Raw genomic sequence first — 72089 nt, 5'->3', positions numbered from 1 at the left:
GATAAAGCGGAGCAGTGGCCTAATATGATAGCTAGTATTTTCTTCAATTGGCTCTAATTTCCACTTTTTGTTGGTTATGTGTTAACAAATGTGTTAACCACTTAAACCTCTTGTTCCAAAATTTTACTTTGTAGGATGTTGGGACAGACTCATCATAAACTGCAGTTGCGTGTTCCTGGATCTCCTTTGGCTTTTTCCCTTCTTTTGTGATACAGTTTATCACTGAACAGTGCTCCAAATCTAGCAGTTTCTTACTTGATTCACATGGGGACTCTCCTGCCATACTGTCTCTTGGAATGTTAGACTCACACTGAGCAGCAACCATGCATGAGTAACCTAGAGACATGTCACAATATGCACAGACTTGTTTCAACTTGCTTGCTACTTTCTCTCATACTCAGGTAAATAAATTATTGAATGCCCCTTGTACAAGGAATTTACATTATGTTTCCTGAAGGATCTATTTCCAGATTCCAGTCTATGTCATTTTTATCATAGGGACTATTTTACTGAACTGCATTAAGTAACTAGTGTGGATTCTACTGAAAGTTAGATGCTAACATCTAACATGCATTAAAATCAATCAGAGTGGTAAATACCCTGCATCAAATGCTTAACAAGGGCAGGAGTTCTGTGTGGGCATGACAGAGGTAAAGAGGAGGAGTGGCCTAATATAATAGCTAGTATGTGAATCAGTACCATGTGCTACATATCATGTTTATTTCAAATTTCCAAGTTTATTTATCATTTGATACACCGTATATCAAGCAATAGCTAAACAGTTTACAATAAGCATAATATAAGAAAAATATGGTAAAGTTAAAAAAAGAAAAGAAATTAAAAACAATATCAGGTAAGATATAATAAAACTAGAATTAAAAACAGACATGAATAGACAGGGTCAAGGCAGACAACATTGGGGAATATAATTACCAGTGGAGTACCTAGCATATGTGACACCCCCCCATCTGTATGAAAACATGATTTTTAGTAAAAATCCACACGTCACACATGAGTACCTAGGAAAAGGCAGCATCTTACATACTGCAATGAGCAGTACAACATCAATACACCCATTGTAAAACTAAACAAGCCAGACTAGTACAGATCAATCCTGCAGTCAATCCTAACAAAAAAAACATGTCTTTCGAACACAGAACACAGAAAACAGTATGGAATATGTAATCATAAATCATAAACTAACCCCTCCATCTTTTACAAAACTGTAGTGTGGATTTTAGCTACAGAGGTAACAGTTCTGACGCTCATAGAATTCTGAGCATCAGAACTGCTACCACCACGGCTGGCACTAAAAAACGTTCCACAGTTTTGTAAAAGGGGGATAAAATAGAAATACATAGACAAAGGTTAAATTGAACCAGCAAGAAGATGGACTCTGCATACAATGCTCCACAGAAACAGTGACACATGTTTCCTAAAGCAATAAATAAATAGAAAATTTTTTTCTACCTTTGTCTTCTGTGGTATCTGCTTTCCTCATCTTCTTGTAACTCTCTTCCTTCCATCCACTGTCTGCTGTATCTCTTCCCCTATATGGCATCTTCTCTCCTTCTATGCCCCTTCCAGAAACTGTATGCCTCCCCCTTCCATCTTTCCTTTCACCCCCATTGGTCTGGCATCTCTCTCCTCTCCTTCCTTCTCTCACACCTCTTCTCTGCAATCCCTTTCCCTTTTTTCCTTCATTTTCCTTTTCAATTTATATTCTGCATCTGTCTAGATTACTACCCTCTCATCAATGTCCTTTTTTACTGTCTACCTAAAGCTTGCCACCTCTTTCCCTCACCCCTCCAGTGTTTCTCTAACTCAATTCTTTTCTCCTCATCATGTGCCCTCCTTTTATTTATCCCTTCCATCCATCATGTACCCTCTTTCTCCAACCCTTCCATCTAGTACCTTCTCCTCTCTCTGTCCATTTCCATCCAGCGTCTGCTCCCCTCTTTCTCTCCTCCCATTTCCTTTCTGCATTTGCTCCCTTATCTCTCCCATCTGCACTTCCATCCAGCATAGGCTCCCTACTACCATCCAATGTCTGCCATTTTTCTCTCCATCCACCCCTCTTCAATCAGCATCTATCCATTTTTTCCCTCCAATATCCTTCCCTCTTATGTCTTTCCCTTTCTCTGTACATCAATTCCATCAGCACCACCCTTGTATACCACCCTGCCCTCTTTTTTTTCTCCATCACTCTTCCATTCCAGCAGTCCTGCTCCTTTCTCTCCCTTCATGCAGCAAGGTCCCGCGATAACTTCAGCTGCCGGCTGCCAGTTCACCCCACTCTGACATACTTGCTCTGGAGCAGACTCGTCAGCTGTATGCTGGAAGGTCCTGCGATGACTTGTCTGCTGGCTCTGCTCCGGAAGAAGTAAGTTACGTCGGAGGGGGTGAACCCGGCAGATGCAGGGAGTTGCGGCAAAGTCCCGCAATGACTGTGTAGGCCGGGTCCACCCCCTCCGACGTAACTTACTTCTTCTGGAGCAGGGCCGGCAGACAAGTCATCGTGGAACCTTCCTGCACCTCAGCGTGGCTGCCGACTCTGCTGCAGAGAAAGTAAGTCAAAGGTAATGTGACCATTTATTTTTTTCATCAAAAAGGACATCTATTAATTGACTGTGTATCCTTTCTTTCATTTCTTTCTTTCTGCACTCAGGCCCAACAATTGTCCCTTTCTATTCCCTCCCTCCCTCCATCCCTCCTTCCTTCCCATGTCCTTAGTGCCCCCAGTGCCTCCGTCCTTTGTTCATAGTGCCCCTAGTGCCTCCTTCCCATGTCCATGGTGCCCCCAGTGCCTCTGTCCTGTGTCCATAGTGCCCCCAGTGCCTCCTTCTTGTGTCCTTAGTGCCCTCAGTGCCTCCTTCTTATGTACCCCCCCACTGCCTTCCAGATTTTGTCCACCCCCAAAGCCAGCCAGCCTGCCTGCCTGCCTACCTATCTCCCTCCCTCTCTGCCGCACTAAAACTAGCCAGCTTGCCTGCCTATATCCTTCCTCCCTGCCGTGGAAAAAAAAGCCTCTCTCCTTCCTTTCCCCCAGCCCGCGCCGCTGCAGTCTTACCTCCCCGCTGCTGCTGCTAATCACCGACAAGAAGTCTTCTTTACGACGTCAATTCTGACGTCGGAGAGGACATTCCATGCCAGCCAGGCAGTGATTGGCTGGCCCAGAACGTCCTCTTCGACGTCAGAATTGACGTCGGAAAGAAGACTTCTTGTCAGCAATTAGCAGCGGGGAGGTACCCCGCTGCGGAACCTGGGCTCCCTCCAATTATTCCGCAAGCAACTGAAAACCTGGCTTTTCACTAAAATGTAATTCTATCCTCCCTTACTCTTCTCTTCTATATATAAGTTCATGTAAACCTTTTTTTCCTTCTCTTCCTATATTTTAAGTTCTTGTAAACCGTGCCGAGCTCCACAACATCCGTGGAGATGATGCGGTGTATAAACTTAAGGTTTAGTTTAGTTTAGTTTAGTAAGACTAATGTGACCATTTATTTTTTTCATCAAAACGGGACATCTATTAATATTCAGTCCCGCCCTAGCCCCACCCCCCAGCCTCGCCCTAGCCCTGCCCCCAATTTCTATTATTCATTTTCATGTACACACAATATCTTATTAATTCATAATGGTAAACATAAAATATATTTAAAAAACACAAAGCACACGGTACGCAGAGAAAATGTTCATTATCATTTACGAGTTTCAGGGATTTTTTCAAAGATGTCAAGACAGATTACTTTAAAATATGCAATGTCACCTCAGTAACTATAGAAAAATAGACACATATAGTGCAAAATATAGACAGAAGATATAAATTCTCAAAACATACACATTTTGATCACTAAATTGAAAATAAAATAATTTTTCCTACCTTTGTTGTTGGTGATTTCATGAGTCTCTTGGTTGCACTTCCTTATGACTGTGCATCCAATCTTTCTTTCTTTCTTTTGCATCCAACATTTCTTTCACAATCCAGCCCCATCCCTTTGGGTCCAGGTCTCTCTCTCTTTTCCCTCTATTACTCTTCCCAGATCCAGTGACAGTTCTCCTTTGTACCGTTGTTCCAGATCTCCCTCTCTCTCCCTCCCTCTCTGTCTGAACCTCCCATAGTCCTGCATCTTCCTCCTGTCTTTCCCCTTTCATCCAGGCCTTTCTCTCTGTAGTCTTTCTAATCTGCTTACAACCCCCCTCCCTTTCTCTTCCTCTTTCTCTCCTTCTTTCCTTCCTCCCTCCCAGCAGATTTTAGCATATCTCCTCCTTTTTCCCCCTCAGATCCAGTATCTGTCTCCTTCCTCTTTTCCTCCTCCAAGGTCTGGTATCTGTCTCCTCCCCTTCCCCCTTTCTCCGGCATATCTCTCTCCGTTCCATTCCACCCGTTCATCCCTGGTCTTCCTTCTCAATTTATTTTCTGTCTCTGTCTAAATTCTTTTTTTATAATTCAGTCCTCAATTTCCCTCTTTCACTGTGTCTACCTATAGCTTGCCACCTCGTTCCCTCACCCCTTCCAGTATCTAACTCTATCCTCATCCCTCAATCCAGCATGTGCCCTTTTTTCTTTCTCCTCCCCACTTCCTTCCAGCGTCTGCTCCCCTTCTCCCTCACACTTCCATTCAGTGGCTTTCCCTCCTCTCCCCCACACTTCCATTCAGTGTCTGTCCCTCTCTCTACCCCTTCCATCTACTGTTCACTTTCTGTCTCGCCCCTTCCAGTCACTGACCTCTCTGCCCTTTCCATCCAATGTCTGCCTTCTCTCTATCTCTTTCTTCCATATGACATTTTCCTACTTTCTATGTTCCTTTCATAACTATCTATCCTGTGCCCCTTCTCTCCTTTGTACATGATTGATTTCAGCTCTGTCACCTCTCCATTTTGTTCTCTCTGTCATCACCCCATCCCCTATGCTCCGGCATCTCTCTCTTCTCCTTTCTTTCCTTCACATCCCACAGTCTGGTATCTTCCCTTCCCTGATTCTCTGGCATCTCTCTCCTTTCCTTTTCTTCCATCTTTCCCTCTCGCTCCATGCTCTGACATCTCCCCCTTCCTTTTCCCTTAGTCTGGCATAACTTCCTCCTTCCCTCTAAACCCTGGCATCTCCTTTCATTCCCTTCCTCATCTTCCTTCTCTCTCCAGCTGGGTACAGCAACACTCTCCCCTGCAGGTCTGGACTTCCCCATACCTGCTCCCCCAAAATTGCCGATGCTTTGGTTACTCTTCTTTCTTCCTCCCTCCCCCCAAGGGACCTTGCGGCACTATCAGCTCTTACTCCCTCTAACACCAGCCCTGCAGCTCTGGACTTCCCCACACCTGCTCCCCCCTCCCCCCGGATTGCTTTTATTTTAAATGTTATGGCAGCCGTGGCGCTGTATCCATCAGAGACTTCTAACCTCGGCCTGCCCCAGAACTCTTCCTGCAACAATGACTTCCTGTTCTTGCCTAGATGGGCGGCTGCTGCATGAAGAGTTCCTGGGCAGGCCGAGGTTAGAAGTCTCCTCTGATGGATACAGCGCCACAGCTGCATAACATTTAAAATAATAGCGATCTGGGGGGAGCAGGTGTGGGGAAGTCCGGAGCTGCAGGGCCGGCATTAGATGGAGTGAGAATAGGACAGCTAAGCGTGCTGGTCCAACGTCGCCTTCAAAACTGGGAGGGGGGTGGTAGAAGTGGTGGTAGGCAGCAGCAGCGGGGGCCAGGTCCGGGGGGGAAGGCTTCAGCGCTAGAGGGAGGGGGAGCGATCGCCTGTCCCGTTGTCCCCACAGACAGCTTTGGGACGCTATCTCTGAAAACGGGACATTTTAGCATCCCGAAGCTGTGCGTGGGGACAACAGGACAGGGGATCTAAAAAGGGGACAGTCACGTTCACCTTAGGTAAGACTACAGCGGCGCAGACTGGGGGAAAGGAAGGAGGTGCTGAGGAGCAGGTCCAATTGCACAGTAGGGCAGGAGGACCCAGACCTGGCCGGCTGTGCACCCCCCCCCCCCCAAGGTATGCACCTGGGGTGGATCGTCCCCCCCCTTGGTAAGCCACTGATAATTACATCAAGATACAAATAAAATAAAAGTGATGAGGGGGGAGTGGAAAGTCATGAAAAGGAGGGGGGTCATTTCTTAAGAAGTATTTGTAATTCTCAATTAAAGTGCTCATCCATGTTTGAGGAGGAAGAGAGATTCTGTACACATCCTTTAAGAAAAATGTTTTAACTTTGGAGCAGGATTTTTCCAGTGAGGGTTCTAGCTTAATGTCTAGTGGTAGAGCGTTCCAAAGTGAGGGTGCAGTAACTGAGAAAATGGCCTTTCGGATGGTATCGTAGAATAGTTCACGGACAAAGGGGATTGCTAATAAGTTCTGATTATGTGATCTTAATGTTCTGGAAGAAAGAATTAAATGTTTATCAATAAATGACTGTTGATAGCATGGCTTCACTTAACACTACTTCATGAGGTGTTCTTCTGCAGCCATGCTACCAGTAATTCAGCAATGCAGCCCCCAACCTGATCCAACTCCCCCTTTGAAACCACTCCCCCAATCCAATTTCCCAGTCTAATCCAATTTCCCAGAAACCTTTCTACCTTCCCTGCCTCATATATAGCCCTGCATCCTTAGAACAGCCCCTTCCCCTCATACAAACCAACCTCTGCCCACCTACTGATTGACTCCTCCCTTGACCATAATTGGGATTTACCCAGGCTACTGCTTGATGGTATAAGGGTATAGGTAGTAACAGTTCCCCTCCACTCCTACTCCATTTGGCTCTGGCTATAAAATTATTTCAAAAAAGGGTTTGTAATAATTTTATATAACACAAAGGCCTTTGTTGTTCAAGATCAGCTTTATTAATATCTTAAAGAAAATCATCAATTTTGATTTTTGTTCACGTATTATTGATTTATCTAGGTTGTTAATAAACCCTTAGGGCACTTTTTGTTGATTGTCATGTCCCTAATTATATTAAGCCATTATCTGAAAAAACACACACTTTTATGCCACTTCTTTGTTGAATTAACAATATTACAATTGTGATAAACAGAAATACTCCCACAAGCAGTTCACTTCCATTTTTAATTATATCTCACAATGTTGTTTGCTAAGCCTATTAAAATGTTCCTCACTGAGCCATGAACATTATTGGAAAGACTACTTAATGCTTCTGTCATTTCATTTTGAATAGTACTATGCTAAACCTTTTCTTTTTCTAAGCTAATATATTATTGACACATTCCTTTATCAAACCATACAGATGTAATTTTTTTCTGGTATGTTTATATGAGTAGATTTTAGATACGATAACTCTTAAATATAACAGTCAGGCGATTATTTTCAAAGTGTTAGATGGCATTTACATATATGAAAAGCCAATTAATAAGTGTAAATGGTCATGCAGGGCTAAGTGGTTAATTGAGAAAAGCTATTATTTATCCTTGTATATCCATGACAAATAGACTAGGAAGTATTTAAGAATTATTTAATAAAATATTTTATGGGGTTTAAAATAGAATACTGCAAGAAAGTGGTTTTCAGCTTGAATTTTCTTCAAAATGCAATTTTGTTAAATTTAGGCCCTTTTATACAAAGCCGTGATAGAAGTTTATACCACTGTCCAGAGCACTAAATGTTCCAATGCTCTTAGGAATTCTCTGAGCGTCAGAGCATTTAGTGCTCCAGGCCATGGTACAAGCCTCTATTGCAGCTTAGTAAATGGAAGACTAATACTTACACATGTAAGTTCTGACACATATACATTAGGAGGGTAGTGTTATGATTGTTGACCTAGGTAGATAGGACAAGTAAGTACTTGTTTAAACATATATTTATAAAGCCAGATAGGTGCCAATGTGTTTAAAGCAGATGGACATTTTAAAATGCCCCCCAAAAAGGTGCAGCTGCTAAAAACATCCAAATCCATATTTTGAAAAGTCAGAATTTGGATGTTTCACACTGTAGTACATCCAATTAGCAAAGGGGCACGATGTTGGTGTGATTTGGTTGAGACTAAAGATGGTCCAAAAGTAGCCCAACAGCAATTTTCAAATGGGAAGAAACACCACATGTTTAAAATGAAGTATGTTTTTATCTAGGCCTGTTTCAGTCATGTCTAAATGATAAAAGGTGCTCAGATTGTGCAGCTGACCACTGGAGGGATTAAGGCATGACCCCTTCTTAATCTCCCAGTGGACCCTTTTCTCGCCTCTGAAAATGAAATTAGAAATAAATATCAGTCTCCATGTCAGCTGCAGATATGACCACTCTGAACAAAGTACTAACCAGGTCAGAGGTGTATACTAGTGGTTAATGCTGCAGACTGTGACTCAAAGGACCCAGGGTCAAGTACCACTTCAACTCATTCGTTCATTCATTCATGTCTGAACTTTCCAAAAACAGAAAAATTTCTACTGTCAATATTCTCTCTAAGCTGGGTGGGAATCCTCCATCTATAATCTTGCGAGCAGGAAGTGCTGTTTCACTTTCATATTTTCAATAGTGAGGGACAGGCAAGCTCTTCAATACTCCAGGGAATCTGCCTGACCTTAGCAATTGAAAACACAATATTGAATCACCACCCCATACTGGCATCATTGCAGTGGAGGACTCCTGCTCAGCTTAGAAGGAACAGTGCCTATTGTACCTAAATATATAAAACAAAGAAGCAGACCTTGCAAAGAACGGTAGTTTTATTGAAATGCAAAAGCCTCAAGTAATAAAAAAATATTTTTATTCATGGGAGCTTTCAATTAAACAACTGTTCTTTGTAAGGTCTGCTTCTTTGCTTGTTTCCACATTGGATCTAGTGAACCGTTTGCTTTATTACTTTATTACTTGATCCCCTATTCTTTTCAAAATCTATATGTCCTCCCTGAAACTCTTCCACCTATCCCCCCTGGAAACACTTTATACTTATGCTGATGGCATCCTTGTCCTCTTCAAGACCAACTCGAACCTCATTAACCTCTCTGAGAACATAACAGCATATATAACGAACCTCCAGTCCTGGGCCCTCACTGTACAAATGAAACTGAACGAGTCCAAAACAAAACTACTTTGGCTCGGTCCAAAATTAGATCAGCTACCCACCCTCATCTCACTGTCCTCTGGCACTACACTGCAGCTTGAGTTCTTAAGCAAAGTTCTGGGCATCATCATTGACTCTACACTGTTCTTCAACGATCACCTCAACTCCTTGGTAAAAAAAAAAAAAAATGCTTTTTTAGCCTTTACATGCTGAGGAAAGTGAGATCCTGCTTCCACCAACAACATTTTGCTGTCCTTGTACAATCCATCATCCTTTCCAGATTGGACTACTGTAACTCCATCTACTTAAGTCTAACCAAGAAAACCCTTCAAAGACTTCAGCGGATTCAGAATACCGCGGCTAAACTAATCTTCGCAAAAAGTAAATTTGACCATGTTTCCCCGCTTCTGTCCAAATTTCACTGGCTTCCAGTAATCCCCAGGGTTCACTTTAATTGCGCCTGCCTAATTTTTAAGATCCTACATGGCATCCCTCCTCCCCTTATTCCACTATCTTGGAATTCCTCGAATCCTGATAATACCAGATCCACCCAAAAATTCAAACTATCCTTCCCTTTGTTAAAAGGCGTATTCCATGTAGGAAAACTAGGGACATCCCTCTCCTTCAGAATCACAGAGCTCTGGAATAACCTTACTATCCCACTTCGGAATCTGGACTCCCTCCAACTATTCTGAAAACATCTGAAAACTTTGCTATTCTCAAAAATGTAATACTTCCTCCCTCCATGGTGTTTCATCTTTATACTAAGTCCCTCTAAACCTTCTTTACACTAAGTTCCTGTAACCCTTTCTTTATACCAGTTCTTGTAAACCGTGCCGAGCTCTACGATTGCGGAGATGATGCAGTATACAAACTTAAGGTTTAGTTTAGTTTAGTTTAAGTCAGGAGCAAGCTTTCCACGCTCCTGCCTGGCCCCGTGGCGCTATCTGAATGGATGCTGTCAGTTCTCACAAGTCCCGCGAGAGCAACAAAAATGATTAAGGGCATGGAAAACCTTGCCTATACCGAAAGGCTGGAGATGCTAGGGCTCTTTAGCCTGGAAAAGCGGAGACTTAGAGGGGACATGATTGAGACATATTAAAACATGAAAGGTAGAGAGAAGGTAGAGAGGGACAGATTCTTCAGGCTAGCAGGGACATCAAAAACAAGAGGGCACTGAGAAAAACTGAAAGGAGACAGATTCAAGACAAATGCTCGGAAGTACTTCTTCACTCAGAGGGTGGTGGACACCTGGAATGCGCTTCCAGGAGAGGTGATAGGACAGAGTACAATAATGGGTTTCAAAAAGGGCTTGGATGACTTCTTGAAGGAGAAAGGGATTACAGGGTATAGATAGAGGGGTACTATACAAGATACTTCAGGATTGGGGCATAAACAATTCAGGTGGTGGGAACTTACAAGTGAAGGACCTGGAGGGCCGCCGCGGGAGCGGGCTTCTGGGTGCGATGGATCCCTGGTCTGACCCAGCAGAGGCAATACTTATGTTCTTATGTTCTTAACTGAAGACAGCCATTCAGATAGCGGCACGGGCCCAAGCGGGAGTGCGAAAAGCTTGCTCCTGACTTCCACGCTCCTGACCTGTGTGCCGCTAGTGAGGGAGGGAAACACACTGGATCACCAGGTACTACAGCAGCGGCAGGCGAGAGGGTGTTTTAAAAGGGGTGGCGGTGGTGTATTTTAAAAGGGGGCAGCGGTGGTGGGGAGGGGGTATTTTAAAAGTAAAGGGGGTATGGGGGATGATTTAAAAGTACTAAGGGGGGAAGATTCCTACAGGGCTGGGTGGGGGGCTGGGTGGGTGCCCGTATTTTGGGCCTATAAGAGTTGCTGCAAGGGGGGTGGGGGGAAGTTTCTCTGCATTAATGATGATATCTTTATTTACCGGTTGTTGTTTCAGTTTCTGGCAGTTGTATGCTTTATTGTTTATCATGCTGTTTGGTTTTCTTTTTCTTTATCATCAATCAAAAATTGTTTACCATAAAAGTGCTGGGGGGGATGGGGAGATGATTTAAAAGTACTGGGGGAGGGTACGAGGGGATGATTTAAAAAGGTACTGGGGGATTATTTAAAAGTACTTGGGAGGGTACGAGGGGATGATTTAAAAAGGTACTGGGGGATTATTTAAAAGTACTTGGGAGGGTGCGAGGGGATGATTTAAAAAGGTACTGGGGGATTAGTTAAAAGTACTAGGGCGGTACGAGGGGATGATTTAAAAAAGGTACTGGGGGTGTGTGAAAAATTGTTAATTGGCAAGGACAGATCCCTCCTGTCCTGGTCTACCACTAAACCACCAGAAGGGGGACAAGATATAGAGCCTGGTAGGGAGGGGTGACAGAGTGCAGAGCTTGACAAGGAGTGTGGCGTTGGATGCAGAGCCTAACAGGGAGAATTTGGTTCAGAATGTGGGTTTTTTTTCTTGTTTTCCTCCTCTAAATCTAAGATGTGTCTGATGGTCAGGTGTGTCTGATAGAGCGAAAAATACGGTAGTTGGCTATTGAAACCTGTGAGGTTACTGGTAGAACACTTATTTTACTTCCCTTGTACCCCTATTGTTTGCCTTGCTTTAGGGTCACTGATAGGGTATTTCATGCTTATCATTGCTCATTGGCTGCCAACAGTTGTGTATTTGTTTATGTTAATTTGGCTATTTTTCTGTTACATTCTCTAAAGAGGGGGTAAGGTACCAATGTTGTGCTGTGATGGGTTTTGTTTATAAGAAAGGAGATTGGACATGCATCATTTATTGACTCTGTCAATCCTGTACTATGTGGGGTTTTGTTTCTAAGAGTATAATGTCACAGTGCCTGGTCCAATTTCAGTCTTCCAATCAGTGTGCATCTGTGTTTTTTTAAGTTGAAATCTAAACACAGTATCAAGCAGCTCTGACAGGTTGTTGCACTCAGTTCTTTGGGAGAAAGTGCATTATAAGTGTGGGAAAAGAATTTTAAAAATCAGAGCTCTCAAATCAGTGATTGACTAATTTTGCAGAAGAGGCAGTCTGTAATTTCAGGCTTCCTAGTTGTGGTTGATTAGATAATAAAATAGTGCTGCTTCATAGTGCTTTCAACTCAGTGAGTGAGTGACTGCTGGTTGAAGAGGCAGTCACAGTGTGACTGCAAGCTCTCTCTGTGTTTCACTTTGTTTCAATGTGTGTGAAAGAGCTTCACCAAGCCTTCCTCAGCATGCTAAAAAATGTTTCGCCAGTGCCAATCATGTATGTTTATGGGCAGTGGGCTCATACAGTGTACATGTGCAAAAGAAGAGAGGGGCAGACAAGACAACATCCAATACTGTTTCACTTACTTCTCAGTGAGTTAGTGATTGTTGTCAGAAGAGGCAGTCACAGTATGACTTCAGGCTTTCATTGACAACTCCATTTTCTCTTTCTCTATGTGAGTATTATGAAAGCAGCATCAGCATTCTGAAATAGTTGTACCAGAGCCTGTGGTGTGTATCTGCAGGCAGTGGCCAGACACAGTACATACCCAGGAACAGATGCAGACAAGCAGGCACGCTAGGACAAATGATAGGACTGCAAATGGAAAAATACACCAATAACACTGGTCAACAACAACAAAAAAAGGTTTTAACATAAGAACATAAGAATGGCTGCTGCTGGGTCAGACCAATGGTCCATTCAGCCCAGCAGTCCTCTCACGCGGCGGCCCCAGTGCTCCAAATGAGTCAAGTCTCACCAGCTTAGCATGAACTTGTCCAACTTTGTCTTGAAACCCTGGAGGGTGTTTTCCCCTATAACAGACTACGGAAGAACGTTCCAGTTTTCTACCACTCTCTGAGTGAAGAAGAATTTCCTTACGTTGGTATGGAATCTATGCCCTTTCAACTTTAGAGAGTGTCCTCTCGTTCTCCTTAACTTGGAGAGGGTGAACAATCTGTCCTTCTCTACTAAGTCTATTCCCTTCAGTATTTTGAATGTTTCAATCATGTCCCCTCGGAGTCTCCTCTTTTCAAGGGAGAAGAGGCCCAGTTTCTCTAATCTCTCGCTGTAAGGCAACTACTCCAGCTCCTTAACTATTTTAGTCGCCCTTCTCTGGAACCTTTCGAGTAGTACCGTATCCTTCTTCATGTACGGCGACCAGTGCTGGACACAGTACTCCAGGTGAGGGCGCACCATGGCCCGGTACAGTGGCATGATAACCTTCTCGGATCTGTTTGTGATCCCTTTCTTGATCATTCCTAGCATTCTGTTCGCCCTTTTCGCCGCCATAGCACATTGTGCAGATGGCTTCATGGACTTGTCGATCAGAACTCCCAAATCCCTTTCCTGGGAGGTCTCTCCAAGTACCGCCCCGGACATCATGTATTCGTGCATGAGATTTTTGTTCCCAACATGCATCACTTTGCACTTATCCACATTGAACCTCATTTGCCATGTCGATGCCCATTTCTCGAGCTTGATTATGTCCCGTTGCAGATCTTTGCAATCCCCCTGTGTCTTCACTACTCTGTATAACTTCATATTGTCCGCATATTTAATCACCTCGCTCATCGTACCAATGTCCAGATTGTTTATAAAGATGTTGAAGAGCACAGGTCCAAGCACTGAGCCCTGTGGTACCCCGCTGGTGACGCTCTTCCAGTCTGAGAATTGTCCATTTACCCCCACTCTCTGTTTCCTATGCTCAAGCCAGTTTTTAATCCACGTGAGTATTTCACCCTCGATTCCATTGCATGCAATTTTCTGAAGTAGTCATTCATGTGGAACTTTGTCAAACGCCTTCTGAAAATCCAGATATACAATGTCGACCGGGTCACCCTTCTCTATCTGCCTGTTTACTCTCTCAAAGAAGTGCAGCAAGTTCGTCAGGCAAGATCTGCTTTTACTGAAACCGTGCTGGCTGGTCCTCATCAGATCGTGTCCGTCAAGGTGATCAGTGATGCCTCTACCATCTTTCCCGGTACCGAGGTCAGACTCACCGGTCTGTAGTTTCCTGGATCTCCCCTCGAACCTTTTTTGAAGATCGGCATAACATTCGCCACCTTCCAGTCTTCCGAAATCTTTCCCGATTTGATTGACAGATTGGCACTTCAGCACTATAGTCCCTTTCAGTTCCTTTATGACCCTCGGATGGATGCCATCCAGTCCTTAGGATTTGTCACTCTTAAGCCTATCAATCTGCTTGCATACCTCTTCTAGACTGACCGTCAACCATGTCAGTTTCCCATCGTCTTTTCCAGCATATAGCCTGATGGGTTCCGGTATGCTGTGTATATCCTCTTCGGTAAATACAGACGCAAAAAATGTGTTCAGTTTGTCGGCGATTTCTTTGTCCTCCTTTAGCATTCCCTTTATTCCACAGTCATCCAACGGCCCCACCGCTTCCCTCGTGGGTCGTTTCCCCTTAAAATATCGAGAGAACAGCTTGAAGTTTTTCGCCTCCTTGGCTATTTTTTCCTCATAGTTTCTTTTGGCCCCTTTTATCGCCTTATGGTACCTGCGTTGATGATGTCAATGTTATCTTTTTGTGCCATAGCTTCTAATTCACCCATCTTATTCCTTAGGCTCCTTGCGTTCATATACATACACTTGAGTTTACGACCCGTTCCTTTCTTGCATTTCCTTCCATCTTGTGTCCCTTTCAATCTGTCTTGCTTGTGATCCAGTGGACCTTCCCCTATATCTTCCTGCTCGGTATCTTCTGGTGAGTCTTCCCCTCTATCTTCCTGCATGGTATCCTCTGGATATACCAGTTCCCGAACCATCGACTCTCTCTCTCGGTCGACTGGCAGCTTTCCCCTTCTTCCTAGTTTAAAAACTTCTCAACTTCTCTCTTGATGTTGTTTGCAAGTAGCCTTGTTCCGTCTCTGTTGAGGTGGAGTCCATCCTTCCTGTATAGCTTGCTCTTCCCCCCGAATGCTGTCCAGTTGCGCGTCAGGTTTCTGAGATATATGTTACTGATTTTTTAGACAGTATGCCATATCAGCATCTGAGCCAATCAGGGCCTTAGGCCCCTCCCTGTGCATCACATGATGTACCATGAAGGGAAAGGCCCACCATTTAGAGCAGCATCCCTACGAGTAGGATGGACTGAGCTTCCAATCTGCCCCAACATTTCTAAGAAGGTATGGGCGGGGGTCCTCTGGTGGTAGGAAGGAGTGCCTTTTTTCATTGGGGAGAGGGAGGGTAGTGGATGTTTGGGGAGAGCGCGGGGAAGCACATGGCATTGGAGTAAGCCTTCGGTGGCAGGAGGGAGTGGGAATCTTTCTTGCCATATTGCTTCTGTTTGGGGGGAGGAGTACACATTGGCAGGAGGGATTGGGCATTCATTAGTTGAATGACAGTACTTGTGCAAGACTTGCAAAGGTTTAATTTAGGTGAAGATTTTGTTAATATGATTAAAATTCTTTACTTTCTACTATTAGCAAGGATAGGTATTGATGGTTGTACTACCTCCTATTTTGCCTTGTCTCGGGGAACTCGGTAGGGCTGCCCTCTTACTGCCCCATTACTCTTCAATTTAGCACTCAAACCTCCTTTGCTTAGTCTACTCTCTCAGCCTTAATTCCACAGTATTTCCCGTCATGCTCAAGAAATTAAAGTTACAGCCTTTGCAGATTATGTTTTATTATACATGAGTTATCCTGCCAAACAGTACTTTATCTGGTTACTCAATAAACTGAGACAAAAGTGATTCCCTCAAACTCATACTTCACCAAAGATATGCTAGCTCCTTTTCCTATTTAGTGATGAGCCCCAGCCCTCTAACTCAGCCTCTGACATTGCAGGTTAGCATCACATGCCATAAGGATGCTAAACTGCAGCTTCAGTGAGAGAATGTTCTTAGGGACACCTGTCATTATACTATTCCTTCACTTACAGACAGACTATTTTGACAAAGGCTATAACTTCAGCAACTGGCAGTAAAGGCCAACATGAACAAATCCTCCAAAAGACAATCATTTAAAAAGAATGATCAGGTGTTACCTTTCAGAGCCCATTGAGGCCACAGACCCCTGGCATACTAGGTAAACAAGACCATCCTCTGGCCAGACTTTGCCAAAATTGTCTAGAATTTCCTTTAGTGTTCTAAATGAATAAGTTTTCTTTATGACAGAGGATATTGTAAGCCCACATTATTCACAAATATCACCTAAGATGATGGAAAAGTTGTTCCTTAAGATTAACCTCCTCATGCAGGATTTTCATGAAATACCATGTGAGTGACATGAGGATCGATATATAAATATCATAACATAAAATTTTATTTGTATACTGCAATAAACCGGGAAGTTCGATGCAATTAACAGAAATTAAGTAGACTGTACATGAGAGGTCAGGATACAAGTACAAATAACATAGGATCATGATAAGGTCAGAGTCAAATACAATTATGTATGATAATATGAGAAGAACTCAAGTAGGTGAACAGCATTCGAATACCAGTGCAGATAGATATGGAGACCCTAAAGAAGGTGGCGAGAGAGGTGAGGTAGTAAGAGTTGAAAGAGTCTGTGCATTGAGCTTTTTCCATCGCCTTGAGATATGCAAAAAGGACACAGGGTTTAATGCTCTAATAGGAATTTGTTGAACAAGTATATTTTCAATCCTCACCTGAAATGCATGTATGACAAAGAAGACCTTGTAATGGGGAGTAGTTTCTGACTGGGATGAACTGCTTGATAGGATAGTAGCTTTGTCATATAAACCCTGACCCTTCTGCTATGCTCGTATTTAAAAATTCTACAAAATTTTGCAAGCTTTCTTTGTCAAAATAATGAAGTACAAAAAGGCATTAGGCAGGCCATTGGGCATTGGCAACAGTCAGAATCTTCCTCTCAGTCTCGCAGAGTAATTGCTTGGGGATGACACCTCTATGATCAATGCTGTTCTGCTGGGGAGGTCTGTTTGTTTATTTTTTTTTTCTACTGCCAGACTATACCTCAGAAAGGGCAGAGTATTGGCAGGCAGAAATCTCCAGCAACTTCTGAAGGAGCTTCCAAAAGCTTTTGCTGTATGCCACATGCAGAGAGTATGCACTGTTTCAAAATGACATGCATGAGAAGTGCATTCTCTTTTGAAAGTGTGCAGTGTCTTGTGAAAGTGTTCATACTATTTAAATGTTAGGCATATGTGCATACATGCATATTTTTATGTATAAATGCTAGCATTGTGCCTAAGTGGTATTCTGCAAATAAACAGATAACTTACATAGGGGTCTCTTGACCAAGCTTTGGTAAACACGAGGTGCTTACCATAGCTTAAAAGGACTTACCGCAGGGCATGCTCAGATAACCCACAATTTGCCACAGGATATCATGAGTACACCATATGCTAAAGTAATTTTTATTTTTACAGAGGAGGGGTGTGTCTGAGAGCAAAGAGTGGGTGTTTCTGCAGTAATTGGTTAGCACAGCAACATTGCTGAATGTTGATTAGCGCATGATTAATGCATGAAAAATTTGAAAAATGTCCATTTTGCTGCTACTACTACTAATTATTTCTAGAGCGCTACCAGATGTATGCAGTGCTGTACAGAGTCACAAAGAGAACAGAGTCCCTGCTAAAAAGAGCTACTCTGCTAAAAATGACCTTAATGTGCAGGAAAAGGCCCACGTAATGACAAAGTTTACTTTTAGTGCTGCTTTGTAAAAGGATCTGATAGTGTCTATTTTGGTTAGGCTCCATTTTCATTTGGGGGAGGTAATGCCATTAAGAATGCACACTCTTTCAGAAAAGTTTGCACTCTTTTTCATTATGGCACATGTGAACACCTAGGTTACAGAATTGTCCTTCACGTGGTCAAGCTAGCCCAAATAAAAAAACATACATAAAATTACTTCCTTACTGTGTAATAAAAAGCCCAATGGCTGTACAGAATCTACATAAGTACATTTCAACATTTACATGCATAAATGGCATACATGCGAATATGCTAATTTTACACTGTTGCTATTTACAAGAATAGATGCTTTAGAATGCATTGATTCTAGGCGGCCAGATTCTGCTTGTGATTTGGGTGCTCAAAAAAAATGTCTATTCCCAATTTTGCCTATGTGTACAGTCATATTTTTAAAAAACAGCTATCATCTTTGGTACGTCCTCCAAGATAAACTTAAGTGTCAGAACATTACTTATTTTGGTCAAGAATTTAGAAAAGTGACTAAGGAGACAGTTGTGCCTAACTCCTCTCTTTATGGGTGAAAAAAAATACAATACAAAATTTTTATTATTATTATCATCATCAACCTTTCAGTATTTAACAAGCTGATAAATTTATAACAGAGATTTATTCTGGAAAACATAACCCCCCCTCCCCATTTTATAAACCCGCAGAAGTGTTTTTTAGTGCAGGCTGGTGCACTGAATGCTCTGTGCTACTCCCGATATTCATAGGACCTTCAGTTTCTTGTTCAAAAAGTTTTATTGATTTTATATATGAGAAGAAATATAAAGCCAACAATATGGGTGTTCAAAAGAACACAGGATAACAATAGCATTAACAAATGTGAAGTGCATCACAATGAAAGAATAAATGCACAAAGGAATAAATGCATAAAAAGGAAAAAGATGAGTATACAGATGGGGAGGGGGGGACGGGATATGGAGGGATCCATGTGGCCGAGGCAGGAGGGAGTGGGTTTCGCTCCTGCCAATTTTATTAATTCAGGGGATGTGGCCATTAAAAAAAACCCTACATTTTTTTGCCCTCAATAGCTGAGTGGCAGGAGCCTGCTTCAGGGCTTCCTCTACCACTCAGTTGTTAGGAGCTTCCATTGCCGGCTCTGCACATATGTCAGTCACTTTCTCCAATGACTAATCATTTGGGATTATGTCAGACCTCTGCAAAACTCATTTGCATGCAGAATTTTTCAACATCGATCACCATTTTCTAATTGGACTATTTACCAGCACCACAGTGACCTGCAGGATTGTGATGGCAATTTTAGTGCATCCGGCCTTCACTCTTGCTCTTTGGCTTGGTGAGATGTCTGAAACAAAATTAAATTTTAAATCAACTGCTCTCTCTTGTGGGATTAGATACAGAACAAACAAAAGACGGTTCACAGCTTGCTGCTTACTCTAGCAGAGCTGCATGCAGTGAAAATGTAATCTAGTATTAAACAAGACCAAGACTCTGGTACATTCCTTGGTACAGAATCCTCTTTGTTTTATTTGACTTTTCAGTGGTGCACCTGTTCACTGCTGGCTGAGTTTGCATCTCTAACTCGCCTAGCAGTCTACAGTATATCTAATATCCCTTCATTCCTTCCTTACAAAAAGGACTGTAAAATAAGCTCCAACATAAATTGACTCAATAGCACTTTTTGCTGTTATAGTCTTCGATACCAGTCTTTAAGGATCTGCATTTGTTAGCACATGTTAAATTCATTAAGGTACCTTAAAAATGCTGATGCAAACAAAATTGATTAAATGTGCTTTAATCTATGAATTTAAGGATGCATAATTCATTTCTATGCATTAAAAAGGTATATGAAATAAAAAAAAATATACATAAATGTGTGAAACAAAGAGAAAAGAAAACACACGCATAGACATGAAAATGTTCAAGTTTTCTTAAAAATGAATCAATTTATGCCTCTATGCATCCCTATTAGTTATTCTTCCATTGAAGTTATAAGAAACTATCTAACCTCCCCCACTCTTCTGAAGCCTAATGTGTTTCCTTCTAAGTTACAGGATATGAATTCTGTCAGAGTAGGATTTCAGAGAATTGAAGTACATTTCAAGGGACAGAGTTAATTAAATCTCTCTACAGGTAAATTTAACATATGAGCATCATGTGCACAGTCAAAATATTTTTGGTTTGTATTCAGAGTTTTTTCTTGATTTTCAGGCTTTATGCAGTTCATTCCAGACAAGTATTTTAATAACATATTTTAATGTATATTAAAGACTAGAATCAATAAGTGTTGTTCAAAATTTGGCAGTAAAATAAAAATAGCAGAAGATACGTAGGCTCAAAAAATGTCTTTGTTAGTATCAAAAGCAAGTGGTATCAAGTAGATATATTCATACTTCCAAATAACTTAAAAACACACCCAACATGTTTTGATGTCGTAGCACCTGCATCAAGGGCAACAATCACTAGTTCAATTGAGTCTGATATACATATAGTTAAAAACATGTACAAGGGATCTTCAAAATGTTTCTTCACTTTTATTTTCTTTTAACCCTATTTATTAAATATTTCAAAAGCAAATTACATCACTTTTCTATATAATTACACTGACTAATCGCATGACATTCTACGACATGCCCTCTTACCACTTTTCCCTCCCCAGCCATTTACCATAAAAATATGAAAGTGCACAAACCTTTTGAAGAACCCTTGCATATATAAATATCCACCTCTCATATACACACAGAATCTTTCTAAACACTATAAAAGCAGCTGTATCAATCTTTAGTGAAAGCCACTGACTCTCCCATGCCTCTCCCATGGCCTTGCCCCCTTCTCAATTGAATGCTAAAAGATTTGTGTGTGGATCTTTATAGAATAGGACTAAGGGCTAGATTCACTAAGCAAACCGATCGTGTACCGATCGGTTTGCGAGCTCTTAACAACCAGATTTCCATCCGGCCTGATTCACTAAGGCCTGTAGCAATCATCCCATGCAAATTAGTAAAACTCCATGCAAAATAGCCAAGCGATTGATTCACTAACAATTGCTTGGCTATTTTGAGTCGGGTTTTACCATTGCCAAACCCAACTGTTGCAGACCTGTCGGTAACTGAGTTACCGTCAGGTCTGCATGCTTTTTTGCCTGTCTTTTTTATTCATTTTTTTACATGGCACAGATATTTTGCATGTGTTACACACGTAAAATATCTGCCCCATAAAAAAATAATAATAAAAGACAGGCAGGCCCGTCAAAAAATGGTTGAGGCCCCCCCCATGAGCCACAAATAGCAGGAGGGATGCCCACTCCCTCCTGCCACCATCCGACATTGCCCTCCCTGCCCATTCCAATATGGCAGGAGGGATACCAACTCCCTCCCGCCATCAACTGAGTCACCCCCTGACCGGCACCGGCATATGACTCACCCCCCCCAGCCTGGCACACATCCAACTGGCACACTGCCCCACCTTGACCTGCCTGGCACACCCCTAATTGGGTCTGGCCTGACCTGTCCTGATCCGACACCCCCTTGTACCTAACAGTTGGAAGCAGGACGGGTGGTCAATCCCTCCTGCTCCTTAGGCCTCCACGACATCTTCTGGAGCAGGAGGAACAGCAAAGCCCTCCTGCTCCTTAGCCTCCTCCTGCTCCCTGAGAATGTGGGCCTTAGGCCGCCCTAGTGAATCATGTGATGGACGGGGAGGAGCCTAAGGCCCCGATTGGCTGAGATGCCACAGGCCTTGATTGTTGGGAGGGGCCTGTGGCACCTTAGACAATCAGGACCTTAGGCTCCTCCCCATGCATCACATGATGCACCGGGGTGGGGCCTAAGACTACATTCACAGGGAGCAGGAGGAGGCAAAGGAGCAGGAGGGCTTTGCAGTTCCTCCTACTCTGGAAGACATCACTGGAGACCTAAGGGACTGACCACCCCTCCTGCTTCCATCTGTTAGGTACAGGAGGGGTGTCATATCAGGATGGGTCAGGCCAGGCCTGACCTGGGGTGGGCCGGGCAGGTTGGGGTGGAGCAGTGTGCTGGTCAGGGGTGTGCCAGGCCGGGGGGAAGTGAGTCGTGTGCTGGTGCTGGTCAGGGGGTGACCCAGTTGGCACAATGGACCACTGGTCTGACCTAGCAGCGGCAATTCTTAGGTTCTTATGAATTTTATTTTTTTTTGGGGGGGGGGGGTAAAACTTTTTAGCATATGCAAATTAATGGTCTGCATGTTAATTAATTGTTAGGCTAACATACAGTATGTTAAATCAATGTTGCACTCACTAAGAGGCCTTTTTAAAAAAGTTACATTAAGCGTTAACTTGCACCTAATGCAGAAACAAATGGATTGTGAGACATGCTACAGTGTCACATTGTAATTTGAGAATGTGTGTGTGCTTACCACAGGCTAAATAATGCTTTTTTGTGTTTTTGAGAGAGCATGTCATGGGCAGAGAGTGGATATTCCTGCACTAACCAGTTAGAACATCTACATTAGCGTACAAAAAATGGTTTGCACATGGATTACGCAGGAGCCCATATTGCTTACTAAATAGATATTATAAGTGTTCCTTCTTTACAGGGCAGTCATGTCCATTGACAGCATGCCAAGTAGCAACTTTAGTGAGAGGAGGAATGGATGGGTTACACACTCCAAAACTGTTGAAATCTGTGCTAATTCTTATTCCTCCTGACCCTGGAAATTACTATTAGTACTACTATTAATTATTTCTATAGTGCTACCAGATATATGCAGCGCTTTAGAGTCACAAAAAAGACAGTCCCTGCTCGAAAGAGCTTACAATCTAAACAGACAAGACAGACAAACAGGATGCCATGGATACAGTTAAGGGGAATGGTTAATCTGCTTGCTAGGTTGGTGAGGTTATGAATTGAAGGCTCAGTCTGTTCTTAAACAAGGAAATGTCAGATTGTGAAGAAATAATTTACAATATGAGGAGGGAACAGAATTGTTGGCAGATAGTGAAGCATTGCCCGAGGGTTTACAGCATTCTAGCCCGGTGAGTTGCCAGAAATTACTATCCCTTTTGAGACCAACTTAGATCATCGAGTGGTACAAGTGGCATACCAAGTCAATAATAATAATAACATTGGAAACCATATCATCTGCTTTAATTTATTTGGAACAGGCAAAGTGGCAGATTTGCTGCACCTGAAAGTACTTAAGGGAGATTAGAAGATTGAAATAATGCACTAGGGGTGCTATATCAGGACATGAAATAATTAAGAGATATAAATTTTTATAGTTACTGTATATCATTAAAGGATTGTAGGACTGTGATGATTAGAGTTGTTACATCATTGAGGATTAGAATAGAGTCTATGGAAAACATACTGCAGAATGTAAATCTTAGAGTGCTGAATTTATCTTGAACTCCTTAGGGAGTTCCCTATGGAGCAGTGTAAGAGGTTCCTTACGAATGTCAGAAGTCAGAGGGCCAGAAACCTAGTAGTGATATGCTGAGGATTTCTCTGGATAGCTTAAATCTAACTGCTTTCCTGGAAACATCTCAGGATAATATTGAAGATAGAACAACTTTGCTGCTGACATCTGTTTTTGAGTCTGATAAGGATTCTATATTGAGTCTTTACATTCATTTACACTAAGTACAATATCTAAGTCAGTGAATATGGATTTTCCTGATGTCTCTAAACAGACTCAGGAAAGACATAAATCTTTAAGTTAAGCCTGTGGGTGGACAGTTCTTTTTGTGATGTCCTGATAAGTGTATTATTAACTTTAGTGGTCAGCGTTGTTTGAGACCTTAGAAAATTAAGTGTTTTTGAATTCTTAAAAAAAATACAAGTATTTCTATCTAAGTTACTCTCCCCCTCTTTTACTAATGCATAGTGCGGGTTATAGTGCCGGCAGCAGCAGCAACAGCTCCGACGCTCATAGAATTCCTATGAACATCAGAGCAGTTACTGCCGCTGCCAGCGCTAAAACCCACATTATGCGTTAGTAAAAGAGGGGGATCTATTTCCATTGTTAAAACACAGTATAGGTAATGGTGTCTTATTTATGCCAAATTTTCTCTTTATTGGTCTATTTGATAAAGAATCTTACCTCTTTTCTAGGATCTCCCAATTATTGTGAGCTTGTTGATTAGTGTATGAGCATTTTCTTCTTAGCAATATGTTTCTTACATATTATTTCTGTTTTCCCAAATTAATGATAAGTAAAATACTGTAATGTTGTTTAACATTGTTCTATGTTTGTTGAAAGTTGTACAAATTTTATTTTTATTGTACACCACTTATAAATATCATTAAACGGTATAAGAAATTCTGAATAAACTTGGAAACTTGGACAAAGTATGTTTTGTTTTTCTTGTAGAACACTGCATATAAAAAAAATTAAAAAATGGTTCTACACTAATAACAACATTGGTTCATGGCTATTAACAGAGAATATAGTTTAAAAAGTCATATTTATGGTCATTGTATGAAAGGTCTTAGAATGCAGGAAGGTCAATTTTTACTGCAGCTTAATAAAAGGATCCTAAAGAGTGGTAGTTAATTTGTTGCAATAAAACAAGCATTATACTACAAGGCACTAACCTATGATACCTCAGAACTGTAGGTTAGTGATATGTGGGTAAAGTTAATTTAGCATTGCTGCAGCCAAGAGCATTGCTCATTTCTAACTGTAGCAGAGATAGGCCCAAATTGGGGCTAACATCTTTTTAACAGGCCAGTAGTAGAATCAAATAAGCTTCTACCCCCCCAGGCAGGTCTAACAGATACTTCAGCAAAAGTCTCCACATCTCCCACCAGGTCAGACAACTCCTGTGGCACCAATGCTTAGCTTACTCTGCTTAGTTTAGGGGAGGTGGGCAAGAAGGAGGTCTTGCGAGTGGTGAGGAAAGAGCCAATTAGTACCAGCACCTGAAACATTTTTGGTGTGCTGTTCCCATTCTCCATTGAAGTCCAATCTAATCTGAACTATATCTTGGAGTTATATACTGTGTCATCGCCCCAAAAGGAGCTTGACTCAATTCATATAAAAGTCATTCAAGTGAAAGTAGTTAGATTAGAGATAAAATAACTTATTAATAAAGACTCTCATCTGACATCCTAGAAAGAAGATAACTAATTTTCCTTAAAACAATTTTTAAGAAATGTTGAAATAACAGTGTTTTCGAGTGGCGCAGTTCGGAAGCGATCCTCTCAGCACTTCTGTACCGCAGCCATCTTGGAATCTCTTCTGTGCATTGCAGCGGCTCTAGTAGCCTACCTTTAAGATAAAGAAGAGGCGAGGCAGGAGTGCTGCTAGCGCCTCCTGATGTCCCGCCCTTTGGCAACACCAAAGAGTGTTTACGCAGGATGCAGGGAGCAGTAGTTGCGACGCCGGAAGCTATTGTGCTGAGGGCGCCTGGACTTTATGAAACCAAAGTCGCTTCTCCTAGGCCAGACACCACACTTAGCCCCGATGTAAGAGCCCCACTTCCGCAACCCCGAGTTACCAGCTCTCCAGGGTAAGAGGAAACCCCGGAGATGGAGGTTGAACTCTCCCCAGAGGCGAGAAGTTCACCGTTGGAGAGTTTGGAAACAGAGCCCCTGGTTCAGGGTGTCTCTGTAGGAGAAATCGGGGGAGAGTCAGCTATCAGAGGTGAAGAAAATCAGCTGGAACAAAGTCAAGAATCAGCTTCTACAGACAGTGAGCATTTCTATACCCAGCAAAGGCTCCTAATTTTGGATAAACCAGCACAAGTGACTCTTGAGTCCTTATGGGATTTAATTACAAACTTTACAAAGACTATTAGCCCCAATTTCCAATATGTTGAAGCAAAATTGATTCAACATACTAAAGAGCTTAAGGTGTTAAAAGTACAACAGTTCCTTCTTAAAGATCAAGTGAATTTTAGGAATAAGTTAGAAACATTGGAGAATAACACAAGGAATAATAATTTGAGATTAATTAACTTCCCAAGATTAATGATGGTAACTTCTAGGGAGATGCTTACAAGATACCTGGTGGAAATTCTACAAATTCCAGAGGAAACATTGCCACCTTTTTCCCAAGTGTATTATTTGCCTAATAAAGGAGGGAATCAACTACAGATTAAAGTAACTGATCAAGCACCATTAAATGTATCAGAAATTTTGGAAACATCAGACAGAGATATTGCTATACCATCTACGATGATATTAACAGTAGCACTCTCGATTGATAAAATGTGGTTATTGAGGCTTTTCTTTAAAAATAAACAGAAATAATTTCTTGGGTGTAAAATTCAAATGTTTCCTGATCTTTCAAGGGAAACTCAAAAGCGTCATAGAGAATTTCTTCTCCTGAGGCCAGGAGTCACTTCACTGGGGGCAACATTTTATTTGAGACATCCTTGCAAGTGTATTATTTGCTACCGTTCAGTTAAATAAGTTTTCTTTGAACCCCAACAATTAAGTGCTTTTTTGGCAATGTCCCGGCTAGATGAAGGAAAATCAAATGCTCAATAGTTATAGAGATGCTCCTACCTCAACATTATCTGTAGTTATTTTGCTATATTATAGTATATTTTCATTTATTTTTCGTATATGTGTAACTTGGAATCCTAGGTTGAGGACTTGAGGGACTTAGTCAAAAATTTTTTTATTAGTTTTTAAATTTTCCTTGTAAATGGTATTAAGGTATGATTTACATTGTACAAAGTAGTATTCTGACTAATTCACTTTCTGTACAAGTATTTGTTTACTTGGTTTGTAAATATTGAAAACTTATAAATAAATAAATAAAAAGAAATAACAGTGTTTTCATAGATTTATGGAAAAGTAGGGAGTGTGAACTAATAAAAATATGCGCTTACAATATTTGTATAATGAGTTGAACAATCTTTTGCTTCATTGGAAAAGTAAGTGCAAGTTAGGATCAACAACCCTAAAACAACTATTAGTACTCTGGCTATTCTTTGAAATGTTGTCTGTGGTTCACTCATATTCTTTAGTTGGGCACAAGGTTTTCCATAGCACTACAAGATGACTAATATGATAGTTCTTATGGTCAGGGGTAGATTCAGAAGTCTATTTGCCCAATATTCAAAGGATTTACTCCCCCTTTACAAAACCGCAATAGTGGTTGTTAACGCAGCCTGGTACACTGAATGTTCTGCGCTGCTCCCAATGCTCATAGGAATTCTGAGTGTCAGGAACAGAGCAGAACATTTAGCGCACTGGCCTGCATCAAAAACCACTATCATGGCTTTGTAAAAGGGGGGATATCTTCCTAACATTGAAAAGTATGCTCCTAATTTGGCCTTTCTGAAACCTTATTAGGGCTGAGTCCTCAACTTCATATTCAGAATCTCACTAAACTCCTGAATTTAATAGACTATTTTGTAGACTTTATTCATGAAGCAGCTAGACTGATGATATCAATTTAAAAGATTCCTGAGTATAAGAAAATGGTTTTGTTACATATCATATTGTAGAGGAAGGTCACAAATAAATAAATAATTCACATTAGATGAACTCTTGATGCAGGCATATTTCACCAAAACATAGCCATCTCAATTCATCTTCTTGGAATCCACCAAGAATGCTGCAACCACTGCCATCCCTCACTGTGCTGGGACTCATCTGCTATAACTACAAAAGATCAAGCGTGCAGCCTAGGAATACTCCTAGAGTGCAACCTGTCACTTTCCAACCATATCTCTCAGGTGGTATCTTCCTCCTTGTACTACCTGCAACAACTCAAAAAAATAAGAAACTACTTTTCAGAGTCTGACTTCACTCAACTACTCTATGCCTTAGTACTCTCCTATATGGATTACTGCAATGCAATGCGCTATTCAATGGTCTCATGGTGAACAATGTATGTCTCCAGCATGTTCAAAATGTGGCGATCAGGCTTCTAAAGTACCTCCATGCCCACGACTCTGTTTCCCAAGCTCTAGCGTCGGCTCACTGGCTGCCCATTGCCAAACATGTCTTCAAGGGCCTGATTCTAGCATTCAAATTCTTGAACAACATGGCACCGGGCTACATGTTGGCTAAGCTTCCTCCATCTCTGCTAAACCGGTCCCTCTGCTCCCAGGATGAAATACTGTATACCTCAAAATACCCCCTGGTTGTGCCCTTCAACTGCAAGCCGCCAATCAACATTCCTACTCCCACTTCATACTGAGCCACTGGAATCGACTGGCTCTGTAGATCATATCCCTTGAATGACTCCTCAACTTTATGAAAATAGTAAAAACATACCTCTTTACCTAAACCCCCTGCCCCTGACCAATGGATTACAAAGAAAAGTATATTGGTACCAGAACCCAGTATGTGTCACGTAAGGAAAACTTGTATTGTAAAATCTTGCTCTGTAAATAGGTAAATCCAACCTGTAAACTGTCTATGTGTTTCAATTAGGATCAAACATGTACTGTAAGGCTAACTATGGTAAATTGGAACTGGAAAAACTGTATATTATGTATATTAGTATTAGACTCCTAGTATGTGTCAAATTAGGATAAAAACTTGTACTGAAATCCAGTGCAAATTGTAACCTGTTAACTGTATATTATGTATGTTTAATCTATAACCCATTCTGAGCTCTTTAGGGACAACAGGATAGAAAACAAATTAAAAAAATAAATAAACTGTTGCAGCCTCACACAATTCCTCTTGACTGGCTCCACTTATTGCATTTTTAATAAAATGACTGAATAAATCCAAGTTTATTTTATATTTTATATGTCATCTATTGAAAATCTGAGTAGTAGAATATAGAGATAATCAAAGAGGGTAAGATAAGTTCCCCAAACCTCTACTAGATTTTCTTCCTTTGAGCTGGAGTTAGACAGACAATTAAGAGGTCTATTAGAGTTAAAAGTCAATGGGTTCCTTTTACAAAGCTGCTGCAGTGATCACTCTGACACCTATAGGGATTTAATGGGCATCAGAGCATTTGCTGTGCGGCAGCTGCTACCATGGCTTTGTAAAGGGGTGGGTAATATGTGAGTCAAGGCCCAGAGCATTACAATATATGATTATTAATTACTTTCTCAGCCACTAGAAAAGCTGGTAGTTGTTTCTCAGATGACATGAGCCTGAGGGAGGGCCAATATGCTCTGAAAGAGAAATCCCTGAGAACTGGGTAGACAGAGATTGCTTCCTTACACTGATGAGGTTATTAGAATGAGAAAAGAGTGTGCTGAAAAAACATCTGTGCCTAGATCAGGAGGCAGCTGTAGAGTTAATTTCTGAAACAGAACTATTTACAAAGAAGAATCTCATGGAGGAATGAGCCCAGCGTTGTGAAGAGAGGGTTAAAAAAAAGAACAAGTATTTGTTCAAAACAAAGTGAGGCCATGAAAACTTTGAACTGTAATTACCTCCCTTTGGACTATTGTTTGTTTCTGCAATACTGTTTGCCTTGGGAGAGAGGAAGGAAAATTTTGGTTCCTTACTGTCTATTCTTCTAAGAGTTTTGTAGACAAATGGGGCTGGAAAAAAGCCCAGGGCTTTATTATTTGTTTTTGCCTTAAAAGTCAGAGAGACTGTGGGGATTTGCAGCCAGGTGGGCATAGAAAAAAGCTGAGAGATTTATTGTAATGAGTATTGAGAAAGGGCAGAAGACAATCAGGCTAACATTGTATCTAAGCTGAAAGCTTTACAGTAAAAATGTTTGACTCCTGCAGAGGAGAATAAGTGGAATAAGTAAAGACTGTGGGAGAACAATTCTAGAATCCAGATTCAAGGGCATGACAAATGACTAGTGAGGACATGAAACATACTTTAAAAAAAAAATAAAAAAATTATAAATTCTATATTGATTTTCAAACTACAAATGTGCAATAAATGATTCACATTTTTGTACATTATATAATAAGCACAACAAACTTACAAATATTACTGCACAAAGAAATGCCCCCCCCTCCCAGCTAATAAACAATAACATTAGAATTCGCAATTAGTCATCTTACACATTGTCTATACATTCAATAAAAACACATACAACCTCTTCTTGTGGCATAAATAACTGGCCGCAGCTTTATTTAATAATTTAAACAATGCTCACAACTCAATACTTAACATTTTAACATTTCACAATTCCCAATGCGGCAATCCCCCAAGCCCCATTTACCCATGAGCTATTTGGTAATGAATGTAGCTCCTCCCTCTTATCAACCCCCTCCAACTTCATCCATATGATGACCTACGGTATCGTCAGATCACCGCCCCCACCCATCTCATGGCGGTGCCGCCCATGAGTGCTCCCCATTGATTCCCCACCTCATGGCGGTGTCGCCCATGAGTTATCCATTTCAATTCCCCCTTCAACATATATTAATTCAATCTCCCAGCCGCATTTCATACTATTTGTTTTCTCCCCATTCGGCCACAAGCGGTGACAGCTATCTGCTTGTCACCGTTCCCTCCCCAATTCCTCTTTAACTGCGGCCAAGCCACTTCTCCAACAATCATCCAACAAATCCTGAAGCCCACTCAGAAAAATATCCAAACCTATATCAGACAAATGGATCCCATCTGGATGATATAAGCCCACACAATCAGCAGTCAGCAATTCATTCTGCAGCACTAAACCTCCAAGCACACACATAAACTTTGACACCTCAGCATTGACTCTACGCCGCAATCGTTCAATTGCTGACACCTTCCTGGCTCCCTTCCACACTCTCCTTGGAATAACTTTAGACCATATGAAACAGGCATTTGGGAAAAAAACAAACAGCTGAACACAAATCTCTCTTCATGCACTGAATTAAATCCACCCCTTTAACTGAACACAAATCATTCCCACTCAAATGAATAACAATAAGTACAGGTGAGGAAAAACGATTCGCTTGATGCAAAGTCGGTAACAGCTGATCTCACAACATTCCCCGAATACCCAACCATCTGATGCGAATTCCATTGTCGACCAGGCCCAGGTTACCTCCCCACTTGGACTCAACAGCATGCTTATGCGCCCAGAAGACATAGGAATGTCCGCATATCCACACACAAATGTCAGGTGGTTTTGGAGCAGGACTCTGATCTAGCAGAACAACAGAAAAAGAAAAGAATCAACAGAAAATTGACCAATCAAGTGTGTTGAACATAAGTTCTAAAACAAGCAGATCTCCAACGCCCTATTTTACAAATCAAAGCATCCGATCCCCCCCTTTGAGCAGCATCAGTAGCCACTCCAATACGGAACGAATGAGTCCCATATTCATTATGCTGAAGTCCAGCAGCTATCAAAACTTTTTTAAAAACAGCTGCAAATTGATAGCTCATCAAAGGTGTCTTATTTTCATGGATGAGCCAAAATAAACCTCCCACTGGACGAATCGCTGTAAATGCATGTGCCCATCTCACTGGACAGGCTTCCAAATCCAAACTTTTGCGCAAAGATAGCCAGACACCTTTTCCCACCTGATCAGTTTTTGACCGGCGAATACATAAACAAAGCTTCCGCCGCTCCAAGATAACATCACTCAAAAGTAGTCCCGTAGCCCCTTGAGCAAAACAGGATGGGGCTACCAACTCCCCAATCCTACAAGCAGCAAAAAACGCTACCGCAAAAGCTGTTTTAAACAACACTGTTTCATAAGCGGAGGCACAAACAACAGATAACACTCCAAACAAAGCCATCAATTTGGTATAGTCCAATGGCAGATGCACCAAACGTGGGTGACTACATAATCCCTACCTGGAGTATCCCACCAATAGCTTACGCACATAATATGAAGAAGTGTTATCTGGCCAGCCCCAAAGTTTGGATAAGAATCCCAGGCTAGCCAAAGATTGGGATACCATACCATAGGACCAACTGTGCTCCACTGCATAAAACAGAAACTGAACAATGTGCTCTTCAGAAAATGGAAAGGCACACTGCATGCCAGTGCTATTCAGAAATGAAGAAAATCTGCGCCATCCAGAATTATAAGCTCTCCAAGTACTGTTGGCTAACGCCTGCTGTAACAGCGCTCCACCGCTTCGCGGAAGGTGCTCCATAATATCACTGGCATGTCCATGGGAAGTCGCTCCGCTTCTGGATCCAATGCCCGAAAGCGAGCCCACTGGAATCGAGAAAGCGCGTCAGCTAATTCATTAACACTGGCAGGCACATGACGAGCCGACAAAAACACATTTAAATGAAGACAACGCAGTACAATTAACCTCAGCAGTGATAGTAATAGCAAACACTTAGCTGACTAACTATTAATTGCCTGTACTACTAAAGTATTATCAGAAAATAACAAGACCCTTCTGTTACTCAAGCGAGCCCCCAATATCCATAAAGCTACCCACACAGGAAATAGCTCAAGCAACGCAATATTCTGGCATCCCGCCACCAATGCGGCCATGGCTGAGCACACCATTGCCCCCCAAAATAAACCCCAAAGCCATGACCTCCTGATGCATCCGTATATAATTTCAAATCCACCGCAGAAACTACCGGCTGCTGCCAAAGGGAAACCCCATTAAAGGACTCCAAGAAAGATAACCATATAGCTAAGTCATCCTTCACAGCTCTAGGCAAACGCACTTTAAAATGGGAACGTCTCAAACCTGCAGACAACAAAGCAAGCCGCCTAGAGAAAACTCTACCCATGGGTATCACTCGAGCTGTAAAATTGAAATGGCCGACAAGGGATTGAATTTCCTTCAAGGATAATTTATTACGTGCACAAACACTGCGAATAACCTCACACAAAGCCGCCACTTTTTCAACAGGTAAGCGAAATTGCATACGAATAGAGTCCAACTCAATACCTAAAAACACTAAAGATGTAGTCGGACCTTCAGTTTTGTCAACTGCTAATGGAATACCAAATTCAGCAGCAACATCCGTAAAGGCATGCATTAATACCCTACAGTGATCAGAATTACTCTGCCCAGCAAAAAAGAAATCATCTAAATAATGCACAATACAATCAACCCCACTAACCATCTGAACTACCCAATGTATGAAAGTAGTAAAGGCTTCAAAATAGGCGCAAGAAATTGCACAACCCATTGGCATGCATTTATCAAAATAAAATTGCCCCGCAAACTGAAATCCCAGTAAACAAAAAGATGAAGGATGCACAGGGAGCAAACGAAAAGCTGCCTCAATATCCGCTTTGCCCATTAAGGCCCCAGCCCCTAACTGTTGCAACAATGCTACAGCATCATTAATAGACGCATACTACACAGTACAGAATACAGGATCTATGAACGAATTAACACTGTTGCCCTCTGGAAATGATAAATTGTGAATTAAGCGAAAAGAGCCCGACGCTTTTTTCGGAATAACTCCCAAAGGTGACAAAATCAAATTTGACAATGGGGGCGAAGGAAATGGGCCAGCAATACGGCCCCGACTCAATTCCTTGCTCAGCTTCTCACGCACCACCTCAGGATACCGAGCAACCGAAGCTGCATTTACTCCTTTGTGCACCAAACAAGGACCTTCGTATGGAACTGGGAAACCTTCAGAAAACCCTACCCACAATAAATAAGCATCTCCTTGATTAGGATATACGGGCAACCACTGTTGCAGTGCCTCCAACTTAATAGGGGAAGGAGCTTTATCGAACCAAACCCCCACCGGTACCTCTGGACCCTCGAAAAACATGCCTCGCCCCCCAACCCCCACTCCCGTGCAACGGAAGGCTGGGTGACCACCGGCACACTGGCTACAGGCATGCCTGAAACGACAACCTGGGCGTGTACAACGCCCTGTATTAAACTGAAAGCAGAAGCTGATGCTTGGTACACCTCTACCGGCTCCGGGAGGCACTCTAGTCCCTGACAACAGTCCCTGCCGACTACTGCCTGATCCCTGCCATGCATTATAAGGTCCCCCAACTGCCGAAACTCCTGATGAGGCCGCACCAGATTGAAAGGACCAACCACGTGCGGGAGTAATTTCAGCCAACCATAAATTGACGTCCCGCATTCCCCACACCGCAGATTTATCCCGAGCTACACTCTTGCGAAATTGCTTATCATAATTGAGCCAAGACCATCCTCCATAGGTCCTATAAGCTCTTAAAATTAGATCATAATACCGCAATAGCCCTGGATATAAAGACGGCTTCTCCTCCCCAAGAACACTAGCAAATATATTAAATCCCAACAACCAATTGAAGATTGTCTTGGGAACTCGATTCACTTTTTTCGGTCCCCCCTCAGTCCCTCTCTCTTTCTGACGATCTCTGCCATTCACATTCCGAGCCAATAACGCAAAAAAGTCAATATACCGGCCTTTCAAAATCCGCTGCCTCCATTTTTGTGAAATAATATAATCCAAGGGAGCAATAGCACATAAACTATGACCCTGCCGGGAAACTGTAGGCGTCACTCCCGCTAAAGTGGTAGCCTCCCCCACGGCCTCAGTCTGCGACTGAGCAAGTACACACTCAGAAGACGAAGTGGAGGACGAATTGGACGAATCACAGGAATCGGAGGACTGCCAAACACTCAAAGGATCCCCAGATACTTTGCGACGTTGTTGTTTATCCGACCGCAACCTATGAACTATATGACGCAAACGTTTTAAAAACTTGCGATCACGTAAACTCGCTGTCAAAGACTGCTTACTGGAGCTGCTAACTTTTGTTCCTGTCGCTCTTTCACCCTGGGCCCCTTGCCCCCTCTCGCCGAACACAGCACCTAAAGCATGCACAACCTCAGAAAATAACTCACCATCCGGACTCCTGAAGCTGACTGCTTGAGAACTACTAGCCCTCACTTTCGGTCCATCCATGGTCTGCACGGGCCCTCTAGGATCAGCTGGAGGACAAACCAGCAAGACAGACCGGTGAAGCTGCGAATGTCCAAAAGTTGTAGCCGCTCTGGATATCCCACATCCTCTGACTCCTCCAGGATGAGATGCCAGACATCCTCTGCCGCGCCAAGGAGTTCTCCCCTTGCTCTGGCCACCAGCAATATCCCGTCCCCGGGCAGCCCCCTTTTGTGCACTCCTACCCCTACCACCACCCCTACTAACATTCTGTGACTGCTGCTTCCGAGGAGCCATAATGCCTTCCCCAAAGAAAATGCCCTCCCCCTAAATACAAAATTCTCCTCCCCCCCCAATTCCAACAGACCAAACAATCCCTATCAAAAATACCCAGCACAATCCTCCAGCAGTAAGTTGTTTTGTTTTTGTTTTTTTGTTAGTCCCAACCTCCCAAACACCCCTGTCCACACAGCCCTGCAGCTCAGAGACAGCACTTACAAAAGCCTCAACCAAACTCACCTACTCTGTGCCCCCAGAAAAATTCAGGGAACCAGCTCCACAGCTGCAGCAACTGCCAACCACTCCAACGAGGCAGTCCCAACAGTCGGGCCACCACAGACGCTCCCACACTCCTCCTGCTCACTGGCGCACCAGGAACCCAGAAACAGCATACAGGGGGAAGCTGCTCATAAACACACCGTGCGCCGACGCATCGATGCAGCCGCAACCGCTATTACAACCGCGGCTACAACCTCACCCTCACCAGGAAGCCAGAACGTGGGGCCGACCCAAAAACAAGCAAATTGGTCCCCCGCCATCCAACTCTGCAGGCCGACATGAATCCCTAGCAAAATTAGGCTGTAACAGCCGAAAGCCTACTCATCACACCTCAGATACCTGCGAACTCGCAGACCTTAACGGCTTAGCAACGGAACCTGCCACCACCAGGTACTTGCACAAATTTGCGCCGCTGACCTCCTATCCTAAAATATATCCTACCCGGATCCCACCACCAAACAAACCTCCCACCTCCCTTCAATTCCCAAAAATGAGACTCCCGCCCAAACTCCTCACGCTCTCCACCAATCAACCTTCCCCCCTTTATCCAATCATACTCCTTTACAGAATACCCTCACAGCCCCGATCACCATCCAATCCCCTATCCCCTTTCTTCTTTCCACACACTCTTACTTCATCCTATCTTCTTCCCTCCCCCCACCTAATCCCTAACCTCTTCCAATGACCATGCTCATCTAATGTTATTGTCCCACCAGTCTAAACTAGTGGGACCCTTATATATCAAAACCTTCATGAAACTATTCATAAAATTTCCGGATCAATTCCAATTCCACTCCCTTCCCTTAACCTCCCCCCCCCCCCCCCCCGGATGTATATGTTTACTTGTCAATAAAATAAAATTAATTACTCTTTATAGTATTTAGCCAATGGCTCCCAAACATCCATAAAATTCTTAAATCGTCCCTGTTGTACGGCCATGCAACGCTCCATTTTATATGTATAACACAGGGATTTCCACCAGATTGTGTAGTTCAACCTATCCCAGTTTTTCCAATTTCTTAAAATAAGCTGCATGGCAACCCTTGTCATTACTAATAGAAGTTTTTTTTATTTCTCATTGCTAATTGGCTTTTAGCTCTCATAAGAGAGCCAAATAAAATAGTATCATAAGATAAAGCCACTGGATTCTCTAACATATTATTTACTTGGTCCCAATAGACCTCCAAAACTGCAGTATCAAGGGACAATAGTAAAGTAAATGATCTAAAGTTCCAGTTTCTAGATGACAATGCCAGCATCTATTAGAACTGGAAACATCTAATTTATGTAAACGAACATTCTAATAAGCCAAGGTAACATGTTCTGTTGCAGAAACGCCAAGGCAAAGAAACAGAGTAATCTTTTTTATTTTTAAATTATTTATTTAATTTTATAAATATACATTCATACAGTATGTATATAGGAAAGAGAGATTAAACATATTAATTAAAAAGAAAAGGAAAAGAAGAGAACTAAACAACTTCCATTACAGTATCAATCATCTCTCAAAAAAAAAGTCCACATTATGGGAGAAGCAATTCACATTGGTAGGGCCTTATATTATTACAGAAATTATAATATCATACAAAAAAAAAAAAGCAGTGTTACTTCTTCAAACAAATAAAATCTAGACCTTATTCCACTGTGGAAGCACTGGACAGCGTTACCCCTTTAGCCTCAAGAAAAAATCGTAGTTGGGGGGGATCAAAAAAAATATATGAATGTTGATCCAACAAGATCAAACATTTGCAGGGATATCTAAGTTGAAACTTAGCCCCCAAAGACAATACACTTTGTCTCATTTCCAGGAATTCTTTCCTTCGGGATTGAGTTAATTTAGATACATCCGGAAACATAGAAATCTTAGAGTCCATAAAGGTCACCTCTTTAAGCCTAAAAAATAGCCTAAGAAGTGCCTCTTTATCTTGCTGAAAAACAAATGTCACCAGAAGTGTAGAATATGAGATGACTTCGTCCTCTGAGGTTTCCAAGATTTTCATAACATCCATAGGAATCAAATTAGTTGAAGCCTCAGTTTTAGAAGCCTTCTTTGAAATTGGAAGGTAATAAACTTTGTGTAATGGAGGAAAACCATTCTCGGGGTATTTAAATATCTCTTTCAGAAATTTATAAAATAAATCTTTAGGCGTCATTGCTAAAGTTTTAGGAAAGTTAAGTAATCTTAAATTCAACATTTTAGTAGAAACAGAGTAATCTTTATAATATAAAACTGCCGAGAGGTATGACACTGATAGTGCTCTATTTTTGATTTTCAAACATCAGAACTTCTATCTTACTGGACTCTCCCAAGACAATATCAACATTAATTAATTTTCAACACAAGGCAAATATGCCGAACTGAAGTTTCAATGTTTATCATCAAAAGCAGATTTTAATCTATTTACTCCAGTGCCTCATTGTATAAAAATGCAATATTAAGAAACAGTTCAACTTAAGTTGCAAAAATGTATCTAACTTTCAGATGTGTACTTGTTTGTTCATAATTTCCTGCATATCATAGTTAAAATGTAATCCAAATTATATAATTTTAAAACATGTGTTCCCAGCCTAAGGGACAATTATATAAAAATTATATAAACATATTCTGTTTAGATCCAAAATCATATTTTATGACAAGAAATAGATTATTATAGTGTTGCCTTGGGGTTTATATGCATACAATTAAATATTGTTGCCATAGAAACATAGGAACATAATGGCAGATAAAAGCCAAATGGCCCATCCGTAGCATCCACTATTTCCTCCTCTTCTTGAATTGAGACAGTCTGACTCCAACCACCTCTGCCAGGAGACTATTCCACGCATTTACCACCCTTTCTGTAAAATGATATATAGATATATATTTATTACTCCTGAAGGTAATAGCACATGCTTTTTTATTTAGTAAACATGTAGGTATTTCAAAAATAGAGGGGAGATGACTGGGATAGAGTTGTGAGACATTATAAAATATGCACATATACATCCACATATAACTAGAGAAGATATACCTGCCTCAGAGGATTTATAACTGTCTGGGAGCTTTTAAGGAGCTATTTTACATAGATGCATAAATGCATGTGTTACCATCATAAAATAAGAGTAACTTACAGAATGGACCAGATACTGTAAATGGCATTGGAAATTTTGGGGCAAATTCTATAAACGGCATCCTGATTGTAGACAGCAGTAGGCATATTACCGCTGTCTGTCACGGATGCAGGGAGGTGCCTAGGGATTCTTGAACTCACTCACGGCTGGGTGTGGGCATGGTTTTGCCTGGAAGTAGACTTAGGTGAGCTTAAGTGGCCCTAGGCATCTCCCTAGGGCCATGAGAGGTGCCATAAATGTAGGCCAGCAAAATGCTGACCTATATTTCAAATAGATGTGGCCTCTAAACTGATCACAGCAAGGCAATCTTCCTGCTGTGATCAGCTGAGCAGCCATGGCAGGGAACCCCCAAACCCCACCGCAAATCGGAGAGCAGGAAGGATGCTCATTCCCTCCCACCACCACCTCTGAATCCCCCACACTATCCACAGCAGGAATGATGCCCACTCCCTTCTGCCAGAACCCCCAAAACAATCCCCAATAGGAGGGATGTCCACTCCCTTCTGCCGGCACTATCCAAAATCCCAGGCAGGAGGGATGCTCACTCCTTCCTTCCAGTACCCCCAAATAAATGACCCCCCCTAAACACCCCACTCCTAAAACCTTGACCCCCCAATCCCCAAAGCAAACCCAAACCCCCCAAACTTTTATCAACAAGGTTTGCTGGAGGGATACTTCTCCCTATGGCCATCAGGCATGCCTCTACAGAATGGTCTAAGGTATCTGGCCAATTGAAGTCTTAGGCCACTCCCAGTGCATTCCAGGATGCACTGGGAAGGAGGCCTAAGACTCCGTTTGGCCAACGTGCTTAAAGCCCCCTCAGTGGGAAGGGCCTTAGGCATCTGAGCCAATTAGGGCATTAGGCTCCTCCCCAGTGTATCACAGAATGCGCCAGGAAGGGGAAGGCCATTTTGCAGTGGCAGGCCACCCAGCCAGCCAGCCACAGGGTGTATGCCTCTCTCTGGCTGGACCTTCATTTTGGGGGTGGTCTTCCTGTTAGGGGAGAAACTAGGTGGGGTCTCCAGGTATGTAGGGAGGGGCCCAAGATAGGTGGGCCACTGAGTGGCCAGGAGATTTTTTTTGGGAGGGCAATGCTTCGGGGGGGGGGGGGCTGGCAGCAGGAGGAATTGAGCACTCATTCTGTTGAGAGATGCTTCAGGGGAATAAATGTTTCTTGGGTTGACAGCAGGAGGAACTGGGCATTCCTGCTGCCAAGGGTTGCTTTGGAAGGGTGTAGGAAAAATTGGACACTCCTCCTGCTGAGGGATGTTTGGGGAGGGGGTGATGCTTTGAGGGTAGCAGTTCAGAGTAATTGGGCACTCCTCCTGCCACAGTTGGGGGTTGGGGTACGATCAGGAGGGAGAGGGCAGCCCTTCTGCCAACTTGTGTGTGTGTGGGGGGGGGGTCAGGGATATTCCCTTGCTGCGGTCATCTCAGTGTCAGTGTGATTATCTAAACGGCACCTGTGACATGGACACTGGTAAGAGAATTAGGGTGGTTAGGTGGAGTTAGGCATCTGTTCATTAGTACAGATGTGATTCAGTATAGGACATCCATGTGCAATTCTTAAAAGCCACTTAGGTGGCTGCTGAGACTGGGCATCCTATAAAGAATCAGGCCCTTGGTGTCTAGATCAGCGTGCATATCCAATCTAGGTATCTAACTTTAATTGGCTTAATCAGCACTGATAACTGAAAGTGCCATTAAAAAAAATACCCAACAATTTAAAAAGCATTAAAAAAAATTAATCAGTAGGTGCCTAACTCAATAGGAATCTATCACTTTGAGGTAGGCATTTACACCGTAGAAACATAGAAACATAGAATATGACGGCAGAAAAGGGCTGTAGCCCATCAAGTCTGCCCACCTTAATGACCCACCCCCAGACTTCACCCGGCTAGAGATCCCACATACATATCCCATTTCTTTTTGAAATCGAGCACGTTGCTGGCGTTAATCACCTGCAATGGAAGTTCATTCCAATGATCGACCACCCTTTCGGTGAAGAAATACTTCCTGGCGTCGCCATGAAATTGCCCACCTTTGATTTTCAGCGGATGACCTCTTGTGGTTGAAGGTCCTTTAAGAAAGAATATATCGTCTTCCACCTCGATGCGGCCCGTGATATATTTAAAAGTCTCAATCATGTCCCCCCTCTCTCTACGTTCCTCGAGCGAGTATAGTTGTAGTCTATTCAGTCTTTCCTCATATGGGAGGTTCTTGAGTCCCGAGACCATCCTGGTAGTCATTCGCTGAACCGACTCGATTCTCCGCACATCTTTTTGATAATGTGGTCTCCAGAATTGAACACAATATTCAAGATGAGGTCTCACCATGGTTCTGTACAGGGGCATTATAACTTCGGGCCTCCGGCTGACGAAACCTCTTCGGATGCATCCCACCATTTGTCTAGCCTTGGATGCAGCTTTCTCCACCTGCTTGGCAGTTTTCATGTCTTCACTAATGATTACTCCCAAATCACGTTCTGCCCCAGTCCTAGCTAAGGTCTCACCATTCAGAGTGTAAGTTCTGCATGGGTTTTTGCTGCCTAGGTGCATGACCTTACATTTTTTGGCATTAAAGCCCAGCTTCCAAGTCGAGGACCAATGTTCCAATAAGAGCAGGTCCTGCTCCATACTGTCGGGTAAGGTGCTGTTATCTACTATGTTGCATAGTTTGGCGTCATCGGCGAATAGTGTTATTTTACCTTGAAGCCCTTGAGTCAGGTCTCTTATGTATATGTTGAAAAGGATCGGTCCCAAGACCGATCCCTGTGGCACTCCACTGGTCACCTCCGATGTATTGGAGGGGGTACCATTAACCACCACCCTCTGGATTCTACCGCTTAACCAGTCATTGACCCATGTCGTCAATATCACTCCCAATCCCATCGAAGTCATCTTGCTCAACAATCTGCGGTGCGGGACGCTATCAAAAGCTTTGCTGAAGTCCAAGTACACGACGTCTAGAGACTTCCCCATATCCAGTTTCCTTGTAACCCAGTCAAAGAAGCTGATCAGATTGGATTGACAGGACCTTCCCTTTGTGAATCCATGCTGCTGGGGATCCTGTAGATTCTCCTCGGTCAGGATCGTATCTAATTCTTGTTTAATAAGTCTTTCCATGAGTTTGCTCACTATTGAGGTGAGACTGACCGGTCTGTAATTTGCAGCTTCCGTTCTGCAACCTTTTTTGTGCAATGGAATGACGTTAGCTGTTTTCCAGTCCATGGGGACTTTTCCGGTACTTAGGGAAAGATTGAACAGCACGGATAGCGGCTCTGCCAGGACATCACACAACTCCCTAAGAATCCTGGGGTGTAGATTGTCCGGTCCCATGGCTTTGTTCACCTTGAGTTTTGATAGTTCGCCATGGACGCTGCTGGGTGTAAACTTGAAGTTTTGAAACGGGTCTTCCGATGTTTGCCTTGCTTGCAATTGTGGACCGGTCCCCAGCGCTTCACAAGTTAAGACTGAGCAAAAGTATTCATTTAGTAGTTTGGCTTTATCAGAATCCGTTTCTGTTTTCCTGAGACGTACTATTCCATCTGTGTTTCGTTTCCTGTCGCTAATGTATCTGAAGAAGGATTTATCCCCTTTTTTAATGTTTTTCGCTAGTTGTTCTTCTGTTTGAATCTTGGCCTCTCTTACTGCCGCTTTGACTGCTTTAGACCTGGTCAGATAGTCTTCTTTTGTCACCCTGTTTCCTGTATGCTTGTAGGAAATAAAAGCTTTTTTTTTTTCCTTAACAAGATCTGAGATCTCTGCAGAGAACCACTGGGGCTTGTTCTTCCTCCGTCGTTTGCTTACTGTTTTTATATAGCGGTTTGTTGCCTCATGCAAGGTGCATTTCAGGATTGACCACATAGCCTCTACATTATTGATTTCAGCTTGGTTTTGTAGCGCCTGATGGACGAAGTCTCCCATGCGTTTAAAGTCAGTGCCCCGAAAGTCGAGGACCTTTGTTGCTGTGTTTGATCTAGTGAAGCCTATCTTGATGTTGAACCATACCATGTTGTGGTCGCTGGAGGCTAGTGTATCGCCTACCGAAACTTCTGAAACGCTTTCTCCGTTGGTGAGTATCAGGTCTAGTGTCGCCTGATCTCTGGTGGGTTCCAGCACCATTTGTTTGAGTCGCGCCCCTTTTATGGAGGTTAAAAGTCTTCTGCTGCTGCTGGTAGTAGCAGAAAGTGTCTTCCAATCAGCATCGGGCATATTGAAGTCCCCTAGCAGAATCGTGTCCCCGCGTAGAGTAAGGTTCTCAATGTCTTTGATTAGTTCCATATCCCTGTCTTCATGCTGTTTTGGGGGCCTGTATACTACACCCAGATACAAGCATTTTTCGTTTCCTCTGGCCAGGTTCACCCAGAGTGATTCCCCGGAGTAGTTGACATCTGTGATTCTGGTGACTTTTATCTCTAGTGTATAGTGCTACCCCGCCCCCCTATCCTTCCCTCTCTGTCCCGACGAAGTAAGTTGTATCCTGGTATAGCCATGTCCCACCCATGTGAGTCTGTGAACCAAGTTTCAGATATCGCTATTACATCGAGGTCGGCGTTCGTTATCTCTGTCTCTAATTCTAGAATTTTATTGCCTAAGCTGTGTGCATTAACATACATAGCCCTCCATACTTTATGATTGCTAAGACCCTGTGTAGAATTTCCCGCCTGAGTTTGAGTGGCTTTTGCATGATTGTTTTTACTGTGTGAACTTACCTCGGTCTCAGAAATGGAGTGTCGATTCACCTCTCCTGGAAGATTACTTACTGCGCTAGTACATGAGTGGGTACCCTCCCCCAACTTACCTAGTTTAAAGCCCTTCGGAGGAGGTGGGCTAGTCGATGTCCGAAGACGTTCTTGCCTCTCTTTGTCAGGTGGAGTCCATCTGGTCCCTGCAGTCCCTTTAGTGCCTCTCCATGGTCCAGGAAGCCGAAGTTCATGTCCCTGCACCAGTCATGTAGCCACTCGTTCGTCCTCTGGATACGCTCCTCCCTGGCTCTTCCCTTGTCTCTTACAGGTAGGATCGAGGAGAAGACCACCTGCGCTCCCATCTGCCTCAGCCTCTCACCCAGGGCTCCAAAGTCCTTAGGTATGTTCTCTGGGGTGTTCCTGGCAGTGTCGTTCGTACCCACGTGAATAAGGAGCATGGGGAAGTAGTCCTCGGGCCTGATGAGTCGGTCTAGGCAGGCGGTCACGTCCCGGATCCTGGCCCCTGGCAGGCAGCAAACCTCTCTCGACTGCATATCCGGTCTGCAGATTGGTCCCTCGGTGCCCCTCAGCAGGGAGTCCCCAATGACCACTACTCTGCGCTTCTTTGAGGGGAGCTGATCAGTTGTCTCTGGAACTGGGGCTGTCTGAATGTTGACCTCCTGTGCCTCGCTCGCGGGTCCTTCCTGTAGTATCTGGAATCTGTTCCTCAAGGTTATTAGTGGGGTTGATGTAGGGCTGCCCTGTGTGCAAGAGAAGGAGACAGAAGATGAAAAAGAAGAATGTTTTCCGTGTTTTCTTGTGGAGGAGGTTACCAGCTGCCAAGATATATTGGCAAGTAGACATGGTTAGGGGCAAATTTGGAATGAATTTTGGGCATAGTTTCACTTAGGCATTGGTAGATTATTACCTTGGGTGCACATAAATAGGCCAAGAAAACCCTGGCCTAAATGGCAGTGCATCTAAGTTTTTAATGCCTTAAAAACATATAGGCACTGCTAGGTTCAATTCTATAAACAATGCCTAGCCAATGATTGACAACCATGCCAAATGACACCTATGAGTAAGATGCCATTTAAAGAATCTAGACCTATGTGCCTTAATAACATAACATAAGAACATAAGAGATGCCACTGCTGGGTCAGACCAGTGGTCCATCATGCCCAGCAGTCCGCTCACGTGGCGACCCTTTTGGTCAAAGACCAGCGCCCTAACTGAGACCAGCCCTACCAGCGTACATCCCTGTTTAGCAGGAACCTATCCAACTTTGTCTTGAATCCATGTAGGGTGTTTTCCCTATGACAGCCTCCGGGAGAGCGTTCCAGTTTTCCACCACTCTCTGGGTGAAGAAGAACTTCCTTACGTTTGTACTGAATCTATCCCCTTTCAACTTTAGAGAGTGCCCCCTCGTTCTCACTACCTTGGAGAGGGTGAACAACCTGTCCTTATCTACTAAGTTTATCCCCTTCAGTACGTTGAATGTTTTGATCATGTCCCTTCTCAATCTCCTCTGTTTGAGGGAGAAGAGGCCCAGTTTATCTAATCTTTCACTGTACGGCAGCTCCTCCAACCCCATAACCATCTTAGTTGCTCTTCTCTGGACCCTCTCGAGTAGTACCGTGTCTTTCTTCATGTATGACGACCAGTGCTGTACGTAGTACTCCAGGTGAGGGCGCACCAGTTCCAGTACAGCGGCATGATAACCTTCTCCGATCTATTTGTGATCCACTTATTTATCATTCCTAGCATTCTGTTCTCCCTTTTCAGCGCCGCCACACATTGTGTTGATGGCTTCATTGACTTGTCAATCATAACTCCCGAGTTCCTTTCCTGGGAGGTCTCCCTAAGTACTGCCCCAGACATCCTGTACTCGTGCTTGAGATTTTTGATACTGACGCATCACTTTACACTTATCCACATTGAACCTCATCTGCCATGTCGATGCCCATTCCTCGAGCCTGATTATGTCACGTTGTAGTTCTTCGCAATCCCCCTGCATCTTCACTACTCTGAAAAAGTTTATGTCGTCCGAAAATTTAATCACCTTGCTCATCGTACCTATGTCTAAATCATTTATAAAGATGTTGAAGAGTACAGGTCCAAGCACCGAGTCCTGCGGCACCCTGCTGGTGACGCTCTTCCAGTCCGAGTATTGCCCATTTAGCCCCCACTCTCTGTTTCCTAGGCTCCAGCCAGTTTTTAATCCATGTGAGTATTTTTCCCTCGATTCCATGGCTTGCAATTTTCTGAAGTAGTCGTTCATCTGAAAGTCCAGATATACAATGTCGACCGGGTCGCCCTTTTTTATCTGCTTCTTTACTCCCTCGAAGAAGTGCAGCAAGTTCGTCAAACAAGATCTGCCTTTGCTGAAACCGTGCTGGCTGGTCCTCATCAGAACATGTCCGTCAAGGTGATCAATGATGCGGTCCTTTATCAGCACCTCTACCATCTTTCCCGGTACCGAGGTCAGACTCTCACCAGTCTGTAGTTTCCCGGGTCTCCCCTCAAACCTTTTTTGAAGATCGGTGTAACATTCGCCACTTTCCAGTCCTCCGGAATCTTTCCTGTTTTGATTGACAGATTTGCCATTAGTTGAAGCTGTTCAGCTATGGTCCCTTTCAGTTCCTTGATGACCCTCGGGTGGATGCCATCCGGTCCCAGAGATTTATTGCTCTTAAGCCTATCGATCTGCCTGTATACCTTTTCTAGACTGACCGTAGACCTTGTCAGTTTCCCGTTTTCACTTCCAGCATATAGCCTGATGGGTTCCGGTATGCTGTGTATATCCTCTTTGGTAAATACATTTGCAAAAAACATGTTCAGTCTGTTGGCGATAGCTTTGCCCTCCTTTAGTGCTCCCTTTATTCCTTGGTTATCCAAAAGTCCCACCGCTTCCTTCACGGGTCATTTCCCTTTAATATATCGAAAGAACGGCTTGAAGTTTTTCACCTCCGGGGCTATTTTTTCCTCATATTTTCTTTTTGTCACTTTTACCACCTTATGACACCTGCGTTGATGTTGTTTGTGCTTATTCCAGTTTTCATCTGGTTTTGATCTTTTCCATTCCTTAAATGAAGATTTTTTGTCTTTGATCATATCCTTAACCTGTATAGTGAACCACACCAGTTCTTTATTCTTTTTCCTCTTTGATCCCTTGTTGATACGTGATATATAAAGATTTTGCGCCTTGGTGACCGTATCTTTAAAAAGAGACTAAGCTTTCTCCAGCATCTTAATAGTGTTTTTCCTCTTCTTAATTTTCTCCCCACTATGGCCGTAATTATGGACTGACTTTTCTCCCTTATTTCCAGGTTGAAGCATATCATATTGTGATTGCTGTTTTCCTGCGTCCCTTCTATTTCTACATCCTGTGCCGGTCCTCGCAGCCCATTTAGAACTAAGTCCAGAATTGCATTTCCTCTTGTGTTTTCCTTGACAAGTTGCTCCAGGAAGCAATAGCCTACAGCATCCAGGAACTTGGTCTCTCTAGCGCAGCCTGAAGTGCCTAGATTCCAGTCTAACCCGGATAGTTAAAGTCGCCCATGATAACTGCGTTGCCTCCCTTGCAGTTGCGTTTAATCTCATCTGTTATTTCTTCATCAATTTCTTCGGACTGCCCTGGGGGTCATTATTAGATGCCTATCCTCGTTTCTGGTCCATTTGTTCCTGGAATTTTGACCCATAGAGACTCTAACTTATCTGTCCATTGTGCAATGTTCTCTCCAGTAGATTCAATTCCCTCTTTGACGTATATGGCAATGTCTCCTCCTTTTTGAGCCACTCTATCTCTGCGGTATAATTTGTATCTCGGTAGCACTGTGTCCCTGACATTTTCATCAGTCCACCATGTTTCCATGATGCCGATGATGTTGACGTCATCCTTTTGTGCTACAGCTTCTAATTCACCCATCTTATTTTTAAGGCTCCTTGCATTCATGTACATACACTTGAGTTTGCAGCCTGTTCCGTTCTTGCGTGTCCTTCCTTCTTGTGTCCCTTTCGGTCTGTCCTGACTGTGATCTGGTGAGTCTTCCCCTCCATCTTCCTGCACGGTATCCTCCTCTTGTGTCCCTTTTGGTCTGTCCTGACTGCGATCTGGTAAGTCCTCCACTCCATCTTCCTGCACTGTATCCTCTGGGTATACTGGTTCCCGAATCATCGACTCTCTCTCGGTCAACTGTTGGCTTTCCCCTTCTTCCTAGTTTAAAAACTTCTCAACTTCTCTCTTGATGTTGCTTTCAAGTAGCCTCATTCCGTCTCTGCTGAGGTGGAGTCTGTCTTTCCTGAATAGCTTGCTCTTCTTCCAGAACATCATCCAGTTGCGCATGAAATGGAAACCTTCTTCCTCACACCAACGCCGCATCCACACGTTGACTGCTTGCAACTCCATCTGTTTTTTCTCATCTGCCCTGGGCAGTGGCGTACCTAGGGTATGTGGCACCCGGGGCCCATCATTTTTTGACACACCCACCCCATGTAAAAAAATATTTTTTGTAATGACCATGAAACGGAATAAATGGTCAGAATAGAAACAGGCAGTGAAAATTTTCTTATAATCCAAACACAACATAACATAAATTATGTCTGAATTGTCATGACATCAGAAGTACATATGGAGTAGTTGCAGGTGATGCTTGGGACAGTTCTGATTGTGTTAGTTCGGTTTTATGTGTTTTTTGAATAGAAGGGTTTTTATTTCTTTTTGAAGGTTTTGCAATCTGTGGTCGATGTCAATTGGTTGTAGAGTTGGGGGTCGAGTGTTAGGAGGTTGTTGAACAGTTTTTTTCTTTTGACGTTTTTGGTTGGAGGGTAAGTGAATGGTGCGTGAGTTCTCCTATGTCTGTTTGAGGTGGATTGAATTATTTAGCTGAAGAAATTAGTTACCCCCTCATCCCACACACATTAATTCTCTTCCATTATAAAAAAAACATTGATAAGTTCCCAGAAAAAAAATACATTAAAATAAAAAGTGAAAACAAAGGCACCTACAGATGAGAACATAACATAAGAATAGCCTAACTGGGTCAGACCAATGGTCCATCATGCCCAGTAGCCCCATTCTCATGGTAGCCAATCCAGGACACTAATACCTGGTCAAAACCCAAAGAGTAGCAACATTCCATGCTACTGATCCAGGGCAAGCAGACACTTCCCCCATGTCTTAATAACAGATTAAGGACTTTTCCTCCAGGAATTTGTCCAAATCTTTCTTAAAACCAGCTACACTATCTGCTTTTACCATAACTTCTAGCCACTTCATTTTTAAGTTTAGATCTTTCCTTTCAAACAGAGAACTTGCTAGATGTCAAATACAGCACAAGGTAACTTCACATGGACTTAGCTGTGCAGGAAATGTGAATCTCCTCATACACCCACCATATAGTGCAAAAATGTGCAAAGGTCTGTTTTTTTCTTTCGATCACTACATAGCCTAATGCCACACAAGCAGCGCTGTTACAAACATATTCTGTAGATCAATGCTAAGGATAACAAAGTTTCCTTCCTTGGACCAGAAGGAGATACTGATAAACCACTGGAAGAGATCCCAAAACAACACCCAAAGACCCACTCAGTGTGTGAACCAGTTGAGTGGAGTGGACTAACTGGGGGTGGAAATGGGCCCGGAGTTTGCTCAGCAGAATTTCCCAGACCACCTCTTCCTCTCAACACATTGACACGCTGCCACCACCACCACTAGGAACACCTCACTGGGTAGGCCAGCTATGCTATAAACTTTATAAAACACATTATTATATTTTCCTATAAAGCACATATTTTAACTGAACTCTCTGACATCCTCAGCCTTTCCATTCACAAAAATAGAAGGAAGAAAAGTTCCCATTTCCTGCTGTCTCATGTCCCTGGCCTATACAATATTTTTTTCAAAAGTCTGACCAAATCCTCGTTTCACTTGCATTATAAAGTACTGAGGATGCCATCTCTCCCAATCCCAGGTCCTAAAGTCTAAGACAGTAGCGCAAACTAATGCTGCCAGATTCAGGAAAAGTAGGGGCGGGATCGCGGCGCAGGAAGCAGCGGCCATGCATCTCAGAGATCGCTGACATCGCGATCCTGCTGCGGGCTGCTTCATAGGTGGTGCAGGAAGGTCAGTGGGGCGAGCAGTCCTTCGGGGGTGGGGGGGACTGAATGGAAAGGCCGGGAGCACCCCCTCAGGGCTGGCACCCGGGGCGGACCACTCCCTCTGCCCCCCCTTGGTACGCCACTGGCCCTGGGTACCAGCAGGATCTCCGAGAATGCTATCCTCTGCGTTCTGGTCTTCAGCTTCCCTCCTAGCATCCGGAACTGGTCCTTCAGTACTTCTCTTTTGTAGTACCTGTTGCTCATGTTGTTCGTCCCCACATGGATTACTACTGCCATGTCTTCTTCTTCCACACTATCAACAATCCTATCGATGCAGCTCACTATGTCTTCTACCTTGGCAACAGGTAGGCAGGTCACCAGTTGATCCAGTCTTCCTCCCGCTATGTGGCTGTCAACTTGTCTGATGATAGAGTCTCCCACGATGATTGCTGTCCTCTCTATCTTCTCTTGATTCTCCAGCCATAGATCCGTTTCCTTTGTTCCTATCCATTTCCTCTCATCTTGGCGTTCGTCTTCTTGTGGATTCCCTCTGCTGTTTCCAGATCTTGCTGCTGTGTCCCCTATTTCCTCCTGGTGGCTGTCCATCTGCTGGTCCACAATCTCTGTAGGCGTATCCCTGCAGTTCCACTGAAGCTGGTGCTTTTCCATGGCCTCCCTGTATGCCTCTTCTATGAAGTTCTCCAGCTCCCGTACTTCTTCCTCGATGGTGTCCGCTGACTTGATGATCTCTGCATCTCTGTCTTATCCCTCTACTGTTTGAAGTGCCTCCAGTTCCAGTATTCTGCTCTCCAGGAGTCTGACTTGCTTCTTCAGGCTTTCCAGTTCTCCGCATCGAGCGCATACGTAAAGCCACCTCCCAGAAGGGAGGTAGTCATACATATGGCAGATGGTGCAGAAAACTGGGTAGCTCAACATCCTGCTTCTGTCTGCTGCTTCCATTACTGCCTACTTGCCGGTCTCCTGTGGATGTCTGCTGTGGATGTCTACCATGTCTTCTGTGTTCGCTGGGTTATGTCCTCAGTGTCCTCCTGGTTGTGTGTCCTTTGTGCCTGCTGTGTCCTCTGTGCCTGCTGAGGCTGTCCTCTGTGCCTGCTGTGTCCTCTGTGCCCCCTGTGTCTGTCTGGTTGAGTGCCTCTGTACCTGCTGGGTCTGCCTAGTTGTGTGTCTCTGTACCTGCTTGGTCTAACTGATTGAATGTCCTATGCATCTGTTGTGGTCCCCCTCTGCTCTTCTTTAGCGATGGCTCGTCCCTTCTCAAGGCCCTTTGCAAAGGCGCTCTCGCTAAGGCAAGCACCTTTAATGCTCACCTTCAATGCGCGCCGAACAGCTGAGCACCGTTGGCCCCTCCTCTTTTAACGGGGAGCTCCGGGTCCACTGCGGGTGATGTCAGGGGGTGGGTGGAGCAACCTCTCACTGCAGCCCCTCACCCTCTGCCTCCTCTCCTGCTCCTTCTCTTCTGCCTCCTCAGCGTGTGTCTCCTCTTCTCTCTCTTGCCTCATTCCTCAGCCCGACTTCTCCTGCCTGCCCCGATCCCGAGACAAGCTGAATCAGCTGGATCTGAGTGCCGTTGGCCCCTCCCCTTTTAAGGGGGAGCTCTGGGTCCACTGCAGGTGATGTCAGGTGGTGAGCAGAGCTACCTCTCGCCACAGCTCCTCACCCTCTGTCTCCTCTTCTGCTCCTTCCCTTCTGCCCCTCAGCACGTGTCTCATGTTCTCTCCCTTGCCTCACTCCTCAGCCCGACTTCTCCTGCCTGCCCTGATCCCGAGACAAGCTAAATAAGCCTAGGTGGCCTATTATGAAATTCTACTCCAAAAAATAGCAAATGAGATGAGGATTAGATTAAAATTGCCATACTGGAACACACCAAAGGTCCATTTAAAATCAGCATCCTGTTTCCAACAGTGACCAACTCAGGTCCCAAGTACCTAGCTAGATCCCAAGTAGTAAAATAGATTTTATGTAGCTTATCCTAGGAATAAGCAGTGAACTTCTCTTTTACGACAGTATCTAATACTTTTTTAAACCCTGCTAAGTTAAATGATTTCATCACATTCTCTGGCAACAAATTCCAGAGTTTAATTACACATTTAACATTACTGCTTGTACTTAGAAGTAGAGAATGACACGGTGAAAAAATTGGTCCCCGTCACCGCCCCGTCCCCGTCTCACCATCCTCTGCACCGCCCCGTCACCGCCATTCCCTTCACCGCCCCGTCACCGCCACTGCCACCCCATTCACCGCCCCGTCACCGCCACTGCAACCCCATTCACCGCCCCGTCACCGTCACCGCTGCATACATAAAAGCCTCAAACGGGTACGATTTTATATACTTTTCTAATATCTCCCCTATGTATCTGCCATTGCCCCCCCGTGTCCATATTCCATCCCCATGGCATGTCCCCTTTTTGTCTCTGTCCCTATGCCCCATGCACATAATTTCCCCTCTTTCTGTTACCTTCCTGTGTCCAGATTTCCCCTATCTTCCTCTTCCATACCAGTGTGTCTCTTCTTTTCAACCCCATCTAGCTTTTTTCCCTCTTTCTTCCCCCCCCCCTGCTTCTAGCATCTGGCTCACCTGCCTGTCCTTCCCTTTCTTTCCTGCTGTGGGTTTTTCTTTCCGTTTTCATCACCTTGGCCCAGAATCCTTTTCCCTTTCACTCCCTCCTTACAGTCTGAGCCTGGAACACTAGCGATCGCACGGTCCTCGCAGCCCCCACCCGCCTGCCCAATCGATCCTAGTGTTTAGCCAGCTCTCTCCCTTCTCCTCACCTTAATTTGCAGGCTTTCTTTTTCAGCGACCTGCACGCTTTCCCAAAGAGCCGCACACGCGCGGCTGCTCAGTGTTCAATCTTCTGCTCTGCTGCAACTTCCTGTTTCCGGTTGCGTCAGAGCAGAAGATCGAAACTGAGCAGCAGCGGGTGCGCGGCTATCTGATAGCGTGCGGGTCGCCGAAAAAGAAAATCTACAAACTAAGGTGAGGAGAAGGGAGAGAGCTGGCTAAACACTAGAATCGATTGGGCAGGCGGGTGTGAGCTGCGGGGACCGCGCGATCCTTCATGCCTCACTGCGGGGACAAGACCCATTCACCGCCCCGCGGACGGTGAATGGCCTTGTCCCCGTCGCCGCAGCGACTGCTAGTTTTCTTCCCCGTTTTCGGTGGTGACCCGCGGCTAAAATGCGGTGGCCGCGGGTAAACCGCCACCGTGTCATTCTCTACTTAGAAGCTTCAGCACATGCCCCCTAGTCCTAGTATTTTTGGAAAGACTAAACAAGTGATTCATATCTGCCCTTTCTACTCCACTCAGTATTTTATAAACCTCTATCTTATCACTCCTGAGCCATCTATTCTCCAAGCTGAAGAGCCTTAGCTGCTTTAGCCTTTCCTCATAGGGAAGTCATTTCATCCCATTTATCATTTTTGTTGCCTTTCTCTATACCTAACATACATAGTAGATGACGGCAGATAAAGACCCGAATGGTCCATCCAGTCTGCCCAACCTGATTCAATTTAAAATTTTTTTTTTTTTTTTTTTCTTCTTAGCTATTTCTGGGCGAGAATCCAAAGCTTTACCCGGTACTGTGCTTGGGTTCCAACTGCCGAAATCTCTGTTAAGACTTACTCCAGCCCATCTACACCCTCCCAGCCATTGAAGCCCTCCCCTGCCCATCCTCCTCCAAACGGCCATACACAGACACAGACCGTACAAGTCTGCCCAGTAACTGGCCTAGTTCAATCTTTAATATTATTTTCTGATTCTAAATCTTCTGTGTTCATCCCACGCTTCTTTGAACTCAGTCACAGTTTTACTCTCCACCACCTCTCTCGGGAGCGCATTCCAGGCATCCACCACCCTCTCCGTAAAGTAGAATTTCCTAACATTGCCCCTGAATCTACCACCCCTCAACCTCAAATTATGTCCTCTGGTTTTACCATTTTCCTTTCTCTGGAAAAGATTTTGTTCTACGTTAATACCCTTTAAGTATTTGAACGTCTGAATCATATCTCCCCTGTCTCTCCTTTCCTCTAGGGTATACATATTCAGGGCTTCCAGTCTCTCCTCATATGTCTTCTGGTGCAAGCCTCCTATCATTTTCGTCGCCCTCCTCTGGACCGCCTCAAGTCTTCTTACGTCTTTCGCCAGATACGGTCTCCAAAACTGAACACAATACTCCAAGTGGGGCCTCACCAATGACCTGTACAGGGGCATCAACACCTTCTTTCTTCTACTGACTACGCCTCTCTTTATACAGCCCAGAATCCTTCTGGCAGCAGCCACTGCCTTGTCACACTGTTTTTTCGCCTTTAGATCTTCGGACACTATCACCCCAAGGTCCCTCTCCCCGTCCGTGCATATCAGCTTCTCTCCTCCCAGCATATACGGTTCCTTCCTATTATTAATCCCCAAATGCATTACTCTGCATTTCTTTGCATTGAATTTTAGTTGCCAGGCATTAGACCATTCCTCTAACTTTTGCAGATCCTTTTTCATATTTTCCACTCCCTCTTCGGTGTCTACTCTGTTACAAATCTTGGTATCATCTGCAAAAAGGCACACTTTTCCTTCTAACCCTTCAGCAATGTCACTTACATACATATTGAACAGGATTGGCCCCAGCACCGAACCCTGAGGGACTCCACTAGTCACCTTTCCTTCCTTCGAGCGACTTCCATTAACCACCACCCTCTGGCGTCTGTCCGACAGCCAGTTTCTGACCCAGTTCACCACTTTGGGTCCTAACTTCAGCCCTTCAAGTTTGTTCAACAGCCTCCTATGAGGAACTGTATCAAAGGCTTTGCTGAAATCCAAATAAATTACATCTAGCATATGTCCTCGATCCAGCTCTCTGGTCACCCAATCAAAAAATTCAATCAGGTTCGTTTGGCACGATTTACCTTTTGTAAAGCCATGTTGCCTCGGATCCTGTAACCCATTAGATTCAAGGAAATACACTATCCTTTCTTTCAGCAACACTTCCATTATTTTTCCAACAACTGAAGTGAGGCTCACCGGCCTGTGGTTTCCTGCTTCATCCCTGTGACCACTTTTATGAATAGGGACCACATCCGCTCTCCTCCAATCCCCAGGAATCACTCCCGTCTCCAGAGATTTGTTGAACAAGTCTTTAATAGGACTCGCCAGAACCTCTCTGAGTTCCCTTAGTATCCTGGGATGGATCCCGTCTGGTCCCATCGCTTTGTCCACCTTCAGTTTTTCAAGTTGCTCATAAACACCCTCCTCCGTGAACGGCGCAGAATCTACTCCATTTTCTCGTGTAACTTTGCCGGACAATCTCGGTCCTTCTCCAGGATTTTCTTCTGTGAACACAGAACAGAAGTATTTGTTTAGCACATTTGCTTTCTCCTCATCACTCTCCACATATTTGTTCCCAGCATCTTTTAGCCTAGCAATTCCATTTTTTATCTTCCTCCTTTCACTAATATATCTGAAAAAATTTTTATCTCCCTTTTTTACATTTTTAGCCATTTGTTCTTCCGCCTGTGCCTTCGCCAAACGTATCTCTCTCTTGGCTTCTTTCAGTTTCACCCTGTAGTCTTTTCTGCTCTCCTCTTCTTGGGTTTTTTAATATTTCATGAACGCCAACTCTTTCACCTTTATTTTCTCAGCCACTAGGTTGGAGAACCATATCGGCTTCCTTTTTCTTTTGTTTTTATTGATTTTCTTCACATAAAGGTCCGTAGCCATTTTTATCACTCCTTTCAGCTTAGACCACTGTCTTTCCACTTCTCTTATGTCCTCCCATCCTAACAGCTCTTTCTTCAGGTACTTTCCCATTGCATTAAAGTCCGTACGTTTGAAATCTAGGACTTTAAGTATCGTGCGGCCGCTCTCCACTTTAGCCGTTATATCAAACCAAACCGTTTGATGATCGCTACTACCCAGGTGAGCACCCACTCGAACATTAGAGATACTCTCTCCATTTGTGAGGACCAGATCCAATATCGCTTTTTCCCTTGTGGGTTCCGTCACCATTTGTCTGAGCAGAGCCTCTTGAAAGGCATCCACAATCTCCCTACTTCTTTCCGATTCCGCAGACGGAACATTCCAGTCCGCATCCGGCAGGTTGAAATCTCCCAACAGCAGAACCTCCTCTTTCCTTCCAAACTTTTGGATATCCACAATCAGATCCTTATCAATTTGCTGCGATTGAGTCGGAGGTCTGTAGACTACACCCACGTAGATAGAAGTTCCATCTTCTCTTTTCAGAGCAATCCATATCGCTTCTTCCTCTCCCCAGGTCCCTTGCATTTCGGTCGCTTGGATATTGATCTTTACATAGAGAGCTACTCCTCCACCTTTATGACCATCTCTGTCCTTCCTAAAAAGATTATATCCCGGTATGTTTGCATCCCATCCATGTGATTCACTGAACCATGTCTCTGTGATAGCAACAATATCTAGATCTGCCTCTAATATCAGGGCTTGCAGATCATGAACTTTGTTGCTTAGACTGCGAGCATTTGTGGTCATCGCTTTCCAGCTATTTTTCAGCAATAATCTCCTTTTTCGTATGGATTTTTGTGTCGTTTCACTTTCCGTTGCAATACTAAGAAATGAGTTGCTGATATTGCTTATGTTGCAGCCTTTACTACTATCACATCTTTTCTTTTGCCGGGGGTGGTCTCTATAATTGTCCTTCGTACATACCTTTTCTATTTCTGCCACGTCTTTTTTTTTTTAAGATACTGTGACCAGAATTGCACACAGTATTGATATATCATCTTTATGTGGTATATAAAAGCAGCTTATATATTATATACAGGCACTTGTTTTATACCTGGGGCAATAGAGGTTTAAGAGAGTCAAAAATATGAGAGTGTGCTGAAAAGTTCTCAGCCCAACCAAGAAGGGAAAGACATGGAACCATGAAACATAAACTAAACTAAACTAAACCTTAGATTTGTATACCGCATCATCTCTACATTCGCAAAGCTCGACACGGTTAAGAGGAGTTAGGGTAGAAAGGAACTCCAGAGGAGGGAAGGATGAAGAGGAAATTTAGAGGACTAGAATAATCAGAGAGGGAGGAAGAGTTACATTTTTGAGAATAACCAGGTTTTCAGATGTTTACGGAAGAGTTGGAGGGAGCTCAGATTCCTAAGAAGGGAGATAAGGTTGTTCCAGAGTTCAGTGATTCTAAAAGGGAGGGAGGAACCTAGTTTTCCTACAAGGGAGATCCTTTTAGGATGCCTTTTAGAGAGGGAAAGGAGAGTTTCAGTTTTTGGGTGGATCTGGTGGAATTGGGGTTAGAGGAATTCCAAGAAAGAGGAATAAAGGGGGGGAGGATGCCGTGTAGGATCTTGAAAGTATGGCAGGCACATTTGAAGTGGACTCTGGAGATTATCGGAAGCCAGTGGAGCTTGGACAAAAGTGGTGAGACGTGGTCGAATTTGCTTTTTGCGAAGATAAGCTTAGCAGTGGCATTCTGAATCCGCTGGAGTCTTTGTTAGGCTTAGGTAGAGAGAGTTGCAATAGTCCAGTCTGGAAAGGATGGTGAATTGGACAAGGACGGCAAAGTATTTTTGATGGAAACAGGTTCTAACTTTCCTCAGCATGTAAAAGCTGAAGAAACATTTTTTTATTAGGGAATTGAGGTGATCATTGAAGGAAAGTATAGAGTCAATGATGACTCCCAGAATTTTACTTGAGTATTTAAGATGCAGAGTGGGCCAGAGGACAGAGGGATGGCCCAATTCTGGGCCGAGACAGAGAAGTTTTGTTTTGGATTCGTTCAGTTTCATCTGCACAGTGTGGGCCCAGGATTGAAGGCTTGATATACATGAGGATATGTTTGCAGAGAGGTTGGTGAGGTTCCGGTCAGTCTCAAGGAGGACAAAGATATCATCTGCGTAAGTGTAAAGTATTTCAAGGGGGGAGAGATGGAGGAGTTTAAGGGAGGACATATAAATGTTGAAAAGGATAGGGGAGAGAGGTGAGCCTTGTGGGACTCCACAGATCGGGTTCCAGGGGGAGGAGGAAGTGCCCTTCATGTTGACTGTGTAGGCGCGGGAGCATAAGAACTTCGAGAACCAGTCAAGGACTGTGGAATTAATGCCTATTTCGGTGAGTTGGTAAAGTAGGATATTATGATGGACGACATCAAAAGCTGCAGAGAGGTCGAATTGAAGAAGGACGGCAAACTTGTTGCGAGAACGGAGATGTTGAACTTTTGAGATTAAGGAGGTCAGAAGGGATTCGGTGCTGAAGTTGGGATGGAAGCCGTATTGGTAGGGTAGCAGAATGGTGAATTTTTCAAGGTAGGAAGATAGTTGAGTGGATATGATGGATTCTAGCATCTTGGTAAGGAGAGGAATGTTTGCTATTGGGTGGTAGCTGGAAGGTGTAGAGGGGTCTAGATCAGGTTTTTTCAGTAGTGGGGTTAAGGAGATATGGCCCATTTCTGGGGAGAATAGATCCGAATGGAGAACGGAGTTTATGAGAATGGTAAGAGATGAGATGGCCTGAGGGGGAGTGTTCTCGTAAATGTAGGCGGGGAAAGGATCCAAGGTACAATTGCAGGATTTCAATTTGAGGCAGAGATTATGGACCAGGGATTCAGAAACAAGTTCGAAGGAAGACCAGGATCTGTCAGCTGGGATAGGGTAGGAGTCTGTAAGGATAGGGTTGGGGTCGATTGGAATCAGAGATTTGTAGGAGATTGCAGGAGGGAAGGAGCGCCTCAAGGTGGAAACCTTGTTGCTGAAGAACTTTGCCAGAGAATCGGCTGAGGGGGAGGAGGTTATTCCACATATTCATCCCTAAATTCAACACCCTTGACCCACTGTATCTGAAGTTTATGTAATCCTTCAAAGAAATACTCAGGTCTGGTCACTGAAGTACCGCTCCATTGCTGCAATCACATCTGAATCACTCAAAAATTGGTACACTTTCAAACTCTTTTTAAGGTTTAGAAACAGAAAATTGTCAGACAGAATAAGATCTGGTGAGTAGGGTGCATGGTCTATGCACTGAAACCCCAACTGCATCAAAACATCCATCATTTTTCCAGCCTTGTGAGCAGATGCAAAAAGAGAACTCCTTGCTGTAGTTCCCTCTCCTTTTCTTTCTTTCAATGCCTCCATTAATTGGCACAGAAAGTTACAGTAGTATTCTGCATTAACTGTTTGGCCCCTTGGAAGATAGTTAGTCATTACAACACCTTTCTGATGCCAAAACACTGTGGCCATGACCTTTTTGCTGTCTTTTTGATCTTGAATTTCATTGACCTTGGAGAACCTGTTGTTTTATCTCAAGATCATAATGGTGTAACCCGTTAACAGTAACTAGTCATTCCAAAAAGTTGGCACCAGCTCATTGATTATACTGCAAAATCAGCTTAGAAGTGTCCACTCAATGTTGATTCTCATCAGCATTCAAACATTTGGGTATCCAATTAGCTGACAGCTTCTACATAAACAGCTGCTCATGGATTATACACCCATCACATTCCCTGAACATCTGTAGTATCTCAGCAATTGTTTTAGCTGATACTGGCTGATCTGCCCAAATAAGGTCATTGATATGGTCAACAATTTCAGGAGTTGACACCATTTGAGGCCTCCCAGACCTTGTTGCATCTTCGGTTTCAAAATCTACGCTGAAAGTTTATACACCACTTCTTCACTGTGGAGTATGAGAGGCATTTGCCACTCAATGTTTGCATCATACATTCATGGATTTCCTTTGGAGTTTTCTTCTGCAGGAATAGGAACTTCATGACAGCTTGGAGTTCCACACTTGAAAATTCCACACTTTTCATTAACATGGTTCAGTGAATGATCTGAAATAATGTAAAAAAAAATAGCATTACAGTTCTTCAAATTGGCACTTTGTAAAATAAAATAATACTATTTTCAGTTACAGTGGCAAAATAACCCTCAGAATTTAGGAAGCTGGCTAGACTGAGAACTTTTAGCACCTCCTCATAATATAATAGATGCATGAGTAAAATTTAATAAATGGTAATGCTATGTTTCATCTTCAAAACCAATGCTTAAATCATAGATGCAAGTTGCAAAAGGTGTAGGAGAGATTCCTGATTTTTCTTCTAGGTTGGTAACATCACACAAAAGTGCCAACCATTTTGCTCTGCAGTATAGATTGACATACAATGATGGACATAGAAATGGATGCATTTGGGAAAGCAACAGGGAATTATTTTTGACAAAAATAATTTTTGGCTCTAGGAGGGTTCTAAATCAGGACTTTAGACCCATTTTGACATTCACAGGAGATAAGGGGAAAGCAGGTTAGTTCAGTGGTATTTACTCCCAGTCCTTAAGGGCTGCCAACAGATCAGATTTTCATGATACTCCTCATAATAATAATAACAATAACTTTATTCTTTTATACTGCCATAACCAAAAGTTCTAGGTGGTTTACACTAAAAAGAGCTGAACAATCAGGAAAATATAATAATACACTAAAAAATGCAAATATTTGTAAAATAGAATTTCAATAATAAAACTCACTAAGTAATAAACTTATCGAACAAAGTGGTCTTAATTAATTTCCGAAAACTGCAATAGGATAACATAGCTTGCTGAATACATTTACCTAACCAAGATTGTTGCCTACCAGCTTGAAATGCTAGGGTCCTATCTAAGAAGGTCTTATATCTACACCCATTAATTTTTAGATAAGCATATAAGAAGAAGTTTCTAGTTTCTCTTGATGGTCTATGCAACACAAAATGAGGGAAAAGATAAGCTAGAGACAATCCCAATATCAGCTTAACGCAGATACAGGAAAATTTGAATAATACTCTTGCCTCCAAAGGCAGCCAATGAAGTAAACAATAATATGGACTAATTTGTTCTTTTTAAATCAAAAATCAATCGAACAGCTGTATTCTGAATTATCCTTAATTTCCTTAGAATATTTTTGGGTGCTCCTAAACAGATGATGTTACAATAGTCTAAAATAGATAAAACTAATGCCTGTACCAATAGTCTGAACGATAAAGGATCAAAATATTTTTTTATGGTTCTTAATTTCCACAATGTAAAAAAGCATTTTTGTACCATTAAATTCGGAACACTTTTTTGTTGGCCCGCAAGCTTCTCCCCAGATTCTGCCCAATATCCACTCTAGACCCTGCCCAATATCCACTCTAGACCCTGCCCCCATAATAGTACTAATTGTAATACCATTTTTTCCATTCATTTTTCATATATACACACAATATAATCTTACTAGTCTTTAAGCCCGTTACATTAATGGGTGCTAGAATACTGTTCACCCTCTATGTTGCCCCTTCCATTCACTGCCCTCTCTTCTCTTTCCATCTCTCTCTCTCTCTCTCCCATATGGCCTCTCTCCATCTCCTCCTTCCTTTTGCCTTGGTCTGGCATACCTTCCTCCTTCCCTCCAAGCCATTCTCTCCCCCTCTGCTCCCTTTCCTCATTTAACTGCTTCATTGGTCAGCAGCAGCATTCACAATTCATTGCTGTTGCTGGCTTCAGGTCTTTCTCTCTGGCCGGTCCTGTCTTCACGAAAACAGGAAGTAGGCAGGACCGGCCAGAGAGGAAGGCCTGAAGCCAGCATCAGCAGCGAATTGTAAACGCTGCTGCTGCCTGAAGCACCCGAGGCAGATGTTTCTCTCCCCTCCCAGCCCAACCCCCGCTGACTCTGCGACCCTCCTAGCAAGACTTTAATATCAAACCTCCCTCCAGCGTTGGCACTCGCTGCACTTAAACAGGCTGCTTCGGCTTTCTTCTGCCGTTGAGGCTCTCTGTTGCGTCATTGATGACGTAATCATTGACGCGGCAAAGGGACTCAACTGCAGGAGAAAGCCCGAGCAGCCTGTTTAATGTGCAGCGAGTGCCAACGCTGGAAGGATGTTTGTACCGGTGCAGAAGCGATATGTCTCTCCCCCTCCAGTACCTGTGCAGCACTTTGCTGCGGCGCATCTTCCCATGGGGGGTGGGGAGAGGGGGGGGTTGCACAGTGGGAGCGGGTGAGAGCGGCGATCTCCAGTTGGGGGGGAGGGGGGTGAGAGCGGCGATCTCCAGTTGGGGGGGGTTGCACAGTGGGAGCGGTGATCTCCAGTTGGGGGGGGAGGGGGGGAGAGCGGCGATCTCCAGTTGGGGGGGGTTTGCACAGTGGGAGCGGGTGAGAGCGGCGATCTCCAGTTGGAGTGGGAGGGGGTTGAGAGGGGTGATCTCCAGTTGGGGAGGGGTTTGCACAGTGGGAGCCGGGTGAGAGCGGCGATCTCCAGTTGGGGTTTTTTTATTTTTTTTGTTTTAAGTTGAAAGCCGGCGCTGCAGCTCCTCTCTCGATCCTGGTGCAGTTCGAGAGAGGAGGCGGGGGTGAGGAAGGCCGCTGCAGCTGTGTAATTTTTTTTTTTTATTTGAAAGCCGCTGCGAGCAAGTGGTGACGTAAAAACCACGCATGAGCAATCGTGTTTTCGCGACGGATCAGGGAACACGTTTTTTTTAGTGCGCATACGCGGCCTACCATTTTATTATATTAGATTAACAAACATAATGGTTAACCACAAAATTAAACTACACAAAGAACACTGGTCGCATGCTTCTCAACATTTATTCCTACCAGAACACAGAGAACCCCTATTCAAATATGGGACCACAAACTAAAAGTACTAATATATATATAAACGAAACCCTAAGATCCAAGACTCTTTATACAGTACAACCCCAGAGAAATAGAAACAAAAGCATTTCTTCCTTAATGCAAAATATAGACAGCAAAATATAGTTCAAAATATTGACAGCAGATGTAATTTCTCAAAAATGACACAATTCAATCACTAAATTGAAAATGAAATAATTTACCCTACCTTTGTTATCTGGTGATTTTGGTTTTCAAATCTTTCCCAATCTCTGGCTGCACTCTTTCTGTCTGTGCTCTTAACTGTGTATCCAGGGCCACCTTATACATTTGCTGGTTTTTCTCTCCTTCATTTTCTGCCATACATCCATCTTTAGCATTAACTTTTAACATTCAACGTTCTTCCATTTTTCTGCTTTCTTCTCAAAATCCACTTTTCCATGCCTTCCCTTCCCATATATCCATGTGTACCATCTCCTCCCTCTTTCTTCTCCCCTCCTCCCATCTATTCATAAGAAGCATCTCTTCTTATCTCTACCCTGCCATACCCATTGCTTTGCACCATCTCTTCTCTCTGTCTCCCCTTTCCCTCCATCCCTATGTACCATCTCATCCTTCTACCATGGCCAGACATCTCTGTCTTCCTCCTTCCCCCCCACACTCATATGGTCTGACTTCTTTTTCTTATCCTTCCCATTGCCTGGAATCTCTTTCCTCTTGCATGGTCTGGCATCTCTCTCTCCTTCCCTCCCCCTTCCCGAGGTCTAACATCAATCTCCTCTCCTTTCTGCCATCTGGCATCTCTCTCTTCCCTCCTTCCCTTCTACTCTGTGGTCTGGCATCTCTCTCTCACTCTCCTTCCCATTCCAGTGGTCTGACATCTCTCCCTTCTTTGGGTCATCTCTCCTCTCTTCTGGTGTAACATTTCTCCCTTCCTTCTCTCTACCACTATCATGTCCAACAATTCTTTCTCTTTCTTCCTTTCCCCATATACATCATCTCTTTCCCTCTCACACCACACACCTATGTCCAACAATTCTCCGTTCCTTTTCCCTTCCCCACTGGCAAGATTTCTTTCTCTCCCTTACCACTACTCCACCTATGCAGCATCTCTCTTTTCCTCCTTTCCTAACCCCCCTACCCATGCATTTGTCTTTCACAACCCTCTCCCAGTATGTGCCGTATCTGTCTTCCCAATCCCCTGAGCATCTGTCCTCCCTGCCTTCCCAACTCCCTACCCCCTGCACCCAGCCTCTTCCTGTCAGACTCTGCACCCAGCCCCCTGCCCTCCTCCTGTCAAGTACTGCACCAAGCCCCATTCCCTCCCTCTTTGTCAGACTCTGCACCTAGCCCCCTTCCCTCACTACCCCCCTGCAGGCACTGCACCCAGCCCCCTTCCCTCCCCCCTGTCAGACTCTGCACCCAGCCCTATTCTGTCCCCCCTGTCACACACTGCACCCAGCCCCCTTCCCTCCCCCCTGTCAAACTCTGCACCCAGCCCCCTTCCCTTTCCCTGTCATACTCTGCACCCAGCCCCCTCCCTGCCCTGCCCTCCTACTTCGCTACTAACCAAGTGAGTGGCAGCTACCATGGAATGCGTTTTCTTTTGCCACTCAGTGTCAATGAGCACGAGTGTACTTTGGTGCTCCTGCTTAGTGCTGAGTGGCTTTTTGACTGGCTCCCACAAATTCTCGTGATTCGTGAGAATTCACTGGAGCCAGTCAAAAAGCCACTCAGTGCCAAGCAGGAGCATCAAAGCATGCTTGTGCTCATTGCCACTGATTGGCAGAAGAAAACACATCCCACAGCTGCCACCACCCACCAGGATAGCAGCGGGCAGGAGCACGGAAAGCTTGCTCCTGCCCGCTGCACCTCTGGACCACCAGGGCTATATTTGGGGGGAGGCCATGGCCCCTGTGGTCACCTCCGTTCTGAAGCTTATGATACTTCTAATCAACCTATTAGTAGCCAACGAGAACTGGAAGTGAATACCACTTGTTGATGCTTATGATTACCATGTTTTCTGTTAGGTAATATTGTTATAAATGAGCCACTTTACATGTACACTAGGTCATTCAATTGTGTATGTTTTACATTTATTTATAGCATTTATATACCACTTATAACCTAAGTGTTGTATATTCAGGTACTCAAGCATTTTCCCCTATCTGTCCTGGTAGGTTAACACTCTATCTGGGGCAATGGAGGATTAAGTGACTTGCCCAGGATCACAATGAGCAGCATGGGATTAGAACCCACAACCTCAGGGTGCTGAGGCTATAGCTCTAATCACTGTGTCACATGAATTGCTGATATTGTACAATAAAACATTTTTATTGTATAAAAATGTAGGAAGCAAATTTGGAAAAATTAAGTATCATTTGAATGGTAGTAAGCATACTTACAGAGGATAAGCTAGCAAACCTACAAGATGTCTGCATCAATTCTTTTTAAATTCTCCTCACCCTGCTTAATTTAGATCCTGTTTTACAAAGCTGCACAGCCGAGTGCCACATGGCAAATGATCTGACACCTATTCAATTCCTATGGATGTTGGAGCATTTACCGCACCAGCCTGCACTGCCACCTTTAGTAAAAAAAGGGGTTAGTATTTGTATGAGCTAGTTCCTCCTGAGAATATTAAAGATTCATGGGATAGGAGGCAATGTTCAGTTGTGGATTAAGAACTGGTTATGAACAGAAAACAGAGGGTAGGGTTAAATGGTAATTTTTCTCAATGGATGAGGGTAGTGGAGTGCCACAGGAATTTGCACTGGGACATGTGCTATTTAACTTATTTATAAATGATCTGGAAATTCAAATGAACGAGGTGATTAAACTTACAGATGACACTAAACTGTTCAAAGTTGTTAAAACACATGCAGATTGTGAAAAATTGCAGACAGACCTTAGAAAATTGAAAGATAAGGTATCCAAATGGCAGATGAAATTTAATGTGAATAAATGCAAAGTGATGCACTTTGAGAAGAATAGCCCAAAACATAGTCACCAGATGCTAGGGAGTCAGTGCCCAAGAAAAAGATCTGGGTATCATTGTAGACAATGAGATGAAACCTTCCGCCCAATGTGCAGTGGCTGCTAAAAAAGCAAACAAAATGTCAGGAATTATTATTAAAAAGGGTTAATTAACAAGACTAAGAATGTTATAATGTCTTTGTATCGCTCCATGATCCGACCATAGCTTGAGTATTGCATTCAGTTCTGGTCACCTCATCTCAAGAAAGATATAGCGGAACTAGAAAAGGTTCAAAGAAGATCGACCAAGATGATAAAGGGGATGGTACTCCTCTTGTATGAGGAAAGACTAAAGAGGTTAGGGCTCTTCAGCTTGGAAAAGAGACGGCTTAGGGGAGATATGATTGAAGTCTACAAAATCCTGAGTGGTGTAGAATGGGTACAAGTAGATTGTTTTTTTACTCCATCAAAAATTACAAAGACTAGGGGACATTCGATGAAGTTACAGGGAAATATTTTTAAAACCAATAGTGGGAAATATTTTTTCACTCAGAGAATAGTTGAGCTCTCTGGAACACATTGCCAGAGGTTATGGTAAGAATGATTAATGAAGCGGGTTTTAAGAAAGGTTTGGACAATTTCCTGGATGAAAAGTCCATAGTCTGTTATTGAGACATACATGGTAGAAGCCACTGCTTGCCCTGGATCAGTAGCATGGGATGTTGCTACTATTTGGATTTTTGCCAGGTACTAGTCACCTGGATTGGCCACTGTGAAAATGGGCTACTGGACTAGATGGACCATTGGTCTGATCCAGTAAGGCTATTCTTATGTTTCTATGATTTACTTATGTATTTATTTACTTAAAACATTTATATCCCGCATATCACAAAAATCTATGTGGGTTCCAATACACACACAAATGCATTAATAAACAAATAGCCTAACACATCAACACTCTCAAATCAACAAATAAAACCATTATAATAACAAGACATTGTCAATAAAATATAACTACCACAACTTCCTCCCTTCACAAATTACCATAAGCTTCCTGGAAAAAAAGTAAGACTTCAAAGACTTATGAAAATAAAGAAACAAAGGAATTTGACGAACATCAGGAAGACCCTAGAACAAATTGCAGCTTTAGCAATAGACCTCAATGAAGGCACTTTCAACAGATTTTGAGACTCATAAAACAGAGTATGATGGGGTACATATGGCACGATTAAAGTAGCCACTGCTTTTGGCAGTGCATGCTATATGTCCTTTGCACCTTATTTTTTGGCTGACCTTCCTATCTGGTTTCTTATGTGGCTGATCTCCTGTTAAAGTGAAATTTGAATATATTTTCTCATTGGTGGCTGTGGTTGCTTAGATTGATCACCTCCTTCAGCACGCTGTTTCTTGCCAATCTTTGTAGCCATTGCATGGCCTTGAACCTTGCGCGATGACTAGGATGTTCCTGTTTTAGTGCAATGTTTTAGACATAAATTAATTTGTGGAAGTTAGACTAAACATCCTTATTCTCACTGAAGAATATATACTATCAAATTCTATACAGACTTCCTAAAGTTATATGCCTATATTGGTGCTCCTAGTCGATGTAGATGCCTAACCTAATTGATTAATAGGCTTAATCAGTGCCATAATTGACACTTAACATCTCATGATTGGCTTTAATTGGATGTAATTGAAAGTTAAGACACCTAACTCGAAAAACAAATTCTAGAAAAAAGTAAACACCTAGATCAGGGTTAGGGAACTCCAGTCCTCGAGAGCTGTATTCCAGTCGGGTTTTCAGGATTTCCTCAATGAATATGCATGAGATCTATTTGCATGCACAGCTTTCAATGCATATTCATTGGGGAAATCCTGAAAACCCGACTGGAATACGGCTCTCGAGGACCGGAGTTCCCTACCCCTGACCTAGACCAAAGTGTCTACCTGAAAATGGGTATGGTTAGGGGGTGGATCATGGATGTATTTTTGAGTTAGGCACCTCTTTGTGAATTAGGCACTGTTAGGCACCATAAATGGTTAGGGTGCCTAGCGACACCTAGGCATGCTTAGGTGTTGCTACACATGATTCTATAATGAACACCTAACTTTTATTGAAATATGCTTAGAGCTGCACTAGTCAGTAGCAATTTTTAGGTGACATATATTGAATATGGCCCATAATGCATAAATGAAGGAATGCAATTAGTTTAAATTTTACATAGCAACTGAATTGCAGCAGGTTTAGAATTAGATTTTTAAATCTATTTCTCATAAAATTCCTCACTACTAAACTATTTATTTTGGCTTATTTAAACAGTAATGATTCCTAAATCAACAACAAACACTAGCTATGCCGTAGCATAAGAGGAAAGAATTGTCCCCAATGCAGCTTCTCATTTTATCCAATCACAATGCAGTTTATATTATATATGTATATGTTACCAGGGGCTGCTGAAAAGTTCTCAGCACAGCCAACAAAGATGGGGAAGTCTCTATCAAGGGATATACAGTACACTTAGTCCAGCGATTTTCCAGATGGATGTCTGTGTGGCCAGCCTACTAAAACAGCTGGACCCTCCAACATCCCAATGGTTTGTTTTCTGTGATTTTCTTTTGGATTTTAATTCAAAAATGGTTCAAAAAGATAGAGGCACTGTGTACAAACACATCTGAGAAATGAATATTTTTTAGTTCAAATTTTTTTTATTGATTTTTAGTATATAAAAGTACAATAAATGAATGTTAACATAGCAAGAGACATGCACGCTGCTTCAATACAAAGAGTCACAAAATATTATCTACATATTATAATACAGCAAGCAGACCCATGCCTATCAAGAAAGTGGAGTGTAGCTAAAAAACACGTAGCTAAAAAATATTTTTTAAATAAAATGATGAACATTTTCCTGTTTTGAAAATTGTCATGTTCGCTAATGGATTTCAAGTAAACAGATAATTAACATAACATGCCCCACCTATCTTTCATGGTGCCTACTTTCTCATTGTGTGATACCTAATTCTGGCACTAACCTTTATAGAATATGATAGATTATAGAGATTGTTCCCCAGAAACTGATTATTCACTTGTAATTAGAAAAACCTTCAAGTTTGTTGGAACAGTTTAAGGTTCTATGTGCATTTTTGCAAACTAGGATCAGGTCTATTGCCCGATGAATTGTACGAGTGCCAAGTGTCCTTTTGAGGGTGTGGGGGGATGGTGAAATAATGGAGGGATTCAAGGTTGAGGATAGGAAGGCGGTCTGAAGGCTATGGGCATATGGGAAGACTGAGAGTAAGGGCATGTGAATTGGTAGAGAAAGTTAAGAGGTCTGATATGATTGGGTGAGAGAGGCGGGTGATGATTGATCTGCATCTGTGTAGAGAGTTGGTCACCTTTTGTAGTCATTTTATGAAGGGAGGGAGTATGGGAGGATGAAGAAGGTTTTTTTTTTTTTTGGGGGGGAACTGTTTCCCTACCTTCCCATTCTTGGTTGGGGAGGGGAAGGTTGCATCTGGGTTTTGGGGGGTGGGATTGTTTGGGATTGGTCACAGCTTTTTGTTGCGGAAACGTATAAGTGTTGGGTGAATTTTGGTTCAGTGTGGTTATGAAGGAGATGTGCTCGCTTGTTAATGATCTGCTCTTGTGCAAAACTGCCATGGGTAGAAACAGGACCCTACAGCACTGCGGGTCTTACTGGGAATCGGGATTGGTAGAATTTTGGAATTTTGTAAGTGGGGCTAGTTCAACACCGAGTAATCCCAGATGATTTTGTATTGTTATGCTACACTGAAAATTGCTGTATTGTTACAATGTTCTATTAATTATTGTTGTTTATTTGAAGCTAAATAAAGCTGTGGCCCATGTTTTGCCAATAGATAAATGCATTATGTTTAATGTTTTGTAAGTATGTGACAAATAACAGAAAACTGGTATTAATGGTGATAATCTTTCCTTAATAGCCCTGGAGATGATAAACTGTTTCCTAGGTAAACATTAAAGAAAACAAATTCAATACCATAAAAGGATTTATCAGTACGGGCCCAGTACCCTCGTTTTGACCTTTGGCCCCGGGCAGGTGTTTATGCAGTGACAAGCACTTTAGAAATTATTCTAAATAAACCCTGCCCCGTACATCATGTTATCCCTTCAATCCCTGTGAAACATATATGAATGAATATTATAAAACGATTGGAAACACAGTCATCTCCAGATAAAATCGATAGGAAAGAAAATCAATCCAAAAGGAACTCCCTGAAACCTACTATCAAAAATACAAAATGTAAAGGAGTAAAAACCAAAATGTGAATATGAAAAAAGTGGCAAAAAATCTTCAATAAATCAAAAAAATATATATATATAAAAGACAAAGAGATATCCTCAATCTGTGTCAATAACCACAGCGCCAAAGGCCCTGTGCACTTATCACTAATGATTGTGATGGTAAATTGTGTGAAAAAATGGTGAAGAATACTTAGCTTAGTGAGTATAACACGGGACAAAGTTTAAAGTTCACCAGTCATGGCTGCTGAATTCCTCTTGTTGATCCGTCCCGCTCATATAAAAGATGTTCGTTGGAAAGTCACAGTTGTCGATTCGTTCGTCACGACAATTCAATCACTCAGTCCTGTACCATCAAAAGGGCTGTTCAATAAAGTTTACTGTGAATATTATTCGTTCTTCAGTATACTTCATTTCAATTTATTCACTGCTCTATTCGCTCGCTCGACAGGTCCTGTTTCAATATCCTCATCAGGAGGGAGCAAAAAAATTAAATAACTCAAAATCTTTTTTCAAAAACGCCAAGTCCTCGGATATAAAGGACAGAATCATCCCCAGCAGCGGCACAATCAAGCTGCTTGGACAAATGAATGTCTGAACCAAGGAGTTCTTATGCAATGCTTTAAAGAGCCCCACCTGAAGCAACGCATACGTGATGACGTAGGAGAAAAAATCAGCAATCAAAAGAAACAAGGTAATGAATAAATGAACCTTCACGTGAAACACTTGTCAACATTCTCATTCAAACCATAGGGAGAGAATGCACGTAAGTTAAAGATCCAAAAATTCTCTCTAACCAATAAATGATTTTGTTTGTCTCCCTTAAAATTGATGGGAATTTGTTCCAATATGCACCACCTAAGTTGAACAAATGTGTGATGATATTTTAAATTATGATCAACCATAGGGGCGGATAACTTTTCGGTTTTAAGACAGCTCTGATGCTCAATTAATCTGACTCTGATAGCCCGACTAGTACAGCCTACATAAATTAGACCACAAGGGCAGGAAATTACATAAACTACATATGTAGAGGCACACGATGTAGTTGCTCTCAAATGATAGTTCTGCAGAGTTTTAGGATGTGTCCATGAGTTGCCCTGATGGGAGATATTACACACCGAGCAATGACCACATGGACCATGACTGCCTTCCATCATTGAAGGAGGGTAATGAGTGGTAAAATCCGAGGAAACAAGATGTTCAGATAAGTTTCTGCCTCTAGTAAAGGCAATACATGGGTGGTCTTTGAAAACCGGATGTAGTTGTAAAACATGCCAGTGTTTGTGTAGGCTCTGGGCTACCAGTGTGGATTGAGTTGAATGGGAGACAACACAGATTTGATTGGTAGATGTCTCTTTATTTTTTTTGTATGAGAAGGAGATCTCTATTGGCGTGACGCGCACGCAAATAGGCTTTTCGGATTACAGATTCAGGGTAACCCCTATTCAAAAATTTCTCTCTTAGAATCCTGGCTTCGATTTGGAAATCATGTAAATTGGTACAAATCCTCCTCGCCCGTAAGAATTGGCCTATGGGAATCGCCGCTTTAAGGCGTCTGGGATGGCAACTGGCATAAGATAGAAAGTTATTTTTTTCAGTATGTTTATGGTGCATCCTGGTGGAAAGGCTGCCCTCTTTGAAGAAGATTTCAGTATCCAAAAAAGAAATGCTATTAGTATGACAGGTGTAAGTAAACTTGAGGTTAGTTGTAATAGAGTTGATCCAGGAAATAAAAGACTGGAGAGACTCCTTAGATGACGTCCAGATGAAAAAAATGTCATCTATAAATCTGAACCAACAGACTATCTGTTGGAAATAAGGATGGACATAAAGATATTTTTCCTCAAAGTTAGTCATAAATAGATTGGCTATGCTAGGGGCAGCCGTGGTGCCCATGGCTACTCCTTGGTTATGTTGGAAAAAGTCTTGATCGAACTTGAAATAGTTCCGAGTAAGAACTAGAGTAGCTAGGTCCAATAAAAACTTAGTGGAGACTCTGTCTGAAGTGTCCCGTTGATTTAAAGTATACTCAACAACTTTGAGTGCTTCGACCTGAGGTATGCTTGTATAGAGGGACACGACGTCCAAAGTCACTAAGATATTATTAGGCAGAAGGAGACCAATGTCTTCGATTTTTCGAAGAAAGTCTGAAGTATCCTTGATATAGGATCTTGCTTGACTAACAAAGGGTTGCAAGAAATGATCAAGAAATTGGGACAAAGGCTCTAATATTGTGTTCTTCAAGGAAACTATCGGTCTGCCAGGGGGAGATGTCAGGGATTTATGAATTTTGGGAACGGTATAAAAGACAGGGGTTCTTGGACTAGTGAGTAATAGAAACCGTTTTTCTGCCTTAGTAATCATTCCCTGTACCCATGCCGTGTCAACTATTTGGGTGATGATTTCCTGTAGACCCTTAGTAGGATCGCATGAAAGACGACTGTAGTTAACAGTATCCCCTAGCTGCCTTTTAACTTCCTTGGAATATTGGTCCCTATTTTGGACTACTATTGAGCCACCTTTGTCAGCAGGTTTAAAAATCAATTGTGGATTCTGTTTAAGAGTATTTAGAGCCTGTATTTCTGCCGATGTCATATTGGCATAATATTTTTTCGAGGAGGAAGAGTCTAATAATCGTAAATCCCTCAAAACAAGGTCCCTAAATGTAGCTATAATGGGGTCAATCGGCCCTGGGGGAACCCACGTGGATTTAGGACGAAATATAGAATTGTCTTGATTAAAGGACCCTGAAGAAAAATACAGTTTAACCTGCAAATTACGTATGATCCTAGCTAGGTCACAGCGGCTCTTAAATGGATCGTGTTTGACCGTGGGAACAAAAGACAGGCCCTTATTAAGGACTTGAATCTGATCAGACGTCAAACTGGTCCCCAAAATATTTGTAACTAATAAGTTTGGGGGCTGTGTGATCGAGTTTGAGGTCGGGACCCCTGATTGTTTTGGGTTCTGCCTCGACCTCTTCTGCGTCTGTTCCACTGACCTTGACCCTGCCGAGTACGGCCTAAAAAATTCTTGTTGCCAGGTTGGTTTCTGGTATCTTCTCCACTAGTGGAGCTGTTATTTGCCACTTTTTTCATATTCACATTTTGGTTTTTACTCCTTTACATTTTGTATTTTTGATAGTAGGTTTCAGGGAGTTCCTTTTGGATTGATATTCTTTCCTATCGATTTTATCTGGAGATGACTGTGTTTCCAATCGTTTTATAATATTCATTCATATATGTTTCACAGGGATTGAAGGGATAACATGATGTACAGGGCAGGGTTTATTTAGAATAATTTCTAAAGTGCTTGTCACTGCATAAACACCTGCCCGGGGCCATAGGTCAAAACGAGGGTACTGGGCCCGTACTGATAAATCCTTTTATGGTATTGAATTTGTTTTCTTTAATGTTTACCTAGGAAACACAGTTTAT

Source organism: Geotrypetes seraphini, chromosome 6, assembly GCF_902459505.1.
Source record: "Geotrypetes seraphini chromosome 6, aGeoSer1.1, whole genome shotgun sequence".
Classification (NCBI taxonomy): domain Eukaryota; kingdom Metazoa; phylum Chordata; class Amphibia; order Gymnophiona; family Dermophiidae; genus Geotrypetes; species Geotrypetes seraphini.
Note: the sequence above shows the minus strand (reverse complement) of the source record.